Here is a 62786-nt window from a genome sequence, read left to right as displayed (position 1 = left end):
TATTAGTAGTGCTGTAATACTACCCCTGAGTGACATATTACAGTACTGTTTGTAGTAGTAGTAGTAGTATTGCATTATTAGTAGTAGTACTGTAATACTACCCCTAGATGAACTTTCAGAGTACTAGTATTATTATTATTAGTAGTAGTATTGCAGTAGTATTAGTAGTACTGTAAAACTACCCCTAGATTAATGATCACAATACTATTATTATTAGTAGTAGTAGTCTAATGGTATTACAGTATTATAAGTAGTACTGTAATACTACCCCTAGATGAATTATTACAGTACTACTTGTAGTCGTAGTACTGTAATACTACCCCTAGAATCTAGGGGTGGATGAACTATTACACAAACTAATAGTAGTAGTAGTAGTGCAGTATTAATTGAAGTACTGTAATACTACTGCTAAATGAACTATTGCAGTACTAGTAGTAGTATCAAAGTATTATTAGTAGTACTATAATACTACCCCTAGATGAACTATTACAGTCCTAGTAGTAGTAGTATTCATTAGTAGTACTGTGATATTAACCCTAGATTAACTACTATAGTAATACCTGATGTCGTAGCATCACAAGAGTATTAGTAGTAATGTAATACTACCCCTGGAGGAACTATTATGGTACTAGTAGTAGTAGTATTACTACAGTATTATTAGTAGTACTATATTACTATCCCTAGATGAACTATTACAGTCCTAGTAGTAGCAGCAGTAGTAGTAATAGTAGTATTACAGTATTATTAGAAGTACAGTAATTCTACCCCAAGATTAACTATTACAGTATTACTAGTAATACTAGGATTACAGTATTATTAGTAGTGCTGTAATACGACCCCTGGATGACATATTACAGTACTAGTTGTAGTAGTAGTAGTATAGCATTTTTAGTAGTAGTACTGTAATACTACTCCTAGATGAACTTTCAGAGTGCTAGTATTATTATTATTAGTGGTAGTATTGCAGTAGTATTAGTAGTACTGTAAAACTACCCCTAGATTAACTATCACAATACTATTATTAGTAGTAGTAGTGTAGTGGTATTACAGTATTATAAGTAGTACTGTAATACTACCCCTAGATGAATTATTACAGTACTACTTGTAGTCGTACTACTGCAATACTACCCTTAGAATCTAGGGGTGGATGAACTATTATACATACTAATAGTAGTAGTAGTAATGCAGTATTAATTGAAGTACTGTAATACTACTGCTAAATTAACTATTGCAGTACTAGTAGTAGTATCAAAGTATTATTAGTAGTACTATAATACTACCCCTAGATGAACTATTACAGTCATAGTAGTAGTAGTAGTAGTAGTATTCATTAGTAGTACTGTGATATTAACCCTAGATCAACTATCACAATAATATTAGTAGTAGTAGTAGTAGTAGTAGTGTAGTATTACAGTATTATAAGTAGTACTGTAATACTAACCCGAGATGAATTATTAAAGTACTAGTTGTAGTAATAGTTTTACAGCATTATTAATAGTACTGTAATACTTTCACCTAGATGAACTATTACTGTACTGGTACTATTAACCTCATTTGAAAAGCAACAACAACACTTCCCTCTAGTGGACACACAACAAACTGTAACAACTTTTTCATTTTGGCAGCTGTGGGATTATCTATCATAAATATATACTGTATGTAACATACAGTTGTGATCAAAATAATTCAACCCCCACACAATTTTGGTGTTTTAGCAAGTTGGACATTTATTCCGTATTTTGTTTATAGTCATATCACGTAAATATGTGTCAAATAGACAAATGCAACTTAAATTGTAACACTGTATTTTTCAAAATACCAAAAAAGGACATTTTTGTTAATATCTCATTGACAAAATGTCACGGTTGTTTGGTGACGAACCCCAAGGTGCAGAGATGGAGGCAGGCATGGAATGTGAAAACATGATTTAATTAAATACTAAGACAAAAACAAAACCAAAAGGGTACAAACACAAAGCGCGCACGAGGCGGATAATCAAACAAAAGGAGCTAGCCTGGGAGCTAGAAAATAACGAACAGGAGCTTAGCGTGGAAGCTAGCGGGTAGCGAACAGGCAAACAGAAGTCGTACTTGTATAATGAAAAATAAAACGGAAGCAGGGAACGAAAACCAGTAAGCTACAAACATCAACTGAATATAGCTTACCGCTAGGCTGCAAAGACAAGGTACGACACGACGACAAGACAATACAATGATCCAACAACTGACACAAGACAAAGGAGGTACAAATAGGAGCCGGCTGATTGGCAGCGGGTGTGGCCAGGTGCCAATCAGCCACAGCTGAAGGGGAACACAGCACTCAGGGAACAAGACAGGAAGCTGACAAAATAAGAGCACTAGACAGGAACTAAGGACAGGAAATACCAAACACACTGAGAAGGAACAAGACAGGAAGCTGACAAATTAAGAGCACTTGACAGGAACTAAATGACAGGAAATACTAAACACAGGAAACAGACAAATGTAGAGGAAAAAAACTAAAACATAGACAAACTGTCAGGGGCAAGCCTGACAAAATGATTCAACCCCCTGGTTACATGCATCTTTAGTACTTAGTAGAACACCCTTTGGCAGTAATGACATCCTTCAAAGGTGATACATAAGCGGACATAAGCTTCTTGCAACCATCTACAGGTATTTTAGCCCATTCCCCTTGGGCAAAGGCCTCCAGTTCATTCATATTCTTGGGCTTGCGTGCTGCAACTGCCTTCTTCAAGTCCCACCACAGCTTTTCTATAGGATTTAGGTCTGGCGACTGTGAAGGCCACTCCAGAGTCTTCCAGCCCTTCTTCTGCAACCACTCTGATGTTGATTTGGAGGTATGCTTGGGATCGTTGTCCTGTCGGAAGGTCCAACGTCTCCCAAGCCTCAGTTTCGTCACTGACTTCATGACATTTGCAGCTAATATATCCTGCTAGGAAATAGAATTCATAATGCCTTGAACGTGCTGGAGATTCCCGGTACCTGAGGCAGAGAAACGGAGCATGATTGACCCACCCACCATGCTTAACAGTAGGCAAGGTGTTCTTCTCTTTGTAAGCTTCATTTTTTCTCCTCCAGACATAACGTTGATTCATAGGCCCAAAGAGTTCCAGTTTTGTCTCATCACTCTATAAAATAGTTTCCCAAAACCTTTTGGGTTTGTCTAGATGATTTTTGGCATACTGGACTTTATTTTCTTGTGCTTGGTTGTCAGAAGTGGGGTGCGTCTGGGAGTTCTGGCATGGAGGTGTCACGCCAAATTTCTTCCCCCCTACAAAAACCTTCCTCCCCCCATTTACTTCTGGGGTCATGATTAATACAGACGTTTTGTTAATGCTATATTATAAAAATATAACGCTATATCATAAAAATACATACGTTTTGTTAACGCTATATTCTAAAAAAAATTAAAAAACAATTTACAAACACAATCTATGGGATCGGTTCGCAGCCGAGTGTGAAGCGACCGGAATGAGAATCAGCACCTCAAAGTCCGAGTCCATGGTTCTCGCCCGGAAAAGGGTGGAGTGCCATCTCCGGGTTGGGGAGGAGACCCTGCCCCAAGTGGAGGAGTTCAAGTACCTAGGAGTCTTGTTCACGAGTGGGGGAAGAGTGGATCGTGAGATCGACAGGCGTCTTCAATAATGCAGACATTGTATCGATCCGTTGTGGTGAAGAGGGAGCTGAGCCGGAAGGCAAAGCTCTCAATTTACCGGTCGATCTACATTCCCATCCTCACCTATGGTCATGAGCTTTGGGTCATGACCAAAAGGATAAGATCACAGGTACAAGCGGCCGAAATGAGTTTCCTCCGCCGTGTGGTGGGGCTCTCCCTTAGAGATAGGGTGAGAAGCTCTGCCATCCGGGAGGAACTCAAAGTAAAGCCGCTGCTCCTCCACATTGAGAGGAGCCGGATGAGGTGGTTCGGGCATCTGGTCAGGATGCCACGTGAACGCCTCCCTAGGGAGGTGTTTAGGGCACGTCCAGCTGGTAGGAGGCCACGGGGAAGACCCAGGACACGTTGGGAAGACTATGTCTCCCGGCTGGCCTGGGAACGCCTCGGGATCCCCCGGGAAGAGCTAGACGAAGTGGCTGGAGATAGGGAAGTCTGGGCTTCCCTGCTTAGGCTGCTGCCCCCGCGACCCGACCTCGGATAAGCGGAAGATGATGGATGGATGGATGGAAGCTATGGGATGACGCATTTACTTCCGGGGTCATGTTTCCTCTTATGTCATCCCATAGCTTGTGTTCGTAAATTTTTAAAACATTTTTTTTTATAATACAAGCGTTAACAAAACGTCTGTATTTTTATAATACAGCGTTATATTTTTATAATATAGCGTTATATTTTTATAATATAGCGTTATATTTTTATAATATAGCGTTAACAAAACGTCTGTATTAATCATGACCCTGGAAGTAAATGGGGGGGGGGGGGTTGTAGGGAGAAGAAATTTGGCGTGACAGAGGCCTTCATCTCGTAGTGCGCGCCTTATTGTCTGGGACGAAACCTGCGTTCTCCCCTCTGCAATGTCCTGTTTTAGTTCCTCAGTTGTTACCCGGGGGTTTTTCACCACTGTACGCTTCAAATACCGGACAGCAGTTGCACACAGCATCCTCTTTCTACCACGCCCAGGTAGTGTTTCCACTGTGCCTTTAGCTTTAAACTTGCGAATTATGCTCCCAACTGTGTCTCTTGGAATGTGTAATGTCTTTGCTATGTTCTTATATCCATATCCTTTCTTATGAAAAGAAATTACCTCCTCTCTTGACTTCTTTGACCACTCCCTGGACTTCACCACATTGCAAATACACCATTGACCATCAACAAGAAGCTGAGCGTCAAAGTCTTTTTCAATCAGTTTAATTGTTGCTCGTCATGGTTCTAATCACATCTACAGGTGTTTTCAACACCTGATTGAAAAGACCTTATTCAGATTCTGTTCTTAAGAGTTATGATCTTCAAGGGGTTGAATAACTTTGTCAATGAGATATTAAGAGAAATGACACTGTTTGGTATGTTACTAAATATAATGTCGTAATTCAAGTTGCATCTGTCTATTTAATGCATCTTTATTTGATATGACTATAAACAAAATACGGAATAAATGTCCAACTTGCTAAAACACCAGAATTGAGTGGGGGTTGATTAATTTTGATCACAACTGTACATACATATATACATACACATACATACATACAGTATCTAACACCTATATCGTAGATATATACTGTATGTAACAGTTACCGTATTTCCTTGAATTGCCGCCGGGGCGCTAATTAATTTAAAACCTCTTCTCACTCCTGCGCTTACCAAAGGCATGCGGTAAAAGTAAGTGTAACGCTAGCATTGGCCAGGCGGGTTAAAGTGTAAATTGTGTGACAGAAGATGGTTCGTCTAGGAGCCTGTGGTATGAAAGATGACGACAACTAGTTATCTTGGTGTTGACTGCATTAAATGTATTGACACAAGAACATAAACACCACAGATAACACAATAGAAAATAAAGAAAACTGCCAAAACAAAAACACAAGATACAGTCCTGCTTCCTTTTTGGAACCAGTCCACAGTTCAGTTTAAAAGATACGCACAATGCAACAACTTTCTCGTCAATCGAAAAGTTCAGTTAAAAAAACTAAAGTAATCCAAAAGGTTCGTAGCGGAGGAGAAAAAAAAATCTTTGACCTAACGCATAGGTGTTTAGCTCGCCATTTTGTTGAGTTGAGTTTAAAGGTGGATAGGGGGCTCAGGTTGTTTGGGTCACCGGGTATTCTTTCCCGGAAAAAAAAACCTGACCTAAAAGTCCAAAAAACAAAGTGAGTAACCTAGTTACCTCTTCACTAGCAAAGAACATTATATATGTATTGTCCAGAATGACACATTTTTTGTACTAATAAACAATTGATGACATAATTAACCATGTTGATTAATATACAATCATGAGTCCAATAAAAATGAACATTCATAATGCATTTCTAATAAACCAATTTATATGACATAATTAACCATATTGATTAAAGACCTACTGAAACCCACTACTAGCGACCACGCAGTCTGATAGTTTATATATCAATGATGAAATATTAACATTGCAACACATGCCGATACGGCCTTTTTAGTTTACTGAATTACAATTTTAAATTTCCCGCGGGGTTTCTTGTTGAAATGATGTCAGAATGATGACGCGTGTTTGTGAAGTTTTTGGTTGTAGCGGACATATTAGCCCAGCACCACTTACAGCTAAAAGTCGTCTATTTTCATCGCATAATTACACAGTTTTTTGGACATCTGTGTTGCTGAATCCTTTGCAATTTGTTCAATTAATAATGGAGACGTTACAGTAGAAAGATGGAGTTGGGAAGCTTTAGCCTTTAGCCACACAAACACACGGTGATTCCTTGTTTAAAATTCCCGCAGGTGAAAATTTCCTATGGATCAAGCGAACATGAATCCAGACCAAATGTCAACCAGCAGGTTTCGGTGAGAAAATTGTGGTTAAAAAGTCGCTTCTTACCGGAGAAAAGCTGAGCTTAGGCCGTCCATGAAGCTGCCGTCGACTTCCCTGAGACACTGGCGTCAACACACCCGTGGAGACACCCTTCCGACTATCAGGTACTGTTAAACTCACCAAAACACTAGCAACACAATAGAAAGATAAGGGATTTCCCAGAATTATCCTAGTAAATGTGTCTAAAAACATCTGAATCCGTCCCAATGCATTTGCGTTTTGTTTTTTCTAGTCCATCGCTATCAATATCCTTAAACACGAATCTTTCATCCTCGCTCAAATTAATGGGGGAATTGTCGTTTTCTCGGTCCGAATAGCTCTTTTTGTTGGAGGCTCCCATTATAAACAATGTGAATATGTGAGGAGCCATCACACTTGCAACGCATTTCTCTAGTTGCGAACTTTATCGTGGATGTTCTCTACTACATCCTTTCAGCAAAAATATGGCAATATCGCGAAATGATCAAGTAAGACACATAGAATGGACCTGCTATCCCCGTTTAAATAAAAAAATCTCATTTCAGTAGGCCTTTAATATACAATCATGAGTCCAATTAAAATGAACATCCATAATACATTCTAATAATACAGATCATGTTTTCTTATCTAAAGTGATAAAAGTCAATCATGAATAAGTTACAAATGAAAGGCCTACTCAAATAAGATTTTCTTATTTAAACGGGGATAACAGGTCCATTCTATGTGTCATATTTGATCATTTCGGGATATTGCCATATTTTTGCTGAAAGGATTTAGTAGAGAACATCCACGATAAAGTTTGCAACTTTTGGTGCTGACAAAAAAGCCCTGCCTTTACCGGAAGTCGCAGACCAGGGTTTTCCACACATTCATTTATTTCTGGCGGTCCGCCACGAAAGAATTACGGCTGCCACAAATAGATTCAAAAAAAATAAAAAGCAATGGGACTCTGTCTGTGAATGGAGATTGTAGTTACAACTCCGGTGCAGTAGGTGGCAGTAGCCTACTATGCATTGTAACTCCGCCAATGTAATTATATTCCAACTCCGAGACAACTATCCCCCACCCCCGCCGCCCAACCACACCACCACAAATAGATGCCTGACCTGTGGGAAACACTGCAGACGATGATGTCACAAGTGTGGGGGCTCCTCACATATTCACAATGATTATAATGGGAGCCTCCAACAAAAAGTGCTATTCAGACCTAGAAAACGACAATTTCCCCATTAATTTGAGCGAGGATGAAAGATTTGTGTTTGAGGATATTGATAGCGACGGACTAGAAAAAAAAAAAAAAGCGAGTTAAGAAAAACGCAAATGCATTGGGAAGGATTCAGATGTTTTTAGACACAATTACTAGGATAATTCTGGGAAATTCCTTATCTTTCTATTGTGTTGCTAGTGTTTTAGTGAGTTTAACAGTACCTGATAGTCGGAGGTGTGTGTCCACGGGTGTGTTGACACCAATGTCTCAGGGAAGTCGACGGAAGCTGTATGGACGGCACAAGCTCAGCTGATATCCGGTAAGAAGCGACTTTTTACTACAATTTTCTCACCGAAACCTGCTCGCTCGTTGACATTCGGTCGGGATTCATGTTCGCTTGACCGCTCTGATCCATAGTAAAGTTTCACCTCTGGGAATTTTAAACAAGGAATCACCGTGTGTTTGTGTGGTTAAACCAGGGGTCAGCAATCTTTTTGAAACCAAGAGCTACTTCTTGGGTACTGATTAATGCGAAGGGCTACCAGTTTGATACACACTTAAATAAATTGCCAGAAATAGCCAATTTGCTCAATTTACCTTTAATTAATTAATTAAGTATTTCTGTCTGTCATTCCGTCGTACATTTTTTTTCCTTTTACGGAAGGTTTTTTGTAGAGAATAAAAGATGAAAAAAAACACTAAACTGAACGGTTTAAAAGAGGAGAAAACACAAAAAACCCCTCTAGGGGAACGAAAGCAATGGATGTCGAGCGGGTCTATCATGATACTGTGAAAGTTCAATCCATAGTGGCTCCAACACAGCCGCGAGAGTTCAGTTCAAAGCGGATCCAAGACAGCAGCGAGAGTTCAGTTCAAGCGGATCCAAGACAGCAGCGAGAGTCCCGTCCACAGGAGACCATCTCAAGCGGAGGCGGATCAGCAGCGTAGAGATGTCCCCAACCGATACAGGCGAGCGGTCCATCCTGGGTCCCGACGAGCGGTCCATCCTGGGTCTCGACTCTGGACAGCCAGTACTTCATCCATGGTCATCGGACCGGACCCCCTCCACAAGGGAGGGGGGGACATAGGAGAAAGAAAAGAAGCGGCAGATCAACTGGTCTAAAAAGGAGGTCTATTTAAAGGCTAGAGTATACAGATGAGTTTTAAGGTGAGACTTAAATGCTTCTACTGAGGTAGCATCTCGAACTGTTACCGGGAGGGCATTCCAGAGTACTGGAGCCCGAACGGAAAACGCTCTATAGCCCGCAGACTTTTTTTGGGCTCTAGGAATCACTAATAAGCCGGAGTCTTTTGAACGCAGATTTCTTGCCGGGACATATGGTACAATACAATCGGCAAGATAGGATGGAGCTAGACCGTGTAGTATTTTATACGTAAGTAGTAAAACCTGAAAGTCACATCTTATGTGCACAGGAAGCCAGTATCATAGCTATCTACCGTATGTAACATATCATCATAGATACATACTGTATGTAACACATATATCATAGATATACTAATGATATATATATTGTTATGAACATATATCCATCGACAATGGAGTTGTCAATCTTCTTTCGAGGTAAAACGCCAGCAAAGTTTTGAAGTCACTTCTTATTGCGACTGCGCGCGCATCGGTGGTAAGTGTGCGCGCGCACTCTCGCATGGTTCCGACCCCAACATAACGTATATAGTTTAAGTTACTTATTACAAATGTTTTGTTCGATGTCACAAAAGAGTCACTAAAAATATGTTGGAGTCATTTAGAGAGTTGTTGTTGTTGTGTTGAAGTTGGGAAAAGGTCGAAATGAAACCCGGGGATCTCGCGAAAGGAAAGCGAAAGTAAAGGCGCGCTTTGCGTCACTTTCGCTTTCGCTCTCGTCGGAGGTGAGTTGAAGCTTCGCCACCTTACCTTCGCCGACCTCCCTGTGGCCGTGGAGGTGCGATGAAGATGGACGAGGGGTCCAAGAAGCACCTTAAGGAGTGGCTGCTGGCGCAGGTGGACTCAGGTGCGTTCCAGGGTCTGAGCTGGCACGACCCCGGCAAGACCATGTTCAGGATCCCCTGGAAGCACGCGGCCAAGAAGGACTACAAGCAGACAGAAGATGCCGCCCTCTTCAAGGTAGGCTTGCAAATATTCACACCTCAACTTTTCAACTTTTCAACATTCACACGATGAACAAAACTTCAACACGTTTTCGAAGCTTCCACGCGGTCACGTGGTGTCTCGCTGCAGGTAGATGGCCTAACTACAATCCTCACATGACGTCATTACTAACTTTTTATTCAGCGACAATAGTTTACAACATAAATGTTCACTTTTTCGGGAGGGGAGGGGGGGGGGGGGCTGCGATGAGGTGGCGACTTGTCCATGGTGTACGCCGACTTCCGCCCGATTGTAGCTGAGATAGGCACCAGCGCCCCCCACCCCCACCCCCGCTACCGCAAAGGGAATAAGCGGTAGAATGGATGGATGTTCACTTTTTGACCATGTTAGTAAATCACATGTCTACTAATAATTACACAAATATTAATTTTTTTCCATTTTGATGATGTTAATAAATCACATGTCGACTTATAATTACACAACTATTAATTTAATCTATTTTGCTGTTATTAATAAATCACATGTCGACTCATAATTACACAAATATTAATTGAATCTATTTTTAAGTTGTTAATAAATCACATGTTGACTTATAGTTACACAACTGTTCATTTCATCCGTTCTAATTATGTTAATAAATCACATGTCTAATTATAATTATACAAATAATAATTTTTATCCATTTTGATGTTGTTAATAAATCACATGCTGATTTATAATTACACAACTGTTAATTTAATCCGTTGTAATTATGTTAATAAATCACATGTCTAATTATAATTACACAAATGTAAATTTTTATCCATTTTGATGATGTTAAATAAATCACATGTCGACTTATAATTACACAACTATTAATTTGATCTATTTTGATGATGTTAATAAATCACATGTCTAATTATAATTACACAAATATAAATTTTTATCCATTTTGATGATGTTAATAAATCACATGTCGACTTATAATTACACAACTATTAATTTAATCTATTTTGATGATGTTAATAAATCACATGTCTAATTATAATTACACAAGTGTTTATTTCATCCGTTCTAATTATGTTAATAAATCCAATGTCGACTTATAATTACACACATATTCATTTCATCCATTTTGATGATGTTAATAAATCACATGTTGACTTACAATTACACAACTATTAATTTAATCTATTTTGATGTTGTTAATAAATCACATGTCGACTCATAATTACACAAATATTAATTGAATCTATTTTTATGTTGTTAATAAATCACATGTTGACTTATAATTACACAACTGTTAATTTCATCCGTTGTAATTATGTTAAAAAATCAAATGTCTAATTATAATTACACAAATATTAATTTTTATCCATTTTGATGATGTTAATAAATCACATGTCGACTTATAATTACACAACTATTAATTTAATCTATTTTGATGATGTTAATAAATCACATGTTGACTTATAATTACACAACTATTAATTTAATCTATTTTGATGATGTTAATAAATCACATGTCTAATTATAATTACACAAGTGTTTATTTCATCCGTTCTAATTATGTTAATAAATCACATGTCTAATTATAATTACACAAATGTAAATTTGTATCCATTTTGATGATGTTAAATAAATCACATGTCGACTTATAATTACACAACTGTTTATTTCATCCGTTCTAATTATTTTTAAAAATCACATGTCTAATTATAATAACACAAATATTAATTTTTATCCATTTTGATGATGTTAATAAATCACATGTCGACTTATTACTACACAACTATTAATTTAATCTATTTTGATGATGTTAATAAATCACATGTCTAATTATAATTACACAAGTGTTTATTTCATCCGTTCTAATCATGTTAATAAATCAAATGTCGACTTATAATTACACACATATTCATTTCATCCATTTTGATGATGTTAATAAATCAAATGTCGACTTTTAATTACACAACTTTTTATTTCATCCGTTGTAATTATGTTAATAATTCAAATGTCTACTTATGATTACACAACTATTTTTTAATTCATTTTGAAGATGTCAATAAATCACATGTCGACTTATAATTACACAAATATTCATTTCATATATTTTGATGATGTTAATGAATCACATGTTGACTTTGAATTAGACAAATATTAGTTTAATCCATTTTGAGGATGTTAAATAATCACATGTTGACTTATAATTACACAACTATTAATTTAATCTATTTTGATGATGTTAATAAATCACATGTCGACTTATAGTTACACAAATATTGATTTAATCTATTTTGATGACGTTAACAAATCACATGTCAACTTGTAATTACACAAATATTTATTTAATCTGTTCTAATTATGTTAATAAATCCATCCATCCATCCATTTTCTACCGCTTATTCCCTTTCGGGATCGCGGGGGGCGCTGGCGCCTATCTCAGCTACAATCAGGCGGAAAGCAGGGTACACCCTGGACAAGTCGCCACCTCATCGCAGATGTTAATAAATTACCTGTCTAATTATAATGACACAAATATACATTTTTATCCATTTTGATGATGTTAATAAATCACATGTCTACTAATAATTACACAAATATTCATTTAATCCGTTTTGATGATGTTAATAAATCAAACATTGACTTTTAATTACACAAAAAATTAGTTTCATCCATTTTGATGATGTTAATAAATCACATGTCAACTTATAATTACACAAATATTAATTTTATCCATTTTGATGATGTTAATACAACATATGTTGACCTTTAATTACACAAATATTATTTTCATCCGTTTTGATGACGTTAATAAATCACATGCATTCTTATAATTACACAAATAATCATTGAATCCATTTTGATGATGTTAATAAATCAAATGTTGACTTTTAATGAAACAAATATTAATTTCATCCATTTTGATGTTTGTAAATCACATGTTGATTTATAATTACACAAATAATTATTTCATCCATTTTGATGATGTTAATAAATCATATGTCTACTAATAATTACACAAATATCGACTTCATCCATTTTGATGATGTTAATAAATCAAATTTTGACTAATAATTACACAACTATTTATTTCATCCGATCTATTTATCTCAATAAATCGCCTGTCTACTTATAATTACACAAATATCAGTTTAATCCATTTTGATGATGTCAATAAACCACATGTCGACTAATATTTATGTCAATAAATCACATGTCGACTAATATTTATAACTGCAATAGTTTGAAAACTTTAAAAGAGGTGGCTGACTCTGATTACTCCCAATATAAATAGTATTTGTGTTCATTACAACAAAATGTGTTGACACAGTAGCCTGCTCACAGCCAGATTAGAGTTTCATGTGAAAATGTTGTAATATTCGGTTCACGATTTTTTTCCCACACTTAAACGTGCCAGCATATCAGAAAGGATATGAAAGACTTCAGCTCTTGTTCGATGACTCAATTTATTATTACAACCTAAAATGATGGCCGACATAAATAGTCCTTACAAATAAGAATATGAATATGAAGCCTCGATTGCATTGGTGAAAGATGTAACGTTTTGTTCTTGCCTCGATCTTTTTGACCTTGTGGGAATCAAATGTAGGCAGCACGATGCCTCAAAGGCGAGAAAGTTTAGGGTTCAATTCCCGGGCTCGGGATCTTTCTGTGCGGAGTTTGCATGTTCTCCCCGTGACTGCGTGGGTTCTCTCCATGTACTCCAACTCCCTCCTACCTCAAATGACATGCACCTGGGGTTAGGCCCCTCCCACTTCTAAAAACATGCACCTGGGGATAGGCCCCTCTTACCTCAAATGACATGCACCTGGGGATAGATTGATTGTCAACACTAAATTGTTCCTAGTGTGTGAATGTGAGTGTGAATGTTTTGTGTTTGTCTGTCTGTGTTGGCGTTGTTATGATGTGGACACTTGTCCAGGGTCTACTCCACCTTTGTTGTCCAGGGTGTACTCTGCCTTCCTTGTTCAGGGTGTACAACACCTTCCTTGTCCAGGGTGTACGTCAGCTTCCTTGTCCAGGGTGTACACCGCCTTCCTTGTCCCGGGTGAACACCGCCTTCCTTATCCAGTGTGTACCATGTCTTCCTTGACCAGGGTGTACACTGCTTTCCTTGTCTAGGGTGTAACTTGACTTCCTAGTCGAGAGTGTACGCCACCTTCCTTGTCCACAGTGTATTCAATGTACCCTGCCTTCATTGTCCAGGGAGTACCCTGACTTCTTCATCCAAGGTCTACCCTGAAATCATAGTCCAGGATGTACCCTGCCTTCCTTGTCCTGGGTGTACCCTTCCTTTCTTGTCCAGGGTGCACCCTGACTTCTTTATTCAGGTTCTACCCCGACTTCTTAGTCCAGGGTGTACCTTGACTTTTTTATCCAGGGTGTACCCTGCTTTCCTTAGCCATGGTGTACCCTGCCTTCCTTGTCCAGGGTGTACCCTGCTTTCCTTGGCCACGGTGTACGCTGCCTTCCTTGTCCAGGGTGTAATTTGACTTCCTAGTCGAGGGTGTACGCCACCTTCTTTGTCCAGGGTGTACAATGCCTTCCTTGTCCAGGGTGTACCCTGACTTCCTAGTCCAGGATGTACCGCACATTCCTTGTCCAGGGTGTACACTGACTTCCTAGTCCAGAGTGTACCCCAACTTCCTTGTCCAGGGTGTACCCTGACTTCTTTATCCAGGGTCTACACTGACTTCCTAGTCCACGGTGTAAACTACCTTCCTTGTCCAGGGTGTACCCTGACTTTTTTATTCAGGTTCTACCCTGACTTCCTAGTCCAGGGTGTACACTGCTTTCCTTGTCCACGGTGAACCCAGCCTTCCTTGTCCAGGGTGTACCCTGAGTTCTTCATCCAAGGTCTACCCTGAATTCTTAGTCCAGGGTGTACCCAACATTCCTTGTCCAGGGTGTACCCTGACTTCCGCCCGAGTGCAGCTGGGATAGGTTCCCCCTGCGTCCCTGAGTCCTAGTCTAGACCGCCCACACTGTTCATGGCGTGGTGTGTGGATCTTGGTAACATTGTTGGTCCACTCCAAGAATCCACTGAAATAATGGGAGTCATTGCTGGCGGACATATTTCAGGCCTGGGCTTTGCACAAAGGCAAACACCGGGAGGGACAGGATCGGGCCAACCCCAGCGTGTGGAAGACTCGCCTGCGATGTGCACTCAACAAGAGCACAGACTTCCAGGTGGTGCCGGAACTCTGCCAGCAGGACGTCTCGGAGCCTTATAAGGTCTACCGCATCCGGCAAGGCCCTGGACCAGCTGGTCAGACCGGTAAAGACAGGAAGAATCCTTGGACGAAAATATGTTTGACATGCGGGCTTAACTACATCTGCTGGTGCTCCACAGAGTCTGCACAGACTAAATACAGCACCCGAGCTGAGGAATCGCCAAAGAACCCTGCTTGTCCAGAATCCCAGGTCAGGAAAAGCAAGGCAGTGGTTTCTGTGCATCAAAAATGATGATTGTGCCATCCGCCTCGTTTTTTTTGTGTTTGTTTTCCAAAGCGATCATTTCAAGTCCGCAAAGAAAGAGAAGGAGGAAAAGAAGGAGAAGGAGAAGAAGAAGAAGAAGAAGAAGAAGAAGAAGAAGAAGAAAGAGATGGAGGAGGAGGAGAAGAACCAGGTAAGCGCTGCAAACACAAGCATGGGTTCTTCTTTGATAGCTAACTTTCATTATTGGTTAGGTGTCCACTGAAGAGGTTTAATGGGTGGTTAGGTGATGACATGTTACCATGGTGACGTGGCATCCACTGAAGTGATGACATGTTGCCATGGTGACGTGGCATCCACTGAAGTGATTACATGTTGCCATGGTGACGTGGCGTCCATTAAAGTGATGACATGTTACCACGGTGATGTGGCATCCATTAAATTAATGCCTTGTCACCATGGTGACTAGGCATCCTCTAAAGTGATGCCATGTCGCCATGGTAACATGGCATTCACTAAAGTGATGACATGTTACCATTGTGACGTAGCATACACCAAAGTGATAACATGTTACCATGGTGACGTGGCATCCACTAAAGTGAGGACATATTACCATGGTGCCGTGGCGTCCCCTAATGTGCTGTTATGTTACCATGGTGACGTTGCATCCAATAATGTGCTGTTATGTTACCATGGTGACGTTGCATCCAATAATGTGCTGTTTTGTTACCATGGTGATGTGGCATCCACTAAAGTGATGATGACAAGTAAAAATGGTGACGTGGCATCCAGTATAGTGATTATATGTTACCATAGTGACGTAGTGACCACTAAAGTGATAATATGTTGCCATGGTGACGTGGTGACCACTAAAGCGATAACATGTTGCCATGGTGACGTGGCATCCATGAAAGTGATAACATGTTACCATGGTGACGTGGTGACCACTAAAGCGATAACATGTTGCCATGGTGACGTGGCATCCACTTAAGTGATGCCATGTTGCCATGGTGACGAGGCATCCACTTAAGTGATGCCATGTTGCTATGGTGACGAGGCATCCACTTAAGTGATGCCATGTTGCCATGGTGATGTGGCATTCACTAAAGTGATGACATGTCGCCATGGTGACGTGGCATCCATCGAAGTGATGACATGTTACCATGGTGACGTGGCATCCACTAAAGTGATGATGACATGTTAAAATGATGACGTGGTGTCCAGTATAGTGATTACATGTTACCATAGTGACGTAGTGACCACTAAAGTGATAATATGTTGCCATGGTGACGAGGCATCTATGAAAGTGATTATATGTTACCATGGTGACGTGGCATCCACTAAAGTGATGATGACATGTTAAAATGATGACGTGGCGTCCAGTATAGTGATTACATGTTACCATAGTGACGTAGTGACCACTAAAGTGATAATATGTTGCCATGGTGACGAGGCATCTATGAAAGTGATGATATGTTACCATGGTGACGTGGCATCCACTAAAGTGATAACATGTTACCATGGGGACGTGGTGACCACTAAAGCGATGACATGTTACCATGGTGACGTAGCATCCAATAAAGTGATAACATGTTACTATGGTGACCACTGAAATGATGACATGTTGCCATTGTGACGTGGCATCCACTAATGTAGTGCAATGTTGCCATGGTGATGCGGCATACACTAAAGTGAGGACATGTTACCATGGTGACTTGAGGTCTACTAAAGTGATGCCATGTTACCATGGTGACGTGGCATCCACTAAAGCAAGGGTAGGGAACCTATGGCTCTAGAGCCAGTTGTGGTTCTTTTGATGACTGCATTTGGCTCTCAGATAAATTTTAGCTGAAATTATTTAACAGGATAAGTAATTAATAATCCCGCGGGTAATCGCAGTGTTAAAATAAAGTTCAAAATATAAAACATTCTCATGCATTTTAATTCATATGTCCGTTTCCTACCGCACCTGTTCAAGAAGTCGTATTTACGGTAAGATGTATTTTATTCATTATTGTTTAGCTTCAGAATAACAATGTTATTAAAAAGAATGAGGGACTTATTATACTCTTGACAATGTTGGTCCTACTTAAAAATGCACGCATTTAGTTGTATTCAGTGTTAAAAAATATATTATATAGCTTTCACGGAAATACATTTTTAAATATTTGGCATTTATGGCTCTCTCAGCCAAAAAGGGTTTCCGACCCCTGCACTAAAGTAATGACATGTTGCCATGGTGACGTGGCATCCATTAAAGTGATGACATGTTACCATGGTCACGTGGCATCCACTAAAGTAATGACATGTTGCCATGGTGATGTGGCATCCATTAAAGTGATGACATGTTACCATGGTCACGTGGCATCCACTAAAGTAATGACATGTTGCCATGGTGATGTGGCATCCACTCAAGTAATGACATGTTACCATGGTGATGTGGCATCTATTAAAGTGATGCCTTGTTAACATGGTGACATGGCATCCACTAAAGTGATGCTATGTTACCATGGTGATGTGGCATCCATTAAAGTGATGCCTTGTTAACATGGTGACTAGGCATCCACTAAAGGGATGCCATGTTGTTATGGGGACGTGGCATCCACCAAAGTGATGACATGTTACCATGGTGATGTGGCATCCATTAAAGTGATGCCTTGTAAACATGGTGACTAGGCATCCACCAAAGTGATGACATGTTACCATGGTGATGGGGCATCTATGAAAGTGATGACATGTTGCCATGGTGACATGTTGCCATGGTGAGTGGCATTCACTAAACAGATGACATGTTGCCATGGTGACGTGGCATCCACTAAAGTGATGACAGGTTATATCCACTTAAGTGATGACATGTTACCATGGTGACGTGGCATCCACTAAAGTGATGACAGGTTATATCCACTTAAGTGATGACATGTTACCATGGTGACGTGGCATCCACTAAAGTGATGACAGGTTATATCCACTTAAGTGATGACATGTTACCATGGTGACGTGGAATCCACTAAAGTGTTGACATGTTGCCAAAGTGATGTGGCATCCACCAAAGTGATGACATGTTACCATGGTGATGTGACATCTACTAAAGTGATGACATGTTGCCATAGTGATGTGGCATCTACTAAAGTGATGACATGTTACCATGGTAACATGGCATTCACTAAAGTGATGACATGTTGCCATGGTGACGTGACATCCACTAAAGTGATGACATGTTACCAAAGTAATGTGGTGACCTTAAAGTGATGACAGGTTACCATGGTGATGTGGCATCCACTTAAGTGATGACATGTTACCAAAGTAATGTGGTGACCTTAAAGTGATTACATGTTACCATGGTGATGTGGCATCCACTTAAGTGATGACATGTTACCATGGTGACGTGGAATCCACTAAAGTGTTGACATGTTGCCAAAGTGATGTGACATCTACTAAAGTGATGACATGTTGCCATAGTGATGTGGCATCTACTAAAGTGATGACATGTTACCATGGTAACATGGCATTCACTAAAGTGATGACATGTTGCCATGGTGACGTGGCATCCACTAAAGTGATGCCATGTTACCAAAGTAATGTGGTGACCTTAAAGTGATGACAGGTTACCATGGTGATGTGGCGACCTTAAAGTGATGACATGTTACCATGATGATGTGACATCCACTAAATGATGACATGTTGCCATGGTGACGTGGCATCCACTAAAGTGATGACATGTTGCCATGGGGATGTGGCATCCACTAAAGTGATGACATGTTGCCATGGTGACTAGGCATCCACTAATGGGTTACCATGGTTACTAGGCACCCACTAAAGTGATGTAATGTTGTTATGGTGACGTGGCATCCACTACATTGATGACATGTTACCATGGTGACGTGGCATCCACTAAAGTGATGCCATGGTCCAAGCTTCACTTGGACAGGTGCTGACTACTCCTGACTTCCACTGTGCCCTAGACGCGCCGATAAGGGACCACGTGTATTGTGAGCGGACTGGGAAAAACGTTCCCCCTCAGCACTTTGATCCCCTGACCCTCTGCAGCTCCATCCACAACATAGCAAGTAAGTCAGGCCAGACCCAGGCCGGCGAGATAAAACCCGCTCATCACATGTTGTTTTTTGCAGATTTCACCATGCGGGTGACCTTCTCGTACCAGGGCCGCACGGTGCTGGTGAGCACCACCACCAGTCCGGACGGCTGCTTCATCCTGCAGGGCCGGGGGCCGGTAGCGAGTGAGCGTATTTACGGGCCCTGCACGCCACAGCAGATTTCCTTTCCGCCCTCGAGCTCCTTACACATGTCGGCGCTCACCCTGGAAGCCATCAATCGCCTCCTCTGCCACCTGGAGAGGGGTGTGCTCCTATGGGTGGCCCCCGAAGGGGTGTTCATCAAGCGCTTCTGCCAGGGCAGGGTGTACTGGAGCGGTCCCTCGGCCCCGCACACCGATCGGCCCAACAAACTAGACCGGGAGAAGACCTTCAAATTGCTTGACAACTCAACGTTTCTCAAAGGTAAAGGAACTTTACCTGGGTCACAAAAACCTGTACAATACAGTGGGGCAAACAAGTATTTAGTCAGCCACTGATTGTGCAAGTTCTCCCACTTAAAATGATGACAGAGGTCTGTCATTTTCATCATAGGTACACTTCAACTGTGAGAGACAGAATGTGAAAAAAAAATTCATATTGTAGGAATTTTAAAGAATTTATTTGTAAATTATGGTGGAAATTAAGTATTTGGTCAACCATTGAAAGCTTTCACTGATGGAAGGAGGTTTTGGCTCAAAATTTCACAATTCATTCTTTCCTTAATACGGATCAATCATCCTGTCCCCCTAGCAGAAAAACAGCCCCAAAGCATGATGTTTCCACCCCCATGCTTCACAGTAGGTATGGTGTTCTTGGGATGCAACTCAGTATTCTTCTTCCTCCATACACGACGAGTTGAGTTTATACCAACTGCCCACATGACATGCTCCCATGTGCTCTCTGGCAAATGTCAGACGGGCCTGGACATGCACTGGCTTAAGCAGGGGGACACATCTGGCACTGCAGGATTTGATTCCCTATCGGCGTAGTGTGTTACTGATGGTAACCTTTGTTACTTTGGTCCCAGCTCTCTGCAAGTCATTCACCAGGTCCCCCGTGTTGTTCTGGGATTTTTGCTCACCGTTCTCATGATCATTTTGACCCCATGGGATGAAATCTTGCATGGAGCCCCAGATCGAGGGAGATTATCAGTGGTTTTGTATGTCTTCCATTTTCTGATATTTGCTCCCACAGTGTATTTTTTCACACCAAGCTGCTTGCCTATTGTAGATTCACTCTTCCCAGTCTGGTGCAGGTCTACAATTCTTTTCCTGGTGTCCTTCGACATCTCTCCGGTCTTGGCCATAGTGGAATTTGGAGTCTGACTGTTTGAGGCTGTGGACAGGTGTGTTTTATACAGATAATGAGTTCAAACAAGTGCCATTAATACAGGTAACGAGTGGCGGACCAAAGAGCTTCTTAAAGAAGAAGTTACAGGTCCGTGAGAGCCAGAGCTCTTCCTTGTTTGAAGTGACCAAATACCTATTTTCTACCATAATTTACAAATAAATTCTTTAAAATTCCTAGAATGTGAATTCCTGGATTTTTTTTTTCACATTCTGTCTCTCACAGTTGAAGTGTACCTATGATGAAAATTACAGACTTCTGTCATCATTTTAAGTGGGAGAACTTGCACAATCGGTGGCTGACTAAATACTTTTTTGCACCCCTGTATTTGAATAATCTGAAACATTCTTTATGCAGATCTTCAGCGCTTTTTGCAAGGAAAGGGAACGCCGCCTCTTTACAGCATAGAACTGTGCTTCGGAGAGGAGTACCCGGACCCGACCACCCCTAAATCCCAAAAGCTGGTCATGGTGCAGGTGACTGACACTTCTTGACATCACGTTCAGACTTTTGTAGTACCGTCCTAAACCAGTAGAGGTCACTGCATTGTTGATCAAGCCCAACTTGCAGTGAGTTGTAGTACCTTCAAAAACCAGTAGAGGTCACTGCAGTGTTGATTGTGCCCGACACAGGTGGTTCCCATGTTTGCAGTGGATCTGCTGGAGAGGCTCGACTCGGACTAAACCAAGAACAAAATTGACAGTCCTGTCCTGGGTAAAACTGAGAAGATTAATCCTGTCGTGAACCAGCAAAATTATTATTATTATTATCATTATTATTTAAAACACAGACAAAACTGCTTGTAACTCCCGGTAGGAATGTCGGAGAGACATGAAACAAAAAAACCTCTATGTAGGTCTCACTTAGACCTACATTTTAATAATGACATCCTTCAACAAAAATTAACAGGAAGTTGGCAAAAAACCCTTTAAAACAAAATGTTCCTAACAAATGTCATTTTTGCCAGTGTGTCGATGTTAAGATATTTAGCTGAGTTGGTAAGTTTATCTGTTTGCTAATAGTAGCTACTATCCATCCATCTTCTAACACTTATCCGGGTTTGGGTCACGGGGGCAGCAGCCAAAGCGGTCCCGTCCATCGCTGCTTGCAGCTTTAATTATTATTATTATTATTATTATTATTAAAAATTTCCTCCTTTACCTGCCACGGAAAACAGCAAAGAGCAGAATTGTGTTAGGGAAAATAATTGTGAATGTTTTTGTATGAGAGATGTATCATTTTTCAGTACAAAGTCATGTCGTCATCCTGTCTAAATAATATCTGGTTGAAATATTTGGGGTTTCCTTTTCTTTGTCGTGGTGAAACACATTCAAAACCATGCAGCTAAAGGAATGACAAATTGACATACAAACCGAAAACAATGATTTGCAAATCTTTTTCAACTTATATTCAATTGAATAGACTGCAAAGACAAGATATGTAATGTTCCAACTGAAAAAATATGAACTCATTTGGAATTTAATGCCTGCAACAAGTTTCAAAAAAGCTGGCACAAGTGGCAAAAAAGACTGAGAACGTTGAGGAATGCTCATCAAACACTTATTTGGAACATCCCGCAGGTGAACAGGCTAATTGGGAACAGGTGGGTGTCATGATTGTGTATAAAAGCAGCTTCCGTGAAATGCTCAGTCAATCACAAACAAGGTTGGGGTGAGGGTTACTACTTTGTCAACAAACGCATAAGCGAATTGTCCAACAGAGCTATTGCAAGGAATTTAGGGATTTCACCATCTACGGTCCATGATATCATCAAAAGATTCATAGAATCTGGAGAAATCAGTGCATGTAAGTGGCAAGGCTGTGACCTTCGATCCCTCAGTCGATACTGCATTAAAAACTGACATCAGTGTGTAAAGAACATCGCCACATGGGCTCGGGAACACTTCGAAAACCAGTGTTATTAATCAATCAATCAATCAATGTTTACTTATATAGCCCTAAAACATTAGTGTCTCAAAGGGCTGCACAAACCACTACAACATCCTCGGTAGGCCCACATAAAGGCAAGGAAAACTCACACCCAGTGGGTCGTCGGTGACAATGATGACCCAGTGGGACGTCTGTGACAATGATGACTATGAGAACCTTGGAGAGGACGATTAACTACAGTTGGTCGCTACATTCGAAAGTGCAAGTTAAAACTCTACTATCCAAACCCAAAGCCATATATAAACAACACCCAGAAACTCCGCCGCTTCACTGGGCCCGAGCTCATCTAAGATGTACTGATGCAAAGTGGAAAAGTGTTTCTGTGGTCTGACGATTCCACATTTCAAATTGTTTTTGGACACTTGTGTCCCCCAGAACAAAGAGGAAAAGAACCATCCGGACTGTTTAGAGGTGCAAAGTTCGAAAGTCAGCATCTGTGATGGTATGGGTGTGTATTAGTGCCCAAGGCATGGGTAACTTACACATCTGTGAAGGCACCATTAATACAAAAGATAAATACAGGTCTTGGAGCAACATATGTTGCAATCCAAGCAACGGTATCATGGACGCCCCTGCTTATTTTAGCAAGACAACGCCAAGCCAAGTTACAACAGCGTCGCTTCATTGTAAAAGAGTGCGGGTACTAGACTGGCCTGCCTGTAGTCCAGACATGTCCCCCATTTTAAAATGTGTGGTGCATTATAAAGCCTAAAATATGACAACGGAGACCCCAGACTGTTGAACAACTTAAGTTTTACATCAAGCAAGAATGGGAAATAATTCCACTTTAAAAATGTGTCTCCTCAGTTCCCAAACGTTTACTGAGTGTTGTTAAAAGAAAAGGTGATGTAACACAGCGGTGAACATGCCCTTTCCCAACTACTTTGGCAGTTAATTATTATTTGCAAAAAAAAAAAAAAAAAAAAAGTTTATGAGTTTGAACATCAGATATCTTGTCTTTGTAGTGCATTCAATTGAATATGGGTTGAAAAGGATTTGCAAATCATTGTATTCCGTTTATATTTACATCTAACACAATTTCCCAACTCATATGGAAACGGGGTTTGTATTACAAGGTGCCCAACGTTGTGAATAAATCGGCAGTGATCAAAACATTCGCCGAGCTTCTTCTTCTCCGTTTATTTCTAGCGAACATCATATAACAGTTTCACCATCTTTAAAAAAAATACATTTTGCAGCTATGACATTAAGAAGGAATAATGAACATGTACGTTTCGTCCAAAAACTAAAGTGAAAGAGTGCTGAATCAGAGGAGTTTTACCCGTATCGGAGTTATATACTTACATCACGTCCCCTGCTTTCAGACGTATACAGTACGCAACAATACAACAGTACAGTACAAAAGCACAAAGCATTCCTGTTCCAACGTGTCATTAGCACCATTACTCTTCACCTTCGCCGCCACCATTCAGCTTTTTATGGAAGTGCACCGTAGAACGCGTCTGTGCGCGTGGGCGCTTTTCATTAGTGTTCTCCCGTTCTCAGAGATAATGTTAAGAACATATCGGAAAGTAATGCTTGGACAAAAAGCTCCTTGAAGGTGAGGAGATTAACAACGGCGAGGAGCTGCCTGCACGCTTACATTCGTCTCGCCTGACAAGAAATTCAGAAGCAAGAAACAAAGAAGACCCAACAAAATGCATGACGTCTGTTTAGCATACTCTCTGTACAAATGTAACATATTGAGTCCACTTTTCTTCAGACTACTTTTACGACTGATTAAAATCCAAACCCTGCAGAACGCACTGTCGGTAAAAATGTGTGTGTGTGTGTGTGTGTGTGTGTGTGTGTGTGTGTGTGTGTGTGTGTGTGTGTGTGTGTGTGTGTGTGTGCGTGTGTGTGTTCTTGTATTTCTACCCTTTTTGAGACAAAAAGAAAAGTTCCGAACTTATGAGGACCGGTGGACAAGTTAGGACCAGAATCATGGTCCCAATACCGAAAACCAGTGCATCTCTGTGTATCTTAAATCTGAGGTGATATCATTTAAATATATATTTTTTTCCAAGTTCAGGGTTGTCTCCTACGATGTCTAGGAAGGGTGGTCCTAAAGAGGTAGGCATTTTTCGGAAGTCCCCAGAATGTAAGAAATACAAGAATGTGTGTGCGTGTGTGTGTGTGTGTGTGCGTGTGTGTGTGTGTGTGTGTGTTCTTGTATTTCTACCCTTCTTGAGACGTCAACAATGAAAAGTTCCGAACATATGAGGACCGGTGAAAAAGTTAGGACCGGAATCATGGTCTCAATACGGAAAACCAGTGCATCTCTGTGTATCTCAAATCTGAGGTGATATCATTTAAATAGATTTTTTTTCCAAGTTCAGGGTTATCTCCTACGATGTCTGGGAAGGGTGGTCCTAAAGAGGTAAGCATTTTTCGGATGTCTCCAGAATGTAAGAAATACAAGAATGTGTGTGTGTGTGTGTGTGTGTGTGTGTGTGTGTGTGTGTGTGTGTGTTTGTGTGTGTGTTCTTGTATTTCTACCCTTCTTGAGACATCAACAAGGAACAGTTCCGACCATATGAGGACCGGGGAACAAGTTAGGACAGGAATCATGGTCCCAATACGGAAAATCATTGCATATGTGTGTATCTTAACTCTGAGGTGATATCATTTAAATAGATTTTTTTTATAAGTTCAGGTTTGTCTCCTACGATGTCTGGGAAGGGTGGTCCTAAAGAGGTAGGCATTTTTCGGAAGTCCCCAGAATGTAAGAAATACAAGAATGTGTGTGCGTGCGGGTGTGTGTGTGTGTGTTATTTGTGTGTGTGTGTGTGTGTTCTTGTATTTCTACCCTTCTTGAGACGTCAACAATGAAAAGTTCCGAACATATGAGGACCGGTGAACAAGTTAGGACATAATTCATGGTCCCGATATATAAATACTAGAGTCTGTGAACATTGCTCCAAAGTTAGGATTTTTTTTGTGATTTAATTTGCATACAAAAGTAAACATTGACAGGTGCAAAGGCAGCAATATATGATAAGACGAGACGAAAGCTAAAGACGGACCTCCCTATTCATCCCCGAAAAAAACAGCCAGGTGAACAGCTGATTTTATGACTTACGGTACTGTCGCAAGACAACCCGCCTCCCATATGAGACCATAGGATGAAGAAATGCACTACGGTACTAAGACTATGGTGGCCATTAACAGTTAGCTTCTACAGGTGGGTTGCCAAAAGTCCGGCACATCTGTGGTCCGTGACTTGTTTGTCATTTGCCTTAAGCACATTACAAAAAACAAAAAATAGAGATATCATTTACACCCCCTGGTGGTGAAATCTATCAAAATGAGGGTGCCCCCAAAAAGGAGGGATTTTTCAAATTGACTGTGTGTCGCTTTTAAAAGTGCTCCCCCTCTGGTCAACATATGAAATAACAAGTGTGTGTACAAATTTGAAGTGCTTCCCCTCTGGACAACATATGAAATAACAAGTGTGTGTAAGGAATTGAATTGCACCCACTTTGGCCAAAATTGATTAAAAACAAATAAAATAAATATGTAAATAAAGACATATTGTTGTGAATACAAATCTTTATATATCTAGAAAAGGTGGTCCTAAAGAGGGAGGTATTTTTCAGAGGTCTCAAGAAGGTAACAAATACAAGAATGTGTGTGTGTGTGTGTGTGTGTGTGTGTGTGTGTGTTTGTGTGTATGTGTGTGTGTGTGTGTGTTACATAAAGACAGTGAACACGCACCAGTGCTTGATTGTCATACTAATTCCAGCCCTTCACTGCTCAGGACAGGAAAGGTAAGGGAAAGAGGAAAGCAAATCGAAGGGAAAGGAAAGGCAAAAAAAAAAGAAAGCAAAGAAAAAGGAAAAAGGGAAGGAAGTGAAAGCAAAAAAGATTAAGAAAGAGGAAATGAAAGGAAAGGAAAGCAAAGAAAAGGAAAGAGGTGCAACAAGTAGACAAGTTTAGGCCCTAGGCCAGCAAAGTGAACACCCGTAATTTTTGATTTTTGTTCTATTGCAACCCTGCGACCGTAGTGGGCCCCACAGAACCGTGGAGCGTACACACGTCTGCAAGTTTCTACTGCCACTTCATCAGCTTGGAGCCTTGAGGTAAATCCATGAGGCGTTTGTCGGTTCCTGTCGAGGGAAGAACGTCAGGTGCTGACCAGCGCCGTTTCCGAGGGCGCGTGGGCTCCTGAGTCTGGGGTTCTGCAGCCCGAGCATTCTTTGGCCCTATAGTGGGCAGGTGTAGGGTTAAAGGGGGTGGAGGGGGAGGAGGCGGCATCTTCTCCCTGTGCCAACTGCAAGGTCCTCCCACTGCAGCCCTGGTCAGGGGGTGTGCGCGTGGGACTCTGGACGAATGTGTCCGGTGGAGTTGCTTGGGTGTCGGGGTGAGAGCAAGGCAAACATCTCCCTCTGTGAGCTGACGACAGGAAAGGCCATAGAGCTCTGCGGTTCTCTGGGGGCAACAAGAGGACCAGCCGTGGTCCTGCACAAAAAATGGATACTCCACCAAGACTTTCAGTAACTCCTGGATGAAAGCAGAAAAGGGTCACACACATTTGAAAAGAACGTATGGCTGACAAGTGTTGATACTAAACTTATAAACTGGTCTTGGAAGTTCTGTACTACCTCAACGGTCAATACAAGAGTCATTCATCGACTACTTTTTCGCAGCTCACCTGAGTGTTGCGTTCTTTGAGATGGACCTGCAGGTGACTGATGCCCTGCGCACTGCTGGGGGAAATGAGCAGCACAGTGCAGGTGCTCAGGTGGAGCTCTGGGGACGTATCAGCGCTCCTTAGAAAGTCTTCAGTCCGCAGCTCCTCCACCTGTTTCAACTGCCCACTGGCCAGCTCAATTAGCGAACCCTTTGTGAAGTGAGGTAGGAGCGCAGGGGGAGACCAGTGAAGAGCAGGGGTAGAGGCGTGAACATGATCCCTGTTATGTTTCAGGTGCTTCTCCTTTTCTTTACCTCGCTCCTTGCTCTTTTCTTGGTCTTTGTTTTGGTCTCTGTCATGGTCTCTTTGGGACCAGTCATGGCTGTTCAGCAGACCCTCGGACAAGTGGGGTAAGTTTCTTGGATTGTGCGTCTTTGGGTCTGGCTTTACTTGCAGGTTGTACAGTGGTATTCCTGAGGGACTGTAGGGCGGGTAGGAATGGGGAGCCTGAGGGCTTGGCTGGAAAACGGATCCCAAGGAGTAATAGATGTGGGCTTCAGTTCCTGGGGCGCCCGCAGCATCCAGGTAGCCTCCTCTACACACCCACGGGTCTGGTCCCACAGCATGATGGCTGGTCACTATTCCTTGCTGATGTTTGTCCTGCAGTGAGAAATGTGGTTCATGGCCCTCCTGAGCTTTAGAGTCCAAGGAAAACAAACCCACGGATTGGGCTTCAGGTGTCAGATCTTCCTGCTGTCTTTGTCCACCATTAGTCTGGGAGCTTTGTGGACTTGTATCCAAAGTAATTCTGCTGCAATCGTGTCCATAATCTCCTGTGAGGAAAGGCCCAGAGGTAGTGGCAGTTCTGCTGCCCTGCCCATCCAATCCATTGGGCCTCTTCCCTAAGTATCTGCTCCTGGTTTTAACTAAACTTGGCTCTTGAGGGTAGAGAGAGGTATGACCAAACAAGTACGATGGGGAGAAGAGTGAGGAGCTGTAATCTCTTCGGTCGTTGTTAACGTAGGACCACATTTCTCGAGAATCAGCTGGAAAAGGAGTTTTAAAGGAGGAAGCGGAGGACGGGGACGAGTGGGGCCCTTCTGCTCGAAGCCACCTGGAGTGGTGAGGAAGTGGCGACCCAGAGCCTCTCCTCTCCATAACATGCCCTTGAAAGAGAGGAAGTGACACAGATGAGGGGTAGCTCAGAGGCCATGGCAGGGTTAGGGGGCTTGGAGTCGGCAGGGGCGGAGGTGTGTGGAGTAGATGGGGGCTCAGGGTAGTCAGAGCTCGCTGCCTGGCGCCGACCTCCCTGTTGCCCTCCCCTCGCCCTGCGTTAGACCAACTCCGGAGTGGCACAGGGGGCTTAAATTCTCCCGGTGGAGGAAGATGGTGTTCAAACGACCCTTGCCGGGACTCCCTCTTCTTAGGGGGGAGGCATTCTTTGCCGCGGTCGGGGATAGGATTCATGGGTGGGCTCCAGAGGCAGTGAGGGCCCCTATGTGTGGGTGTAGGCTAGGTCACATGGGCCTCTTGGGAGACCGAGGGGCACAGACAGAAAGGCCGGCTACGACACAGCATCACTGCCAGAGCTTTGGGGATCTATCCGGACTGAAGCTGCACTCACCTAGGAAAGAGAAAACATAGGAGAGATCATCAGAAGTATAATCAACTCGCAAAACTCTAAGCTTACTTGTGATCACCGTGGCTAATTAGTCATCGCCTAAGTGCACTGCGGTGGGAATGAAACTGGCCAACTGGTTTCATTCAAACACATCACTCCCACATGTGCGCTAAAAATACAGCTAATGAAGCGAAGGCATTGCACACGCACACGGAGATCACTCACAACTGAGTTAGTTTTCATGTCTGGCTCTCGAATGATGATGGGAATATGTTCCCCTAGCATTTTCATAAAACACCCCCACGACACCCGCGGGTATTCTATAGACGTGTACTATGAAGCACCTTCCTCACAAACAACCTTGCTTTCCACACAGCGGCACACACACAAATACTCCCACAGGCGGCAGTGCTCGCTCCCCCAGTGACAGTCAAAGCTGGTCACCACCCACCCAAAAGCTGACAGAGAAGCAGCAGTTGTTGAGGATTCTAGAGTTGCGTCCGTGCCAACCAAATATTTGTCAAAAGAGGCGAGAACTGCGCAACTGCCGCTCTGCGTGCCATGTTGCTCCGCGTTGCATGGGAGAATGTGTTTATTTGTCGAGGTCTTTGTGTGCCTGAGTGTTGGAATGTGTCTCACATCTTGCATTCTTGTTTCATTCAGCGAGAAGTGCGGGGGAGCGCCGATAATTCTCCTGCAAAAAAAATGATCAGCTTCAAAATGAACCCTTTTGACGGCCACCTCGTCTTTGCCTCCCGGCCCCCGGCTCACCCGTCAACAACCTACTTACTCCCGCGGTCCGCCACACTGTCACTATGGCAACTGCATCTTGTGAGAGGTGAGATAGGGATACTCCACAGACGGTTGCTCATCAAGTTACGAGCGCCAAAAACAGAATACGTGTTTGGAGGCGAGCAAGCTGTTTGTGCATCTGAGTGGAAAGCTGAAAAGTTAGCGGTTGGCTGTGGGTGAAGATTCCGAGTCTCAGATGTCGAGGACTTCGTGTTGTAAACGAATGAATGATCAGGCCAAGACATGACCAAGACCAGGTGGGCCTTAAGCTAACGTGTGGCCCTGTGGTTGGCAAGTTTTAGATTAAGAAGTCAAAGACTATGTGATTGAATCGTTTATTTGTACTGCAAAATAACAATGACGTACCTTTTTTTTCTGCTACTGTATACCAGCAGATCACTACTGTAATACAAAAGCCAAAACCAGTGAAGTTGGCACGTTGTGTAATTCGTAAATAAAAACAGAATACAATGATTTGCAATTCCTTTTCAATTTATATTCATTTGAATAGACTGCCAAGGCAAGATTTTTGATGTTCCAACTGAACGACGTCTTTTTTTGTTTTGTTTTGCAAATAGTCATTAACTTAAAATTTAATGGCAGCAACACAATGCAAAAAAATTGTCACAGGGGCATTTTTACCACTGTGTTACATGGCCTTTCCTTTAAAAAACACTGAGTAAACTTTTGGGAACTGACAGCCATATTTTTTAAGCTTTTCAGGTGGAATTATGTCCCATTTTTGCTTGATGTACAGCTTAAGTTGTTCAACAGTCCGGAGTCTCCGTTAATATAATGAGCCACACATTTTCAATAGGAGGTAGGCCAGTCTAGTACCCGCACTCTTTTACCATGAAGCCACGTTGTAACACGTGGCTTGGCATTGTCTTGCTGAAATAAGCAGGGGCGTCCATGATAACGTTGCTTGGATGGCAACATCTGTTTCTCCAAAATCTGTATGTACCTTTCAGCATTATTGGTGCCTTAACAGATGTGTAAGTTACCCATGCCTTGGCAACTAATACACCCACATACCATCACAGATGCTGGCTTTTGAACTCTGCGCCTATTACAATCCGGATGGGTCTTTACCTCTTTCTTCCGGAGGACACAACGTCCACAGTTTCCAAAAATAATTTGAAATGTGGACTCATCCGACCAGAGAACACTTTTCCACTTTGATTCAGTGCATCTTAGATGATTTTGGGCTCAGCGAGGCCGACAGCGTTTCTGGGTGTTGTTGATAAATCATTAATTAATTAATTAAGCATTATAAAAACATTTGTAAAAAACTCCTGTGGATGTACTACCAGTCTGTGGTTGCCAGTGTTCTGTTCTACATGGTAGTGTGCTGGGGGGGCAGTACATCTAAGAAGGACAGCTCCAGACTTGAGAAACTGATCAGGCGGGCTGGTTCTACGTTCGGAATGAAACTGGAATCACTGGTGACGGTGGCAGAGAAGAGGACTGTTGACAAATTAGTGAGCATCCTGGATGATGCCAGTCACCCTCTGCATAGCGTTATCAGTAGCCAGGGGGAGCCTGTTCAGTGCTAGACTGCTTCATCCCAAGTGCAGGACTAATAGATTCAGAAACTCCTTTGTCCCACACGCCATTAGACTGTACAACTCCTCTCTGGGACGGGGGGCGGGGGGTACTAGGATGACAGGGGATGCAAAACAATAACAGTGCAATCCGTTTTTCATAACATGGTCACTACTGCCTACTTTGTCTTGTTATATTCTTATTTTACTGTTACATTTTTATTCCCATTGTTGCTTTTTATTTTTTATTCTTATTGTAATATTTCTATATTTTGTTTCCATTTAAACCCCCATTATTTACTTTTTACTTGTATTTAAATTGATCTCAACTCTGTACACTGCTGCTGGAATTTTAATTTTCCTGAAGGAACTCTCCTGAAGGAATCAATAAAGTACTATCCATCTATATATATATATATGAATAAATTTCGCTTTGCATAGTAAAGTTTTAAATTGCACCTACAGATGTAGCGATGAACTATAGTTACTGACAGTGGTTTCCTGAAGTGTTCCTGAGCCAATGTGGTGATATCCTTTAGACGCTGATGACGGTTTTTGATGCAGTACCGCCTGAGGGATCGAAGGTCCTGGGCAGTCAATGTTGCCTTTCGGCCATTTCTCCAGATTCTCTGAACCTTTTGATAATATTACGGGAATCCCCAAATTTATTGTTATAGCTCCTTCACGAATGTTCTTAAACTGTTGGACAATTTGTCAACCCATTTGTTGACAAAGTGGTGACCCTCGCTCGATCCTTGTTTCTGAATGACTGAGCATTTCATTGAAGCTGCCTTGTAGATTGTTATAGTCACAAGTTGTTCCCGTGGGCCAACAACGTTAATATATGTTTGATGAAACGCGATTATATGCATGAGTGTGTGTACTGTATGTATATGTACTTGTATATGTATGATTGTACAGTGAATGTATATTTACAGTATGTATATAATAATAATAAAATATTAAAAAAAATAATGATTTAAAAGTTCAATATATATATATATATATATATATATATATACACATATATATATATGTATTAAAAGAAGATCACAGACACGCTGACACACAAAGTCACTACCCCAGCTGCTGGCAGACTTGTAGCACTGCGGAATACCTTGCAGTGCACCAAGCTGCCACAATAGACGTGGGGACTAGACCCAGCAGGCCCCAACCAAGACAGGCACCTGGAAGGGATGGACGATGAGACCCAGAAGCTCCAGACACGCAGCCCGGATGTTGTAGCCTGGGGCTTCGACCCCCGCCGTACAAGCAGGCCCCGAGAGTACCCCGAGAAATATATATATATATTTAGTTGCATTAGCTCATGGTAGCATAAAAAAAAGCAATAAGGTGCATATATAAATAAATAGATTACTGTACAGATAAATATATTGCACTTTTGCATATGCATCCAGGTTTATGGATGTATGTTATATTGTCTTTTTCTTCCAGCGAGTTTATCCATTTTGGGGGGAATTGAGGGGATAGTTATGATGCGTTTAAGAGTCTTACGGCCTGAGGGAAGAAGCTGTTACAGAACCTGGAGGTTCTGCTTTGGAGGCTGTGGAACCTATTCCAAGAGTCCAGCAGTGAAAACAGTCCTTGGTGGGGGTGGGAGGAGCCTTTGCAGATTTTTCTGAACCCTGAGATGTTGAAGATGTCTGTGAGAACCCCCGCCAGCTGGTCTGTACATCCCTTAAGCACCTTGCCCGGAATGTCATCAGGTCCCGGTGCTTTCCAGGGGTTCACTCTCCTCAGGGTTTTCAGGACATCCGCTGTGTCCAGGTTGAGCGGCTGCTCATCAGGGCGAGGGATGGATTTTCTCGGCCGGAGTGGTGTTAAGTGCCTCGAACCTCGCAAAGTAGTTGTTTAGGCCATTTAGGAAGCTGATACTGTTGTCAAAGGGACGGGGGGCGGCTTTATAGTCCGTGATGACCTGTATGACCTGCCACATTAGTCTAGTGTTCGTGGGGTTCTCGAAGAAGTCCTGCACTTTCTGTCTGTGAAAACCCTTTGCAACCTTAATAGCTCGGTTCAGGTTAGCTCTGGCTGTTTTTAATGCCACCATGTCGCCAGACTTGAAAGCCTTGTTCCGAGCCTTCAGCATTGCACGTACCTCACTGTTCTTCCAGGGTTTCTCATTGGCCTTGAACATGTCCCAGTCTGTGGTTTCGAAGCAGTCTTGTAATGCTTCCATTGCTCCCTCTGGCCAGGTCCTCACCTGCTTGACTGTAGTTTGCTTCCTGATCAGCAAGGGCTTGTATGCAGGAATTAACATCACAGATAGATGATCTGAGGAACCGAGGTGGGGGCGGGGTGCAGCTTTAAACGCGTGTTTAATATTGCTGAACACCATGTCCAATGTGATTCCACCCCTGGTTGCAAAATTCACATATTGATGGAAATGAGGGAACACAGTTTTCATGTTAGCTTGGTTAAAGTCCCCTGCAATGATGAAAACTCCCTCTGGATGTGTAGATTGCAGTACATTGATGGAGCAGTTCAGAGCATTCAAAGCTTCTTTGGTGTTAGCACTCGGGGGAATGTACACTGCTGTGAAGATCATAGCACTAAATTCCTGCTTTTTATAGTTCATATTTCTACATCGGGAGAGCAGTGACATGAGACTATCTTCCCGTTGTTGCATTAGTTGTTATTGATGTGTATACAAACACCACGTCCTCGGGATTTACCAGCGAGAGTTCTGGTCCTGTCCGACCGAATTATGCTAACTGCCTCGCCCGGAACGGATGGTTTCAACCACGTTTCTGTGAGAAATATGGCGCAGCAGTCTCTCATCTCGCGTCTTGCATATAGATCAAGCTTCAGGTAGTCCAGTTTGTTCTCCAGGGAGCAGACATGTGAGGATTAGCCTTTAGCTTTGTTGTTAGCCCCGCTCAGCATCTCTGTATCTGCTTCCGATCACACCGCTTACGTCACTCTGGTTTGTCGACAAATTGGAAGTTGCGGGCAGTCTTCAAAGTACCCCAAAACTGCCACAAATGATTGGAGGATGCGGGAAGAACTGTGGATCACATCGGACTGTCTACCCCGCAGTTTTTGAGGAACAGTCATAGACAATTTAGAGTGGAAAAGCTCATTTTATATTCACCCGCATACTAAACATTCTAACTTGGATTGTTTCTTTGGCATCGAGACTCTCCCGAAGGACAGTGTAGCGAAGACACAACAAACTCCCTTCTTGTCTCTCATGGACACACACCTGTTGTTGTTGACTTTGGGCTAGCGACTGCACAATACTTCAAGGCCGCGGAACAGAGACACACTACGGGCTTACACACACACACACACACACATCCACAAAAATATACGCCACACATACACAAAAAACGCCCTCGACGCAAATCCCATAGGGGTGATGAATGGCTGTTCAGCGCCTGGGAGCTGCGGCGTACCATCAGGACCCCGAACTCCCTTCCCTCTGTTGCTAGATATCTCGAGATGTATGTTGTAATATGTATATGTGCTTTGCTATGGAGGTTTTTTCCCACTCCAGACTGGGCCCCCTTAGAAGCCCAGTCTGGATTGTATTTTTTTACTCATCCTTCCCCAGCGTTTACATTTTTCCCATCTTTTACGGGGCGCCTTATGGCGACCCATCAGGGTTCTTGTTCTGTAACCCTGTACACTGTTTGTTTTTGTCTAGTCTTGAACCGGTTTGTGCTGAAAACAAAGTTTTGATGTACTTGTGCAATGACAATAAAGATCTACAGTATCTATCTATCTATCTATCTATCTATCTATCTAGCTATCTATCTATCTATCTATCTATCTATCTACCTATCTTTCTACGGTCCCCTCTGGTACTAGGCTCCGCTGCTTCACAGGCCGCTGGATGTAGCCGGCGTAGAATTCCGATGCTAGCGAGGAGGTTCAACATATACGCATCTTTCGGTCCAATACGGCCCGATCTATCCACATCCAAAATCGTCTGGCGGTCGTACGTTACCACGGAGTGTCCCCGCTGGAAGCCAGCCATGAAATTCGTAGAATTTACCCGTAGGTTTGCCAAAATGTTCTATTACTACCAAAGTAATAGAACTGTTCCCAATTAGCAGGCTAATTGGGAACAGGTGGGTGCCATGATTGGGTATAAAAACAGCTTCCCAAAAAATGCTCAGTCTTTCACAAGAAAGGATGGGGCGAGGTACACCCCTTTGTCCACAACTGCGTGAGCAAATAGTCAAACAGTTTAAGAACAACGTTTCTCAAAGTGCAATTGCAAGAAATTTAGGGATTTCAACATCTACGGTCCATAATATCCTCAAAAGGTTCAGAGAATCTGGAGAAATCACTCCACGTAAGCGGCATGGCCCGAAACCAACATTGAATGACCGTGACCTTCGATCCCTAAGATGGCACTTAATCAAAAACCGACATCAATCTTTAGAGGATATCACCACATGGGCTCAGTAATACTTCAGAAAACCACTGTCACTAAATACAGTTCGTCGCTACATCTGTAAGTGCGAGTTAAAGCTCTACTATGCAAAGCGAAAGCCATTTATCAACAACATCCAGAAACGCTGCCGGCTTCTCTGGGCCCGAGATCATCGAAGATGGACTGATGCAAAGTGGAAAAGTGTTCTGTGGTCTGACGAGTCCACAATTCAAATTGTTTTTGGAAATATTCAACATAGGGGAAGCGAACTATCCTGGCTGTTATCAGAAGCCAGCATCTGTGATGGTATGGGGGTCCATTAGTGCCCAAGGCATGGGCAACTTACACATCTGTGAAGGCACTATTAATACTGAAAGGTACATACAGGTTTCGGTACAACATATGCTGCCATCCAAGCGCTGTCTTTTTCATGGACGCCCCTGCTTATTTCAGCAAGACAATGCCAAGCCACATTCAGCACGTGTTACAACAGCGTGCCTTCGTTAAAAAAGAGTGCGGGTACTTTCCTGGCCCGCCTGCAGTCCAGACCTGTCTCCCATTGAAAATGTGTGGCGCATTATGAAGCGTAAAACACGACAACAAGACCCCGGACTGTTGAGCGACTGAAGCGCCACATAAAACAAGAATGGGAAAGAATTCCACTTTCAAAGCTTCAACAATTAGTTTACTCAGTTCCCAAACATTTATTGAGTGTTGTTAAAAGAAAAGGTGATGTAACACAGTGGTGAACATGCCCTTTCCCAACTACTTTGGCATGTGTTGCAGCCATGAAATTCTAAGTTAATTATTATTTGCAAAAAAAGTTAGGTTTATGAGTTTGAACATCAAATATGTTGTCTTTGTAGTGCATTCAACTGAATATGGGTTGAAAAGGATTTGCAAATCATTGTATTCCGTTTATATTTACATCTAACACAATTTCCCAACTCATATGGAAATTGGGTTTGTACTATTTGTTGAATTTACTGCTTGTATGTACTTTGTTTATGTAGTTTATTGGTTCTTCTGTACTTTCTGTTGAATTTACTGCAATTGTGTACAAACCCCGTTTTCATATGAGTTGGGAAATTGTGTTAGAAGTAAATAATTGGGAACAAGTGGGTGCCATGATTGGGTATAAAAGCAACTTCCATAAAAATGCTAAGTAATTCACAAACAAGGATGGGGTGAGGGTCACCAATTTGTAAGCAAATTATCGAACAGTTTTAGAACAACATTTCTCAACGAGCTATTGCAAGGAATTTAGAGATTTTACCATCCACGGTCCGTTAAATCATCAAAAGGTTCAGAGAATCTGGAGAAATCACTGCACGTAAGCGACGATTGTATGGATCTTTGATCCCTCAGGTGGTGCTGCATCAAAAACAGACATCAGTGTGTAAAGGATATCGCCACATGAGCTCAGGAACACTTCATAAAACCACTGTCAGTAACTACAGTTGGTTGCTACATCTGTAAGTGCAAGTTAAACCTCTACTATGCAAAGCAAAACCCATTTATCAACAACACCCAGGAACGCCGCTGGCTTGGCTGGGCCCGAGTTCATCTAAGATAGACTGATACAAAGTTGAAATGTGTTCTGTGGTCTGAAGAGTCCACATTTCAAATTATATCTGGAAACTGTGGACGTGGTGTCCTCAGGAACAAAGAGGAAAATAACCATCCGGATTGTTACAGGCGCAAAGTTCAAGAGCCAGCATCTGTGATGGTATGGGGGTGTATTAGTGTCCAAGGCATGGGTAACTTACACATCTGTGAAGGCACCATTAATGCTGAAAGGTCCATACAGGTTTTGGAGCAACATATGCTGTCATCCAAGCAACGTTATCATGGACGCCCCTGCTTATTTCAGCAAGACAATGCCAAGCCACGTGTTACAACAACGTGGTTTCGTAGTAAAAAAGTGCGGGTACTTTCCCGGCCCGCCTGCAGTCCAGACCTGTCTCCCATGGAAAATGTGTGGCGCATTATGAAGCGTAAAACACGACAGCAGAGACCCCGGACTGTTGAACGACTGAAGCTCTACATAAAACAAGAATGGGAAAGAATTCCACTTTCAAAGCTTCAACAATTAGTTTCCTCAGTTCCCAAACGTTTATTGAGTGTTTTTAAAAGAAAAGGTGATGTACCACAGTGGTGAACATGCCATTTCCCAACTACCATGGAATTCTAAGTTAATTATTTACTGCATGTTTGTATTTTGTTTATGTAGTTTACCTATTTTTGTGTACTGTTTATTGAATTTACTGCATGTTTGTAGCCTACACTGATCATTGCCAAGACAAATGCTAAAATATTGTTTTCCCAGCGGAGTACAACTATTCAAACGGAACATTTTCATTTGAAATTTGTGTTTCATACGTTAAAAAATATGTTTTTATTAGGACGTGTACTGCTTTGACTACAACTTCTGAGGTGTCGCTCAATGACCAGGTACACAGCATTAAAATGCCACCTCCTATTTAGCACCAAAATAAGCCTAAAAACAAAAGCATGGAATCCTTGACCCGGATTCCACCACAGCAACAAACTAACTAATTTAGTTGATTTTGTACAGAAGCTACACTAAGGTGTTCCAAACAGCACAACACCTATTTTCATCTGTGGACCATTTTTTTTATGAGCCAGACATGCTTTTGAGAAGAGTGAAGAAATGTAAAAAAACAAGAACACATAAAATAATAACAATTAAAATAATGGAAAGTCAAAAATTCAACTTCAGAGTGATGAAGTTACAAAATAGTTTACAATTTCAACCGCAAAGAGAGAAAAATAACTGCAGTAGAAGATAAAAACAAATAGAAACATTGCCCCAAAACAAGAAGTCTTTAAATGTTCAACTCCTCACAAGTCTTATGATTTCCACGATGAATGCATTATTAATCCGCCCTATTTTTGTTTGGATAGGCGTACTCTTGTCCTTTTCATAACCCCGCCGCTTTCCCAAACAAAGCTGCCAAAGCGAAGGAGCCAACAAAGAAGATGCTGTGCGTGTGGAGGAGTTGGAGACGACTCCTACACTGCACCGAGTGCGTCCAGAACGAAGAACACCCAGTACTTGCAACACATCACATTCGCTTTTGCTCCCAAACATCCCCCTCGAAGAACTCCGTCTCACTAAAACGACTTGACAATGGCGTTTTTTTGTTTCATCCTGCCTTCTCTGCACACGCGTTTCTCCAAAGAGCTGTCCGTCACGAGAGCACACCACCGACTCCGACGTACAAACTTTGCCGATGCACGCGCTGAGCGTGCAGGCGTCGTCGGATTTTGACCCGGATAACGGAGCTGACGAGGGACTGACCTTAGCGATGGCTCGGCAGACGTCCCGTGTCCTGTCCCCCGGACCACCTCGTCCTGTCCCAGACGGGTCTACGGTCTCCTCGGCTCCGTACTGCGCTACTCGGTCAGCGCCAGACTGTTATATCTGTGTGTGAAAGAATAGAAAACCCAACTGAAAGCCTGCTATTCGTCTGTCGTGTACGTAAGTGAGTGTGTCAAGAGTGTGTGTGCGTGTGTGTGTGTGTGTGTGTGTTTGCGTGTGTGTGTGTGTGTGCAAAGGGCTGAGGAAATGAGTAATATCTAGCAGTGAGAAGCATGTCTGCTCTGCACAGCCACACAGGCAGACCAGTTGCTGCTGCCACCCACTCGCTTGAATCACTGTGAGGGACACACACACACACACACACACACACACACACACACACACACACACACACACACACACACTTATACGCACACACACACACAGACTCAAACTCTCATCCTGCAGGGTCACAGCTGGGGAGCTGGTGCACGTCCCCGCAAACTTAGGTGAACTGATACGGAAGTATTATTGTCTTGTGAACTACAAAAAAACCCCAAAACCAGTGAAGTCGTCACGTTGTGTAAATGGTAAATAAAAACCAGAATACAATGATTTGCAAATCCATTTCCACTTATTAGGGTCCGCAGGCCCATGGCAAAGGACTCCTGTGGAGTCCTTTGCCATGGGCCAAGGACCCTATTGAAACTGCTGTGTTTCATTCTTATTCCGCACCTACGCGCTGTAATTTGACCCCCTTAACATGCTTCAAAACTCACCAAATTTGACACACACGTCGGTATAGCAAACCTTCCCAACATATTAAGCAACCAATCCCCCAAAATGAAAATTGCGCTCTAACGCCCCCTAGGAAAAAATTACAGACAAAACTGCATGTAACTTCTGTTAGGAATGTCATAGCGAAATGCAACAAAAACTCCTATGTAGGTCTGACTTAGACCCAATTTTCATACACTCACTACTTTCAGCAAAAATCTACAGGAAGTTGGCAAAAACCCCTTCAAAAAAATGTTTTCGCAAAAAATGCTATTTTTACCTCTTTGCGCTGTAATTTGACCCCTTTAAAATGCTTCAAAAGTCACCAAACTTGGCGCGCACATAAGGACTGGCGAATATTGCGATTTAATGAAAAAAAAAAAAAAAACCAAAACTCAAAATTGCGCTATAGCGCTATTTTTGAATAAAACACTGAAAAAACTGCTCCTAGGAAGAAAACACAGACAAAATAGCTTGTAACTTCCGGTAAGAATGTCGGAGAGACATGAAACAAAAACATCTATGTAGGTCTCGCTTAGACCTACATTTCATAGATTGACAACCCCCAACAAAAATCAACAGGAAGTTTGCAATCCCCCCTTCAAAACAAAAGTTTTGTAAAAACCGGTCACCTTTCTTCAAAAATTATCTCCTCTCAGTGCGTTTGTTGTTTTGGCTTCAAACTCGCACAGGAGAGAGATTGGAACCCTTCTGATTAAAAGTATAGAACAGAGTTTTGATAAGTTCTCAGGTTTTGATTTTACACGCCTTCAAAGAACCCCTGTGCTAAATCTCCTAAAAAATGTCATTTTTGCCTCTTTGAGCTGTTATTTGACCCCCTTAAAATGCTTCTAAACTCACCAAACTTGACACACACATCAGGACTGGCAAAAATTGCGATCTGATGAAAAAACCTAACCTCAAAACTCAAAATTGCGCTCTACCGCCCCCCTAGGAGTACAACACGGACAAACTGTTCCTAGGAAGAAAACACAGACAAAACTGCTTGTAACTTCCGGTAGGAATGTCAGAGAGACATGAAACAAAAAACACCATGTAGGTCTCACTTAGACCTACATTTTAATAATTGACATACTTTAGCAAAAATCAACAGGAAGTTTGATATTTTCACTTCAATACAACAACTGCATTACTTTCACAATGCATTAGATTCTCAAAATAGTGGCTCCAAGGCGTCTTCTAACGCTTATCCGGCCGTGGGTCTCGGGGGCAGCAGCCAAAGGCGGACCCGACCAACGCTGTTTGCAGCTTTAATATTCAATTAAATTGACTGCAAAAGACAAGATATTTAACGTTCCAAGATTTTAGCTCATTTGGATTTCGCTGCCTGCAACATGTTTCAAAAAAGCTGGTACAAATGGCAACAACTGTTGTGGCACATGCGCATTCTGCGTCTCACTCCGCTGCGGGTCCAAACGGAGGACCCGCGCTGACAGCGCGCTCCAGACACGCAGCCGGCCGCAGTCCACGCCTGACACACCTGTGACTGATGACGTGGAGCCTTATAAAGGGACCTGTGGACCAAGGATCGGGGCGGGAACTTACAGTGGGGCAAAAAAAGTATTTAGTCAGCCACCGATTGTGCAAGTTCTCCCACTTAAAATGATGACAGAGGTCTGTAATTTTCATCATAGGTACACTTCAACTGTGAGAGACAGAATGTGAAAAAAAAATCCAGGAATTTTGAAGAATTTATTTGTAAATTATGGTGGAAAATAAGTATTTGGTCGAACATTCAAAGTTCTCACTGATGGAAGGAGGTTTTGGCTCAAAATCTCACGATACATGGCCCCATTCATTCTTTCCTTAACACGGATCAATGGTCCTGTCCCCTTAGCAGAAAAACAGCCCCAAAGCATGATGTTTCCACCCCCATGCTTCACAGTAGGTATGGTGTTCTTGGGATGCAACTCAGTATTCTTCTTCTTCCAAACACGACGAGTTGAGTTGATACCAAAATGGATACATGGATGATACAGCAGAGGATTGGGAGAATGTCATGTGGTCAGATGAAACTAAAAGAGAACTTTTTGGTATAAACTCAACTCGTCGTGTTTGGAGGAAGAAAAATACTGAGTTGCATCCCAAGAACACCAAACCTACTGTGAAGCATGGGGGTGGAAACATCATGCTTTGGGGCTGTTTTTCTGCTAAGGGGACAGGACCATAGATCCGTGTTAAGGAAAGAATGAATGGGGCCATGTATCGTGAGATTTTGAGCCAAAAACCTCCTTCCACAATATCATCGCTTAGGTGCAGTGATTTCTCCAGATTCTCTGAACCTTTTGATGATATTACGGACCGTAGATGGTGAAATCCCTAAATTTCTTGCAATAGCTCGTTGACAAATGTTCTTAAACAATTTGCTCAGGCATTTGTTGACAAAGTGGTGACCCTCGCCCCGTCCTTGTTTGTGAATTACTTAGCATTTCATGGAAGCTGCTTTTATACCCAATCATGGCACCCACCTGTTCCCAATTAGCCTTTTCACCGGTGGGATGTTCCAAATAAGTGTTTGATGAACGTTCCTAAACTTTCTCTGTCTTTTTTGCCACTTGTGCCAGCTTTTTTTTAAACAGCACAGTTGGCTTTGTTGTTAGAATGTCCACCCTGAGACTGGGAGGATGTGAGTTCAAACCCTGGCTGAGTCATACCAAAGACTACAAAAAATGCGACCGGTTTCCTCCCTGCTTGGCACTCAGCAACAAGGGTTGGAATTGGGGGTTACATCACCAAAAGGATTCCGGAGCGCGGCGCACACTGCTGCTCACTGCTCCCCTCGCCTCCAAGGGGGGTGAACAGTGGGATGGGTCAAATGCAGAAGACAGGCTCCCGGTTCTTTCTCTCACACACACACACACACACACACACACACACACACACACACACACACACACACACACACACACACACACACACAGATCACAATACAGACACAGATTATTTTTTTTAGACACACAAATGAAGATATGGACACACACGATTCACGCAACTCTCAGCTTGACATATGGCACTTGGTAAACGGCACCAAACTGTCACTAACTAACTAACTAACTAACTTTACTGACAAACTAACTAACAGTGTGACGAACTAACTACCTAAGTAACTATCTAACTACCAAAATAACCAACAAATTAACTGACTATCTGACTAAAAACTGACTAACTAACTGACCGACTAGCTGTCTAATGAGCAAACTGACTAACTACCAACCAACTAACTGCCAAACTAACACAATAACTGACAGACAACTACCTACCTACCTACTTACCTACCTACCTAACCAACCAACCAACCAACCAACCAACCAACCAACCAACCAACCAACTAAATAAATAAATAAATAACTTACTGACCAACTAACTAACACCCAAACTAACTTAGTGACTAACTAACTAACCAACAAACTGACTACCTGACTAAAAACGGACTAACTAGTTGTCCAACGAGCAAACTGACAAGCTACCTAAAAAACTAAGTGCCTAATTAGCAAAATAAATGACCAACTCAGTTAACTAACTAACAAACTAACTAACTGAATAACCAACTAACTAACTAACTAACTAACTAACTAACTAACTGACGGACTAACTAACTAACCAACAAACTAACCGACTACCCGACTAAAAACGGACTAACTAGCTGTCCAACGAGCAAACTGACAAGCTACCTAAACAACTAACTGCCTAATCAGCAAAATAACTGACCAACTAACTGCCTTACTAAAAAACTAACTAACTGAAAAACTAACTAACTAACTAACTAACTAACTAACTAACTAACTAACCGACTACCTGACTAAAAATGGACTAACTAGCTGTCCAACGAGCAAACTGACAAGCTACCTAAACAACTAACTGCCTAATTAGCAAAATAACTGACCAACTAACTGCCTAACTAACAAACTGAATAACAAACTGACTAACTAACTAACCAACAAACTAAGCGACTACCTGACTAAAAACGGACTAACTAGCTGTCCAACGAGCAAACTGACAAGCTACCTAAACAACTAACTGCCTAATTAGCAAAATAACTGACCAACTAATTGGCTAACTAACTAACTGAATAACTAACTAACCAACCAACCAACCAACAAGCTAACCGACTACCTGACTAAAAACTGACTAACTAGCTGTCCAACGAGCAAACTGACAAGCTACTTAAACAACTAACTGCCTAATTAGCAAAATAACTGACCAACTAACTGCCTAACTAACTAACTAACTAACAAACGAACTAACTGAATAACTAACTAACTAACTAACTAACTAACTAACTAACTAAATAACCAACAAACTAACGGACTACATGACTAAAAACGGACTAACTAGCTGTCCAACGAGCAAACTGACAAGCTACCTAAACAACTAACTGCCTAATTATCAAAATAACTGACTAACTAACTGCCTAACTAACAAACTGAATAAAAAACTGACTAACTAACTAACCAACAAACTAACCGACTACCTGACTAAAAACGGACTAACTAGCTGTCCAACGAGCAAACTGACAAGCTACCTAAACAACTACCTGCCTAATTAGCAAAATAACTGACCAACTAACTGCCTAACTAACAAACTGAATAACAAACTGACTAACTAACTAACCAACAAACTAACCGACTACCTGACTAAAAACGGACTAACTAGCTGTCCAACGAGCAAACTGACAAGCTACCTAAACAACTAACTGCCTAATTAGCAAAATAACTGAACAACTAACTGCCTAACTAACAAACTAACTAACTGAATAACTAACTGAATAACTAACTAACTAACTAACTAACTAACTAACTAACTAACAAACTAACTAACAAAATAACCGACTACCTGACTAAAAACGGACTAACTAGCTGTCCAACGAGCAAACTGACAAGCTACCTAAACAACTAACTGCCTAATTAGCAAAATAACTGACCAACTAACTGCCTTACTGACAAACTGAATAACAAACTGACTAACTAACTAACCAACAAACTAACCGACTACCTGACTAAAAACAAACTAACTAGCTGTCCAACAAGAAAACTTACAAGCTACCTAAAGAACTAACTGCCTAATTAGCAAAATAACTGACCAACTAACTGCCTAACTAACAAACTAACAAACTGAATAACAAACTGACTAACTAACTAACCAACAAACTAACCGACTACCTGCCTAAAAACGGACTAACTAGCTGTCCAACGAGCAAACTGACAAGCTACCTAAACAACTAACTGCCTAATTATCAAAATAACTGACTAACTAACTGCCTAACTAACAAACTGAATAAAAAACTGACTAACTAACTAACCAACAAACGAACCAACTACCTGACTAAAAACGGACTAACTAGCTGTCCAACAAGCAAACTGACAAGCTACCTAAAGAACTAACTGCCTAATTAGCAAAATAACTGACCAACTAACTGCCTAACTAACAAACTGAATAACAAACTGACTAACTAACTGACCAACAAACTAACCGACTACCTGACTAAAAACGGACTAACTATCCGTCCAACGTGCAAACTGACAAGCTACCTAAACAGCTAACTGCCTAATTAGCAAAATAACTGACCAACTAACTGCCTAACTAACAAACTATCTAACTGAATAACTAACTAACCAAGCAAACAACAAACTAACAGACTACCCGACTAAAAACGGACTAACTAGCTGTCCAACGAGCAAACTGACAAGCTACCTAAACAACTAACTGCCTAATTAGCAAAATAACCGACCAACTGACTGCCTAACCAACTAACTAACTAACTAACTAACTAACCAACAAAATAACCGACTACCTGACTAAAAACGGACTAACTAGCTGTCCAACGAGCAAACTGACAAGCTACCTAAACAACTAACTGCCTAATTAGCAAAATAACTGACCAACTAACTGCCTTACTGACAAACTGAATAACAAACTGACTAACTAACTAACCAACAAACTAACCGACTACCTGACTAAAAACATACTAACTAGCTGTCCAACAAGAAAACTGACAAGCTACCTAAAGAACTAACTGCCTAATTAGCAAAATAACTGACCAACTAACTGCCTAACTAACAAACTAACAAACTGAATAACAAACTGACTAACTAACTAACCAACAAACTAACCGACTACCTGCCTAAAAACGGACTAACTAGCTGTCCAACGAGCAAACTGACAAGCTACCTAAACAACTAACTACTACTACTACCACTACTACTATTATTACTGCTACTACTACTGCTACTACTAAGATTCTGCAACAAATACTATTACTACTACTACTATGATTACTACTACAGTTAATACCACTACTGTTACCACTACTACGACGACTACTACTATTACTACTACGACTACTACTACTACTACTACCACCATTACCACTATTACTACTACCACCACTACTACTACCACTACTACTATTACTACTGCTACTACTACTGCTACTCCTGAGATTCTGCAACAAATACTACTACTACTACTACTATGATTACTACTACAGTTAATACCACTACTGTTACCACTACTACTATTACTACTACGACTACTACTACTACTACTACCATCATTACCATTATTACTACTACCACCACTACTACTATTACTACTGCTACTATTACTACTGCTACTACTACTGCTACTCCTGAGATTCTGCAACAAATAATACTACTACTACTATGATTACTACTACAGTTAATACCACTACTGTTACCACTACTACGACGGCTACTACTATTACTACTACGATGACTACTACTACTACTACCACCATTACCACTATTACTACTACCACCACTACAACTACCACTACTACTATTACTACTTCTACTACTACTGCTACTCCTAAGATTCTGCAACAAATTCTACTACTACTACTATGATTACTTCTACAGTTAATACCACTACTGTTACCACTACTACGACGACTACTACTATTACTACTACGATGACTACTACTACCACCCCTATTACTACTACTACGACTATTACCACCACTTCTACTGCTACTACAACTACTACCACTACCACTACTACCACTACAACTACTTCTACTACCACAACTACTGCTCCTACTACAACAATTACTACTACTGTTACTACCACTACTGACTGAACCGGACACGACATGAAGGTAATGACATCTTTTGATCCATCAATCAAAAAGTGAAAACAAAAGGCGCTCATAGCGGAGATACAAAACTTGGCTAAGAAAACAAAAACTATTACTATAACGTAAACTATGGACATGAAAACATGAACTAAAAAAACTAACTAAACTGTGGCTTGAATAAACAAAAAAACTTACGTGGCAAGAAAAGAGCAGCATGAACTGTGACCTGGACAGAGTACTCAGAGTGTCAAGAGTGCAGAGCATGAATGTGATGTCACAGGGCTGACTGCCTGGCAACTACAGGCTTAAATAGGGGTGACGTGATTAACAACAGGTGCGTGAGTCCAAATGAATCAGGTGCGTGACATGAGGACAAGTGAAAACGAATGGGTTGTTATGGGTGAAAAAACAGGAACTGACAAAATCCATAAATCAAACAGAACATATCCAAACTAAACATGGTCACCAAGACATGACATGATCCTTCTGCTATTTTTCTGTTTTTGGTGCGTATTTGAGTTTTGAAGATTCAATCATTTTCCTACCTGCGCGCCTGGTCTGTCTAAATCCCGGGGTAAGCTGCGACCCCCCCTCGTCATGACAGGGTGTTGTGGATAAATGGCTTTCACTTTGCATAGTAGAGTTTTAACTTGCACTTACAGATGTAGCGACCAACATGTGGTGATATCCTTCACACACTGATGGCGCTTTTTAATGCAGTACCGCCTGAGGGATCGAAGGTCACGGGCATTCAATGTTGTTTTTCGGCTTTTGCCTGATTATCTGAACATTTTGATGATATTACGGACCGTTGATGGTGGAATCCCTAAATTCCTTGCAATAGCTGGTTGAGAAATGTTGTTCTTAAACTGTTGGACAATTTGCTCACGCATTTGTTGACAAAGTGGTGACCCTCGCCCCATCCTTGTTTGTGAATGACTGAGCATTTCATGGAAGCTGCTTTTATACCCAATCATGGTACCCACCTGTTCCCAATAAGCCTGTTCCCCTTTGGAACGTTCCATATAAGTGTTTGATGAGCATTCCTCAACTTTCTCTGTCTTTTTTGACTTGTATCAGCTTTTTGCCTCTGGTGAGGGGCGGTCGCATTTTTTTCCGCTCCCTCTTCTCCCACCTTTCTCTCTTTGTTTTTGTCTTTTCTGAACTTTTTTGAAGCCTCTTTCTTTGCGCTGTCCTCAAATCTAAACATCAGACGTGGTTATGATCAGCTGGACTCTCGACGCAATTGACAAAATATTTAAACTAAGAGGCATTGCTGCGGGGTACATGAGAAATTCCTGAGACAAATGGAGAATCATGTGCCTCACAGTCCTTTCCATCGAGGACCTGGAAGACATCTACCTATTTGGAACCGTGATCGCAGGGCACTTGTTGATTGGGCTGGGCATAGCTCCGGGGTATCGTTAAATCCGTAAGACGATGGCAGCCACTTAAGGAGCCCAAAGGCTGTTCGTCGCAATGGATGGTTTGAGCACGGCTGTGGGAACACAGACTGCGGCGATTTCTGAGCTTAATCGCAAGATGGATCACATCATGGATAAGCTTGCTAAAAAAGGAAAATTGAATTGAATTTGAGAGCACCCAGCATTTACGAATAGAACAGACAAGTCATTGTTTTGTCTGCTCGTGGAAAACGAATCGTCAAAGTTTGTTGTTGACGAACCCCAAGATGCAGAGGAGGAGGGAGGCATTTTGCAGGAAAACATGATTTAATTTAAAATACTGAGACAAAAACCAATAAAGGGTACAAAAAAAAAAGCGCGCACGTGGGCGGATAACAAACAAAAAGGCCTAGCGTGGAAGCTAACAGGTATCTGGCAGGAAAACAGAAGTCATACTTGTAACAAGAAAACAAACTTGGAGTCAGGGAACAAAAGACAATAAGCTACAAACCACTATCGGATATAGCTTACCACAATGCTGCATGGACAAGATATGATACGACAGGTAGCAACGACAATAATCCAGCACTGACTGGAGGAACAAAGCAGGTAAAATAGGAGTGGGCTGATGGATGCCAGGTGTGGGAAAACAGCACACAGGGAGACAAACAGGAAGCTGAACCAAAATAAGAGTGCTGACAGGAACTAAGGACAGGAAATACTAAACACACTAACAAACTGTCAGTGGCAAGCCTGACACAAATTTACGATTTGACTCCCTCGAATGGCCTTGACGCTGCGGAAACAGGACCAGGCTGTTCTGAAAAATACCCCCGGGGACACCTCGATGATGGACGCTTTTGACCTCCCTACCCCAAGACAATTGGGCATACACGCACACAACCCAACTTCACTGGTTTTGGGGGTTTGTGGATTGAACAATACACTTTGTTAAGCTGCATTTTATTAGCTCGTACTAGAAGTAGTAGCGTAGATAATAGCGAATTTACAACAAACCGGCCAAGTCGATATGGATTGTCGGCGTGTAACTGACCTTGAGACCATGGACTCGGTGCGGATCTTTTGCTTGACATTGTTCAGGTGAACGAAGATCTTCTCAAACACTCCAGAGGTGCGGTTCAGTTTTTAGGGTACCTCATTTCCAAAATCCCGTCCGGTACAAACATGTGCCACTTCAGTGATACCATAAAGGACCTGTGCTCCTTCCATGGATTGTCCAGCTTGATTGGGGAGATCATCTCAGGCTGACCACAAAGACGTTGAGGACTTGTGTGGTAAAAGCCCCTTGGACAGTCCCATTATCAAAAGCCTGTACCAAAAGAAAAAAGGACTCAAATTGGTATACATGTGACTGATTTTAGCAGGTTGGTACCTTCAGAAGTCTGTCCATACCATTCACAGATGTAAAAGTCATCCAATTGAAGGCCAGTTTAAAGGCCTACTGAAACCCACTACTGCCGACCACGCAGTCTGATAGTTTATATAGCGGACATTTTGATCCAGCACCGATCACAGCTAAAAGTGGTCTGCTTTAATCACATAATTCTACGGTATTCTGGACATCTGTGTTGCTGAATCTTTTGCAATTTGTTCAGTTAATAATGGAGACGTCAAAGAAGAAAGATGTAGGTGGGAAGCGGTGTATTGCGGTCGCCTTGAGCAACACAAACACAGCCGTTTTTTTTTTTTCTTGTGGACTCTCTTGCCTCCTCCCACTGGCCGCCACCGACCGTCGGATGCTTACACCGCGGTGGGAAAAAAATACATATATCAGCCTCGTCGAGAAACGTGACTTCCCTCGGAGACACTGGCGTGGCCACACCCCTCCGACTTTCAGGTACCACCATATAATCTCACTAAAACACTAGTAGATTAGATTAGATAGATTAGATAGTACTTTATTTATTCCGTCAGGAAAATTCAAATTTTCAGCAGAATCCCATTCAAGATCAGACAAACATTACAGGGAGACAGAACAGGATCGCCGACGGGTCTGCCGGCTTCCAGCGCCCCTTACAAAAAAGATGAGATACAGGTAAACAAATAAAAAAAAATAACAAAAATAATAGAAGATTAAAATAAAATAAAATAAATCGGTCTTAGCCTGGGCCCTGGAGAGGGGGTGCAGACTGAGGCCAAGGGAAAAAAACAACTCGTAGCCATAGTACACATCATGTAAGAGGAAAACATCAAACATCAAAGAACACAGAGGACATTAAAGACATTAAAGCAGCAGGTACAACCAGACACTTCTACATACAGCTATGAATACAAAGTAAAAGAAACAGTAACACAATAAGCAGATAAGGGATTTTCCAGAATTATCCTAGTAAATGTGTCTAATTACATCTGAATCGCTCCCACTGCCCTGTCTTTTTTTTTTCTTTTTTTTTTCTTTTTTTTTTCTAGTCCTTCACTCTCACTTTCCTCATCCACGAATCTTTCATCCTCGCTCAAATTAATAGGGAAATCATCGCTTTCTCGGTCCGAATCGCTCTAGCTGCCCGTGACGTCACGCGGACATCGTCTGCTACTTCCGATACAGGCAAGGCTTTTTTATTATTTTTATTTTTTGCCCACTTCCAAAGACATGCACCTGGGGATCGGTTGATTGGCAACACTAAAAAAAAAAAGTGCCCTAGCGTGTGAATGTGAGTGTGAATGTTGTCTGCGATGAGGTGGCGACTTGTCCAGGGTGTACCCCGCCTTCCGCCCGATTGTAGCTGAGATAGGCACCTGCGCCCCACCGCGACCCCAAAGGGAATAAGCGGTAGAAAATAGATGGATGGATGAGCTAATTTGGATTTTTTGGGCCTGCAAGACGCTTCAAAAAAGTTGGCACAAGTGGCAAAAAAGACAGAGAAAGTAACTCTTATTTGGAATATCCCACGGGTGAACGGGCCAATTGGGAACAGGTCGGTTCCATGATTGGGTATAAAAGCAGCTTCCGTGAAATGCTCAGTCATTCGCAAACAAGGATGGGGCGAGGGTCACCACTTTGTCAACAAATGCGTGAGTTGAATAGTTTAAGAAGAACATTTCTCAACAGGCTGTAGCAAGGAATTTAGGGATTCCTGTTATGTTTTATCATTTCCCTGCCTTCCCGAGGCACACCTGCAACCAATTTCTGTCCTAGGAGTATTTAAGCTTGTCACTGACAGCTGGGTCTTGCCGGTTATTGTCTCCTGAAGCTTCCACGTGCATGCCCCTGCTTCACTTCAGTCCTGGTACGTTGTCTCTCCTTAGTCCCGTAATCCCTCACTCCTTTGTGTTTGCTTCCTAGCCTCCCTGAGGTAAAGAGGATTCTGTGTTGGACTTTTTGCTGTGCCCAGTGTGCCCTGGCCTTTTCCCCTGCCGACCACTGAGGAACCTGTTTTTGTTGGTTTATTCATGGTGTGCACTTCAGCCCAATCGCCTTTTGTTACACTTTTTGAACTTATTAAATGTTTCCCTTTTTGTAAGTCTACCTTGCCTCACGTCTCTGCATCCTGGGGTCACCTCCTTGATCAGGTCCTAACAATTCCGCCATAAACGGCGCGTTATATCATCAAAAGGTTCAGAGAATCTGGAGAAATCACTGCACGTAAGCGGCTAAGCCCGTGACCGACGATCCCTCAGGCGGCACTGCATCAAAAAACCACAACAGTGTGTAAATGATATCACCACATGGGCTCAGGAACACTTAAAAAAAACACTGTCAGTAACTACAGGTGGTCGCTACATCTGTAAGTGCAAGTTAAAACTCTACTATGCAAAGTCAATGCCATTTATCAACAACACCCAGAAACATCGCCGGCTTCACTGGGCCCGAGATCATCAACGATGGACTGATGTACAGCGTTAAAGTGTTCTGTGGTCTGACGAGTCCACAATTCAAATTGTTTTTGGAAACTGTGGACATCGTGTCCTCCGGAACAAAGAGGAAAAGAACCTTCCGGATTGTTATAGGCGCCAAGTTGAAAAGCCAGCATCTGTGATGGTATGGGGGTGTATTAGTACCCAAGGCATGGGTAACTAAAAGTATCTTTAACATCAAAAACGGTTTTCTTTACCTCAAAGCTCACCAGGGTAGAGAATAAGGATCACTGCTTGTCTTCTGGACTCAATGCCGTTTGTCCTACAAAATAAAATGCGATATCACAACATCTCCTGCATGTATCATTCATTGTTGAACATTAAGTAACACGACATTGGCAGATTTTACAGTCTGGGCACGTACTGTATCGGTCCAACTTTTCCCAGGATGTGGACTGTGGTACCCTCCAAAATTGCTCCTCGATCTGGAAAAAACAAAAATAGGAGAAAGATGGACTAACATGAAAATGACATTTCGAATCTAAAAAAGTAAATTCAGGTACTCTTGCTTGATGGACACTCACGCACACGTTGTATTATTATTATTATTATTAATATTATTATTATTATTACTACTACTATTATTGTATTATTGTAGTACCACAAGCAAAGTGTGTGTTGTGATCACAACTAGAAAAGTTTGTGTTGTAATTACAACAAAAAAGTGTGTTTTGTAATTACAACAAGCAAAATGTGTGTTGTGATTACAACACGCTAAGTGTGTGTTGTAATTACAACAAGCAAAATGTGCCTTTTAATTACAACAATCAAAGTGTGTGTCGTGATTACAACAAGAAAAGTGTGTGTTGTAATCACAACAAGCAAACAGTGTATTTTGCTTACAACAAGCAAACTGTGTGTTGTGATTACAACAAGCAAACTGTGTGTTGTGATTACAACAAGCAAACTGTGTGTTGTGATTACAACAAGCAAAGTGTGTGTTGTGATTACAACAGTCAAAGTGTGTGTTATAAATACAACAGGAAAAGAATGTGTTGTGATTCCAACTGGCAAAGTGTGTGTTTTAATTATAACAAGCGAACTGTGTGTTGTGATTACAACAAGCAAAGTGTGTGTTGTAATTACAACACGCAAAGTGTGAGTTGTGATTTTAACAAGCAAAGTGTGCCTTTTAATTACAACAAGCAAAGTGTGTGTAGTGATCTTAACAAGCAAAGTGTGTGTTGTGATTACAACAAAAAAGTGTGTATTGTAATCACAACAAGGAATGTGTGTGTTGTAATTACAACACGCAAAGTGTGTATTGTGATTGCAACAAGCAAAGTGTGCCTTTTAATTACAACAAGCAAAGTGTGTGTTGTGATCATAACAAGCAAAGTGTGTGTTGTGATTACAACAAAAAAAGTGTGTCTCGTAATTACAACAAGCAAAGTGTGGGTTGCGATTTCAACAAGCAAAGTGTGTGTTTTAATTACAACACGCAAAGTGTGTGTTGTGATTTCAACAAGCAAAGTGTGCCTTTTAATTACAATAAGCAAACTGTGTCTTGTGATTACAACAAGCAAAGTGTGTGTTGTGATGACAACAGGCAAAGTGTGTGTTATAATTACAACAAGCAAAGTGTGTGTTGTGATTCCAACAAGCAAAGTGTGTCTTGTAATTAACCCAAGCAAAGTGTGTGTTGTGATTACAACAAGCAAAGTGTGTGTTGTGATTACAACAGGCAAAGCGTGTGTTGTGATTTCAACAATCAAAGTGTGTGTTGTGATTCCAACAGGCAAAGTGTGTGTTGTAATTACAACAAGCAAACTGTGTGTTGTGGTTACAACAGGCAAAGTGTGTGTTGTGATTACAAGCAAAGTGTGTGTAGTGATCTTAACAAGCAAAGTGTGTGTTGTGAATTCAACAAGTAAAGCGTGCCTTTTAATTACAACAAGCAAAGTGTGTGTTGTGATTACAACAACAAAAAGTGTGTCTCGTAATTACAACAAGCAAAGTGTGGGTTGCGATTACAACAAGCAAAGTGTGTGTTGTAATTACAACACGCAAAGTGTGTGTTTTAATTACAACACGCAAAGTGTGTGTTGTGATTTCAACAAGCAAAGTGTGCCTTTTAATTACAATAAGCAAACTGTGTCTTGTGATTACAACAAGCAAAGTGTGTGTTGTGATGACAACAGGCAAAGTGTGTGTTATAATTACAACAAGCAAAGTGTGTGTTGTGATTCCAACAAGCAAAGTGTGTCTTGTAATTAACCCAAGCAAAGTGTGTGTTGTGATTACAACAGGCAAAGCGTGTGTTGTGATTTCAACAATCAAAGTGTGTGTTGTGATTCCAACAGGCAAAGTGTGTGTTGTAATTACAACAAGCAAACTGTGTGTTGTGGTTAAAACAGGCAAAGTGTGTGTTGTGATTACAAGCAAAGTGTGTGTAGTGATCTTAACAAGCAAAGTGTGTGTTGTGAATTCAACAAGCAAAGTGTGCCTTTTAATTACAAGGAGCAAAGTGTGTGTTGTGATTACAACAAGCAAAGTGTGTGTTGTGATTACAACAAAAAAAGTGTGTCTCGTAATTACAACAAGCAAAGTGTGGGTTGCGATTACAACAAGCAAAGTGTGTGTTTTAATTACAACACGCAAAGTGTGTGTTGTAATTACAACAAGCAAAATGTGCCTTTTAATTACAACAAGCAAAGTGTGTGTCGTGATTACAACAAGAAAAGTGTGTGTTGTAATCACAACAAGCAAACAGTGTATTTTGCTTACAACAAGCAAACTGTGTGTTGTGATTACAACAAGCAAACTGTGTGTTGTGATTACAACAAGCAAACTGTGTGTTGTGATTACAACAAGCAAAGTGTGTGTTGTGATTACAACAGTCAGTCAAAGTGTGTGTTATAATTACAACAAGCAAAGTGTGTGTTGTGATTCCAACAACCAAAGTATGTGTTATGATTACAACAATCAACGTGTGTGTTGTGATTCCAACAGGAAAAGAATGTGTTGTGATTCCAACTGGCAAAGTGTGTGTTGTAATTATAACAAGCGAACTGTGTGTTGTGATTACAACAAGCAAAGTGTGTGTTGTAATTACAACACGCAAAGTGTGAGTTGTGATTTTAACAAGCAAAGTGTGCCTTTTAATTACAACAAGCAAAGTGTGTGTAGTGATCTTAACAAGCAAAGTGTGTGTTGTGATTACAACCAAAAAGTGTGTATTGTAATCACAACAAGCAATGTGTGTGTTGTAATTACAACAAGCAAAGTGTGTATTGTGATTTCAACAAGCAAAGTGTGCCTTTTAATTACAACAAGCAAAGTGTGTGTTGTGATCATAACAAGCAAAGTGTGTGTTGTGATTACAACAAAAAAAGTGTGTCTCGTAATTACAACAAGCAAAGTGTGGGTTGCGATTACAACAAGCAAAGTGTGTGTTGTAATTACAACAGGCAAAGTGTGTGTTTTAATTACAACACGCAAAGTGTGTGTTGTGATTTCAACAAGCAAAGTGTGCCTTTTAATTACAATAAGCAAACTGTGTCTTGTGATTACAACAAGCAAAGTGTGTGTTGTGATGACAACAGCCAAAGTGTGTGTTATAATTACAACAAGCAAAGTGTGTGTTGTGATTCCAACAAGCAAAGTGTGTCTTGTAATTAACCCAAGCAAAGTGTGTGTTGTGATTACAACAGGCAAAGTGTGTGTTGTGATTACAACAGGCAAAGCGTGTGTTGTGATTTCAACAATCAAAGTGTGTGTTGTGATTCCAACAGGCAAAGTGTGTGTTGTAATTACAACAAGCAAACTGCGTGTTGTGGTTACAACAGGCAAAGTGTGTGTTGTGATTACAAGCAAAGTGTGTGTAGTGATCTTAACAAGCAAAGTGTGTGTTGTGAATTCAACAAACAAAGTGTGCCTTTTAATTACAACAAGCAAAGTGTGTGTTGCGATTACAACAACAAAAGTGTGTCTCGTAATTACAACAAGCAAAGTGTGGGTTGCGATTACAACAAGCAAAGTGTGTGTTGTAATTACAACACGCAAAGTGTGTGTTTTAATTACAACACGCAAAGTGTGTGTTGTGATTTCAACAAGCAAAGTGTGCCTTTTAATTACAACAAGCAAACTGTGTCTTGTGATTACAACAAGCAAAGTGTGTGTTGTGATGACAACAGGCAAAGTGTGTGTTATAAGTACAACAAGCAAAGTGTGTGTTGTGATTCCAACAAGCAAAGTGTGTCTTGTAATTAACCCAAGCAAAGTGTGTGTTGTGATTACAACAGGCAAAGTGTGTGCTGTGATTACAACAGGCAAAGCGTGTGTTGTGATTTCAACAATCAAAGTGTGTGTTGTGATTCCAACAGGCAAAGTGTGTGTTGTAATTACAACAAGCAAACTGTGTGTTGTGGTTACAACAAGCAAACAGTGTGTTGTGATTACAACAAGCAAACTGTGTGTTGTGATTAAAACAAGCAAAATGTGTGTTGTGATTCCAACAGGCAAAGTGTGTGTTGTAATTACAACAAGCAAAGTGTGTGTTGTAATTACAACAAGCAAAGTGTGTGTTATAATTACAACAAGCAAAGTGTGTGTTGTGATTCCAACAGGCAAAGTGTGTGTTGTAATTACAACAAGCAAAGTGTGTGTTGTAATTACAACAAGTAAAGTGTGTGTTATAATTACAACAAGCAAACTGTGTGTTGTGATTACAGCATGCAAAGTGTGTGTTGTAATTACAACATGCAAAGTGTGTGTTGTAATTACATCAAGCAAAGTGTGTGTTGTAATTACAACAAGCAAAGTGTGTGTTGTAATTACAACAAGTAAACTGTGTGTAGTGATTACAACATGCAAAGTGGGTGTTGTAATTACAACAAGCTAAGTATTTCTTGTGATTCCAACAGGCAAAGTGTGTGTTGTGATTACAACAAAGTGTGTGTTGTGGTTACTACAAGCAAAGTGTGTGTTGTACTGTAATTACAACAAGCAAAATGTGTGTTAAAATTACATCAATCAAAGCGGGTGTTGCGATCACAACACGCAAAGTGTGTGTTACTTTGTGTTGTATCACTGTTTATTAGTAAATATTCCCCTTTAAAAGAGTTGTGTTCCTTTTTATTCGTGAATTGTGTGTCATCATGATGAGCGCTGCACAGGTGTGAGACCATGGACAGGTGAGCAGGTGTAGGTCATGTGACATGTGAGCAGGTGTAGGTCATGTGACATGTGAGCAGGTGTAGGTCATGTGACAAATGTGAGACCATGGACAGGTGAGCAGGTGTAGGTCATGTGACAGGTGAGCAGGTGTAGGTCATGTGACATATGTGAGACCATGGGCAGGTGAGCAGGTGTAGGTCATGTGACAGGTGAGCAGGTGTAGGTCATGTGACAGGTGAGCAGGTGTAGGTCATGTGACATATGTGAGACCATGGGCAGGTGAGCAGGTGTAGGTCATGTGACATGTGAGCAGGTGTAGGTCATGTGACATGTGTGAGACCATGGACAGGTGAGCAGGTGTAGGTCATGTGACATGTGAGCAGGTGTAGGTCATGTGACATATGTGAGACCATGGGCAGGTGAGCAGGTGTAGGTCATGTGACAGGTGAGCAGGTGTAGGTCATGTGACAGGTGAGCAGGTGTAGGTCATGTGACATGTGAGCAGGTGTAGGTCATGTGACATGTGTGAGACCATGGACAGGTGAGCAGGTGTAGGTCATGTGACATGTGAGCAGGTGTAGGTCATGTGACATATGTGAGACCATGGGCAGGTGAGCAGGTGTAGGTCATGTGACATGTGAGCAGGTGTAGGTCATGTGACATGTGTGAGACCATGGACAGGTGAGCAGGTGTAGGTCATGTGACATGTGAGCAGGTGTAGGTCATGTGACATATGTGAGACCATGGGCAGGTGAGCAGGTGTAGGTCATGTGACATGTGAGCAGGTGTAGGTCATGTGACATGTGAGCAGGTGTAGGTCATGTGACATATGTGAGACCATGGACAGGTGAGCAGGTGTAGGTCATGTGACATATGTGAGACCATGGACAGGTGAGCAGGTGTAGGTCATGTGACAGGTGAGCAGGTGTAGGTCATGTGACAGGTGAGCAGGTGTAGGTCATGTGACATGTGAGCAGGTGTAGGTCATGTGACATATGTGAGACCATGGACAGGTGAGCAGGTGTAGGTCATGTGACATGTGAGCAGGTGTAGGTCATGTGACATATGTGAGACCATGGACAGGTGAGCAGGTGTAGGTCATGTGACATGTGTGAGACCATGGACAGGTGAGCAGGTGTAGGTCATGTGACATGTGAGCAGGTGTAGGTCATGTGACATATGTGAGACCATGGGCAGGTGAGCAGGTGTAGGTCATGTGACATGTGAGCAGGTGTAGGTCATGTGACATGTGTGAGACCATGGACAGGTGAGCAGGTGTAGGTCATGTGACATGTGAGCAGGTGTAGGTCATGTGACATGTGAGCAGGTGTAGGTCATGTGACATATGTGAGACCATGGACAGGTGAGCAGGTGTAGGTCATGTGACATATGTGAGACCATGGACAGGTGAGCAGGTGTAGGTCATGTGACAGGTGAGCAGGTGTAGGTCATGTGACAGGTGAGCAGGTGTAGGTCATGTGACATGTGAGCAGGTGTAGGTCATGTGACATATGTGAGACCATGGACAGGTGAGCAGGTGTAGGTCATGTGACATGTGAGCAGGTGTAGGTCATGTGACATATGTGAGACCATGGACAGGTGAGCAGGTGTAGGTCATGTGACATATGTGAGACCATGGACAGGTGAGCAGGTGTAGGTCATGTGACATGTGAGCAGGTGTAGGTCATGTGACATGTGAGCAGGTGTAGGTCATGTGACATATGTGAGACCATGGACAGGTGAGCAGGTGTAGGTCATGTGACATGTGAGCAGGTGTAGGTCATGTGACATGTGAGCAGGTGTAGGTCATGTGACATATGTGAGACCATGGACAGGTGAGCAGGTGTAGGTCATGTGACATGTGAGCAGGTGTAGGTCATGTGACATGTGTGAGACCATGGACAGGTGAGCAGGTGTAGGTCATGTGACATATGTGAGACCATGGGCAGGTGAGCAGGTGTAGGTCATGTGACATGTGAGCAGGTGTAGGTCATGTGACATGTGTGAGACCATGGACAGGTGAGCAGGTGTAGGTCATGTGACATGTGAGCAGGTGTAGGTCATGTGACATATGTGAGACCATGGGCAGGTGAGCAGGTGTAGGTCATGTGACAGGTGAGCAGGTGTAGGTCATGTGACAGGTGAGCAGGTGTAGGTCATGTGACATGTGTGAGACCATGGACAGGTGAGCAGGTGTAGGTCCTGTGACATATGTGAGACCATGGACAGGTGAGCAGGTGTAGGTCATGTGACATGTGTGAGGTCCAGCTGGGTTAATCCTGACCAATCCTGGCTTAGTTGGAGTCATGGCTGCTGCAAAGTAAATATAGATCACCATGACTCTGTAAGCCGGACATGACTCCAAAATATGACAAGTCAGGAATTACACTCTACACTTTGTCCTTCACTCACACAACTGTGGGGTTTGTGAGTCACAACAACAAACACACACATTCAATGCACACACAACTGTGGTGTTTGTGAGTGACAACAACAAACACACACATTCAATGCACACACAACTGTGTGTTTGTGACTGACAACAACAAACACACACATTCAATGCACACACAACTGTGGTGTTTGTGAGTGACAACAACAAACACACACATTCAATGCACACACAACTGTGGTGTTTGTGAGTGACAACAACAAACACACACATTCAATGCACACACAACTGTGGGTTTGTGAGTGACAACAACAAAAACACACATTCAATGCACACACAACTGTGGTGTTTGTGAGTGACAACAACAAACACGCACATTCAATGCACACACAACTGTGGTGTTTGTGAGTGACAACAACAAACACACACATTCAATGCACACACAACTGTGGTGTTTGTGAGTGACAACAACAATAACACACATTCAATGTACACACACCTGTGGTGTTCGTGAGTCACAACAACAACAAAGACACACATTAAAAGCACAACACAACTGTAGTGGTTGTGACTAACAACAACAAACACACACATTCAATGCACACACAACTGTGGTGTTTGTGAGGGACAACAACAAACACACACATTCAATGCACACACAACTGTGGTGTTTGTGAGTGATAACAGCAAACACACACATTCAATGCACACACAACTGTGGTGTTTGTGAGTGACAACAACAAACACACACATTCAATGCACAACACAATTGTGGTGTTTGTGAGTGACAACAACAACAAATACACACATTCAATGCACACACAACTGTGATGTTTGTGAGTGACAACAACAAACACACACATTCAATTTACACACAACTGTGGTGTTTGTGACTAACAACAACAAACACACACATTCAATGCACACACAACTGTGGTGTTTGTGAGTGACAACAACAAACACACACATTCAATGCACACACAACTGTGGTGTTTGTGAGTGAAAACAACAAACACACACATTCAATGCACACACAACTGCTGTGTTTCTTAGCGACAACAACAAACACACACATTCAATGCACACACAACTGTGGTGTTTGTGAGTGACATCAACAAACACACACATTCAATGCACAACACAACTGTGGTGTTTATTAGCGACAACAACAAACACACACATTCAATGCACACACAACTGTGGTGTTTGTGAGTGACAACAACACACACACACATTCAATGCACACACAACTGTGGTGTTTATTAGCGACAACAACAAACACACACATTCAATGCACACACAACTGTGGTGTTTGTGAGTGACGACAACAAACACACACATTCAATGCACACACAACTATGGTGTTTGTGAGTGAAGACAACAAACACACACATTCAATATACACACAACTGTGTGTTTAAGTGACAACAACAAACACACACATTCAATGCACACACAACTGTGGTGTTTGTGAGTGACAACAACAAACACACACATTCAATGCACACACAACTGTGGTGTTTGTGAGTGACAACAACAAACACACACATTCAATGCACACACAACTGTGGTGTTTGTGAGTGACAACAACAAACACACACATTCAATGCACATCACAACTGTGGTGTTTATTAGCGACAACAACAAACACACACATTCAATGCACACACAACTGTGGTGTTTGTGAGTGACAACAACACCGACACACGTTCAATGCACACACAACTGTGGTGTTTACTAGCGACAACAACAAACACACACATTCAATGCACACACAACTGTGGTGTTTGTGAGTGACAACAACAAACACACACATTCAATGCAAACACAACTGTGGTGTTTGTGAGTGACAACAACAAACACACACATTCAATGCACACACAACTATGGTGTTTGTGAGTGAAGACAACAAACACACACATTCAATATACACACAACTCTGTGTTTAAGTGACAACAACAAACACACAGATTTAATGCACACACAACTGTGGTGTTTGTGAGTGACAACAACAGACACACACGTTCAATGCACACACAACCGTGGTGTTTGTGAGTGACAACAACAAACACACACATTCAATGCACAACACAATTGTTGTGTTTGTGAGTGACAACAACAAACACACACATTCAATGCACACACAACTTTGGTGTTTGTAAGTGACAACAACAAACACACACTTTAAATGCACACACAACTGTGGCGTGTGTGAGTGACAACAACAAACACATACATTCAATGCACACACAACTGTGGTGTTTGTGAGTGACGACAACAAACACACATATTCAATGCACACACAACTGTGTGTTTGTGACTGACAACAACAAACACACACATTCAATGCACACACAACTGTGGTGTTTGTGAGTGACAACAACAAACACACACATTCAATGCACACACAACTATGGTGTTTGTGAGTGACAACAACAAACACACACATTCAATGCACACACAAATGTGGTGGTTGTGAGTGACAACAACAAACACACACATTCATTGCACACACAACTGTGGTGTTTGTGAGTGACAACAACAAACACACACATTCAATGCCCACACAACTGTGGTGTTTGTGAGTGACAACAACAAACACACACATTCAATGCACACACAACTGTGGTGTTTGTGAGTGACAACAACAAACACACACATTCAATGCACACACAACTGTGGTGGTTGTGAGTGACAACAACAAACACACACATTCATAGCCAGGTCTCAATGGACAGACCATGGCCAGGTCTCCATTACCAGACCTCCACAGACAGACCATGGCCAGGTCTCCATTTACAGACCATGGTCAAGTCTTCATGACCGGACCATGGTCTTCATGGACAGACATTGGCCAGGTCTCTATGGACAGACTGTCGCCAGGTCTCCACTGAGAGTCCATGGCCAAGTCTTCATAAACAGACCGTGGTCTACATGGACAGACAATAGCCAGGTCTCCACGGAGAGAACATGGCCAGGTCTACATGGACAGACAATAGCCAGGTCTCCACGGAGAGACCATGGACAGGTCTCCACGGAGAGACCATGGCCAGGTCTACACGGACAGACAATAGCCAGGTCTCCACGGAGAGACCATGGACAGGTCTCCACGGAGAGACCATGGCCAGGTCTACACGGACAGACCATGG

The 62786-nt window shown here is 41.9% G+C and overlaps 2 protein-coding genes across 2 annotated transcripts; one reads left to right on the top strand and one right to left on the bottom strand.

Moving 5' to 3' along the window:
* The first annotated feature begins 9578 nt into the window (after positions 1–9578).
* LOC133554310 (interferon regulatory factor 8-like) lies at positions 9579–21977 on the top strand. The gene is made up of 8 exons (XM_061902890.1): positions 9579–9819; positions 14890–15085; positions 15161–15231; positions 15319–15436; positions 19206–19310; positions 19374–19760; positions 21042–21160; positions 21317–21977. The coding sequence occupies exons 1-8, from the start codon at positions 9643–9645 to the stop codon at positions 21365–21367; spliced, it is 1224 nt and encodes a 407-aa protein (XP_061758874.1). The 5' UTR covers positions 9579–9642; the 3' UTR covers positions 21368–21977.
* A 1782-nt stretch (positions 21978–23759) lies between these two features.
* Positions 23760–52556, bottom strand: LOC133554309 (uncharacterized). The gene is made up of 6 exons (XM_061902889.1): positions 52492–52556; positions 52325–52389; positions 49306–49581; positions 38955–39077; positions 27289–28891; positions 23760–27137 (listed from the first exon to the last, which is right to left on the bottom strand). The coding sequence occupies exons 5-6, from the start codon at positions 28732–28734 to the stop codon at positions 26685–26687; spliced, it is 1899 nt and encodes a 632-aa protein (XP_061758873.1). The 5' UTR covers positions 28735–28891; positions 38955–39077; positions 49306–49581; positions 52325–52389; positions 52492–52556; the 3' UTR covers positions 23760–26684.
* Positions 52557–62786: the final 10230 nt, after the last annotated feature.

The sequence above is a fragment of the Nerophis ophidion genome, linkage group LG06 (genome assembly GCF_033978795.1).
Source record: "Nerophis ophidion isolate RoL-2023_Sa linkage group LG06, RoL_Noph_v1.0, whole genome shotgun sequence".
NCBI lineage: Eukaryota > Metazoa > Chordata > Actinopteri > Syngnathiformes > Syngnathidae > Nerophis > Nerophis ophidion.
This window is presented reverse-complemented; position numbering and strand designations above follow the sequence as displayed.

What these genes read in the sequence shown, in the direction of transcription:
- LOC133554310 (XM_061902890.1), top strand. Translation starts at nt 9,643, where the DNA reads ATGAAGATGGACGAGGGGTCCAAGAAGCACCTTAAGGAGTGGCTGCTG. An exon ending in AAGATGCCGCCCTCTTCAAG is followed by an intron (nt 9,820 to 14,889) that starts GTAGGCTTGCAA and finishes GACATATTTCAG; the next exon opens with GCCTGGGCTTTGCACAAAGG. An exon ending in TGGACCAGCTGGTCAGACCG is followed by an intron (nt 15,086 to 15,160) that starts GTAAAGACAGGA and finishes GGTGCTCCACAG; the next exon opens with AGTCTGCACAGACTAAATAC.
- LOC133554309 (XM_061902889.1), bottom strand. Translation starts at nt 28,734, where the DNA reads ATGAATCCTATCCCCGACCGCGGCAAAGAATGCCTCCCCCCTAAGAAG. An exon ending in TCAAAGAACGCAACACTCAG is followed by an intron (nt 27,138 to 27,288) that starts GTGAGCTGCGAA and finishes GCTTTCATCCAG; the next exon opens with GAGTTACTGAAAGTCTTGGT.